Raw genomic sequence first — 70918 nt, 5'->3', positions numbered from 1 at the left:
TTCAATTGTGGGCAACGGAACTGGACACAGTATTACAGCAGCAGGTGTACGAGTGCCAAATACTGAGCTAAAATAAACCTTTCTACTCCTACTTGAGGTTTCCCTGTTTATGCATCCCAGGATCACGTTAATTTTCTTGGCCACAGCATCTCATTTGGAGCTCTTGTTCAGCTGATTATCGACCACAACCCCCAAATCTTTTTCAAAGTCACTGCTTCCCAACATAGAGTCCCCCATCCTGTAAGTATGGCCTACCCTCTTTGTTCCTAGATATGTACATTTACATCTAAATTTAAAATGCATATTCTTTGGTTGAGCCCAGTTTACCAACCGATCCAGATCTTTCTGAATCAGTGGTCTGTCCTCTTAGTTGTTTACCACTTCCCCAACTTTTGTAAACTTTATCAGTGATGATTTTATGTTTTCTTCCAGGTTATTGATAGTTCTTGGCCGTATGCTACTCAATATTTCTAACTCCTAAAGGATCCCACTGGGAATTGTACCTGTTCAGTGCTTTCCAGATCATATGTGGTCTTGGAGGAATGTACTACCTACGCCTGATCCCACTGATTGCTTTTTAACCCCAATCTGCAGAGTGGAGGGACTTCAATAGCATCTCTCTAGAATCATAAGGCTAGTTCCTGCTACTCATTTTACAGAGAAATCAGAATTATTCAGGTCTGGCAGTTTCATAATTCCATTTTGAAAATGTCTTTGCAATTTCAGAAGTCTTTGTTAGCTTGTCATTCTATGGTCTAAACTTGTTTCCAAATCACTTTCAACTTTTCAGGGTCTTAATCCTTAGTTTTTTCACATAGAACAGTGACATGGCCATCACTGGGATTTTTCAGTATCTTCAGTATTTTTTTCTTGATTTCTATAGGCTTAATATTAAATTTTTTATCGTAGCCTAGATATTAACACATTACTTACAAATATATTTGCGTGTAACTCTTTAAAAAGCTTTCTGTATTATTACTAACTCAAGGCAACTGATTTTTCTTGACATGTGAGGAAGATTTTTTTTTCTTTATCATTATCACTATAGTTAAGGTGGAACTAGTCAACTTTTATGCATAGAAAGGTAAATTTCAATGATGATTTTGCGAAGTGTTTTTTTTAAATAGCTCTAAAGTTGTTTTGTGGGTTAGATCTGTGCCAGTGAACGACAGTAAAGTCTTTAATATTCAAATATGGGCTCCTTGCTAAAGAGACCTTTTTGAAATATGCTGATGGTTCTTTTGCTATCTCAGGATTTTCTTCTTGAGCTTCTTGTAAAGTTTTAGCTCTTCTACCACCAAAAGAAAAATGGATCTAAACAATGCTATGAAAAGACATTTTCCATCTTGGGCCACTCACATGATCTCAGCAGCCTTAGCTAGGTTGCATTGTAATTAACTCTCTTTTACATCAAATTGACCAGGGCTTAAATTCCCATTTTTTTTCAGTGTATAGGTTAGGCAGGAGTTTGCAGAATCACTTTGAGTGGAGAGAAGATTAAATGTTCTAAAGTAGTTTTGGCAAATGCACCACCACAAAACTGTTCTGACTTTTGATGAAATTGAGAGCAATGTGATGCACAGAGAAGAGAAAAAGGTGCTTTTTTTCCTCTACAGTTCTCAGAGGGTGGATCCCCAGCTGCCGAAGGGTCTCTGTTATAATAATCTTCCTTGACTGAGGGCGTGGGAGGGGTAGGTGGCAACCCCTTTGACACCCATTAATGCTGCATGTAGCTAGGCTATATGGATCACTACAGAGGGAGGCATGAAGAGTTTCCTTTCCTGCTGCTTCTACACCATTGGTTACAGCCCACCAGGCATGAGAATCCTTCCAGATTTCCAGTTCACATGCTAAAGCATATGTTTTAAAGCCCAGAATGGGACATCAAAAAACTTTATTTGTGGTGGACAGAGAGAAGCTAACTTTGCACTTGCAGAATTCTACCATAGTTACACCTACATAACTACACCTCTAGCTTTTGTGAATAGAATTATTCCTTACTACTTTAATTTTGCTAGTGAATACAAATGAACATTAGTGTTGATTCTCTTTGTTGACTGATACATGTTGTGCGGTTCCTTCATATAGATATTGGTAACAGGCATCTTAGAAACAGCTAGGATAGATAGTACTGAGTATTATAGGTTCATAGATTATAAGTAGGGTCCTACCAAATTCCAGGCCATGAAAAACATGTCATGGACTGTGAAATCTGGTCTCTTGTGTGCTTTTACCCTATAATATGCAGATTTCATGGGGAAGACCAGCATTTCTCAAATTGTGGGTCTTGACCCAAAAGGGAGTTGCAGGGGGGTTGCAAGGTTATTTTAGGGCAGTCGCGGTATTGCCACCCTTACTTCTGCGCTGCTGCCTTCAGAGCTGGGCAGCCAGAGAGTGGCGGCTGCTGACTTAGGCCCCAGCTCTGCGAGCAGCATCCTAGAAGTAAGGGTGGCAGTACCATATCATGCCATCCTTACTTCTGCGCTGTTGCTGACGGTGGCTCTGCCGTCAGAGCTGGTCTCCCGGCCAGCAGCAGCTGCTTTCCAGCTGCCCAGCTCTGAAGGCAAAGCCACCACCAGCAGCAGTGCAGAAGTAAGGATGGCATAGTATGGTATTGCCACCCTTATTTCTAGGCTGCTGCCTGCAAACCTGGGCCCTCAGTCAGCACCCGCCACTCTGTGACCGCCCAGCTCTGAAGGCAGCAGTGCAGAAGTAAGGGTGGCAATACTGTGACCCCCCCCAATAACCTTGCGAACCCCTCCCCCCCCACAACTCCCTTTTGGGTTCAGGACCCCCAATTTGAGAAACGCTGGTCTTCCCTGTGAAATCTGTATAGTGTCAGGTAAAAGCACACAAAAGACCAGATTTCACCATCTGTGATGCATTTTTCGTTGGTGTGAATTTGGTAGGACCCTAATTATAATAATCTACTCTGACCTCTTGCATAACACACATTAGTAACATTCTATTATATTGGGTAAGGACACAATAAGAAAAAGATACTTGGATATGTTACTAGAGATACTTTAACACTACTGTCTATTTACAAAATGTCACTCTGGAGCTAGTGTTTGTGGCTTTATTGCAGTGTTACTAGCACCAGTTTTAATAAAAACAGAATAAAAAATACTTCTTGTGTTTTTCCCATAATTTTGCAACCCAAAACAGCAGTGGTATCATTTTATTAATGTAATTTTCAACGTTTGGACAGTTTATGAGCATTGTTTTAAGCCTAGCAAACAGACGTGCTTGTTGAATGTATAAACAGGATTCACTCGTGTTTCATGTAGCAAACAGTAATAACTGAAGAAAAGGCACATTTACCTAAGCTCTAAATTAAGGTAATCTTGTGATACTGGTATGAGAGAGAGATACTTATTTCTTTCTCAGTTCCTATCATCCTTGCCATAAACAAATGTGACAAACCTGAAGCTGATCCTGAAAGAGTGAAGAAAGAATTGCTGGCTCATGATGTGGTTTGTGAAGAGTATGGGGGTGATGTTCAGGCTGTACATATGTCTGCACTTAAGGTAAAATTTTGATGGATTCGGTCATGTTCGGGGAATTCTGCCATGTGGAATACTTTGATTTGGCACTTGGAAAATGAGTTTTGACTTGGGGCCTACTCCTGGAGTATGCTGAGTGCCCTGAGCTCCCAATGGGGTTAGTTGGAACCAAGAGCTCTCAGTTTCTTGTTCACTAAAGGCCTGAACTTGCAAGAGACTATCAGCAGAATTACAGACTTCCAGTTGCCTCTGATTTTTGTTAGTGGGTATTTGTTCCAGACTTCTGTCATTGACTCATATTTGTGCTTTAAGTAAAAGGCATCCAGAGGAGTTAGTGCTGAAGTTAGGCAGAAAGAAATAATTCAAAACCAAGTATAAACCTTCATAATAAAGTTTGGACACAGCTGGCAGGAGAGAGTAAGTCTCATAAATCTATTTCCTGTAGACAACTGGTAGTTAATTACTATAATCTGAAATCCTAGCTTTGCTACTGGTACTTGATTCTGTGGTGACCAAAATTATCTTGCCAGAAATTAAATCTGGAACATTGCAATTACTTTATTGCTGTCTTTCTGAATTGAACCTATTAATGGGAGCGCTGAGGAAGCTGGGGACAGCTGCTCAGAGTCAGAAGAGAGTCCCCACATCCACCTCTCTCCACTCCTCAAAAAAAAAAAAAACAAGTGTGGAAAATATTTTTAAAAGAATTGTTTTACTAATAGGAAGATTAAACTCCCTTCCTATTTCCAGCACTAACCAGGCTGCTATTGCTCATGACATGCAAGGCCCCCTCTCTCCCCTTCATGCTTCCTGATCTTTGTTACTTGCATTCAGGACTGCTAGCACTGCAGTCTTAGGCCTTGATCATGTATTACTTCAGTGACCCCTCTGGTCTATTGGATTGCATTGTGGAATTGGGAACTATGTATCATGTGTATTGGGACAGATGCTGGTACTCAAAATTCATCTTCTGATCCTATTGTAACTAGCTGCCTCCTTAATTCTTAACTGTTTTTTGGTACAGGGTGAGAACCTGATGGCTTTAGCAGAGGCAACTGTTGCTCTAGCAGAGGTTTTGGAACTGAAGGCAGACTCCACAGGCCTAGTAGAGGGAACCATAATAGAGTCTCGCACAGATCAAGGAAGAGGGTAGGTCAGCTAATTGTCTGTCTTCCTTCCAATTTTAATTAATGTTTCTGTTAAGTTTATTCCAGTTGACTTGGTTAAAGAGTCATTGTCCAGGTGGTTTCCAAAATTAAGGTTTTAATTGAAAAAAAATATATATATAAAACTCTAGTATTCTTAGTATATTTCAATAAAACTTCATTTTTAAATGAAAAAAAGATTGTTTGGGTTTAACAATTTGTCAGCAATGTTTGCAATCCAAACATTGCAGTATTTATTGCCTTATTGCATGGGAATCAGAAAATGAACAGTTAGGAACTGACTGGGCTATTTTATTTTCCAGTGGAACAAAGTGTTGTATAAGCAGACAGCATATATGGTAAAACATAAACTAAATTTGTTTAAATAAAATATTAACAACGCAGATTTTTTTAAAAAATTAAAGAATATTAATCTGACAGTTTTTTAACCTACGTAGTTTACTTACTATAAAAGAGAACTTTTTATGAACAATCCACTAAAAAGTGTCTTTGTTCTTTAAAATGGTGATATTTATAGGGTACCTGCAAAAGAAAGAAATCAATTTTTATATATATATATAATATAAAGGGAGACCTGGAAGGTTTCTTTTCAACAAATTCTGCTTGATGTTTATTACCTTAGAAATATAAGCAATGTGTCTGGTACTTCCTGGATTTTCTGGAGGACTGTTTGGTGTCCCATATTTTGTGATTTTTCTCAGTGCCTAATTGAAGAGGAGGAGGTTGCTGAATTTTTAACATCTTTATACAACTAAAGATAATAAAAAGGATACAGCCCATTTTTTTTTTTTGTTTGCAAGTCTCCTTTAAAACTCCCTCTGTAAGGTGGTGAAATGTTTAATAGCTGTGTTCTGAGATCATAGCCCATACTGTTCTATATATGCTTTTTTCGTCTTTTCTTAAATGCATGTAACTGTAAATATGATAGGAAACTTACCTTTGTCTGTCTTCCCCTTTCTCCTCCTCCTAGTCCAGTAACCACGGCCATAATTCAGAGAGGAACTCTGAGAAAAGGATGTATTCTGGTTGCAGGTAAAAGCTGGGCAAAAGTGCGCCTGATGTTTGATGAGAACGGCAAAACAGTAGATGAAGCCACTCCCAGCATGCCGGTGGAAATTGTGGGCTGGAAGGAAATCCCTTCAGCCGGAGCTGAAATCCTTGAAGTAGAATCTGAGGTATAGCAAGAATAACTTAATGCGTAGCTAATACACTTGTATTGCAGTATGTAACGTAGATGGAATTAAATACAAAAAAGGTAACGTTCATTCAAAATGAGCCATGGTAACTAAGGCTTGAAGACAAAACCTGGGTACTAAATGTGGTCTGGAATAGGTTTTCCACAAAAGGATTGAAGAACCCACTGAAACACACAACCCTTATTCCCTCCCCTCCTCCAGCACTTTCACGTTGATCTGCTCCACATTTAGACAAAGAAAGCAATCTATCAGTGGGATGGAAGTGTAACCTGTGGTCTCCTATTTCCCTTTACTTCTGCTTGACTAGCTGGTGTCTGGGTGGCTTCTCTTAGGAAAAACTTTTTCACTAAGAAAAACTTTTTCACTAAGAGGGTGGTGAAACACTGGAATGCGTTACCTAGGGAGGTGGTAGAATCTCCTTCCTTAGAGGTTTTTAAGGTCAGGCTTGACAAAGCCCTGGCTGGGATGATTTAACTGGGAATTGGTCCTGCTTCGAGCAGGGGGTTGGACTAGATGACCTTCTGGGGTCCCTTCCAACCCTGATATTCTATGATTCTTTCAGTATTGCCTTGGCTGAGTGTCCAGGAATAATTACTAATTTCTTCCCCCATGCCTCTCAAAGGACTTAGGTTGTCTCCTCTTCAGTAGCCTATAATAATAATTACGTTAAAACATGACATAAAATAAACCAAGAATTAATGGGCTCATTATTCTTAATCTTAGAATTAATGAGACTCAAAATAAAACAAATTGGTGTGCATAACTTGTTTTAACTTAAACTCTGCCAAAGCTAATGGAGGTAGGTACTGTTTGTGTCATTAGAGGGAACAAGCAGTATCATTTAAGACTCCAGCCTCTCCAAAGCTTCCTGTGTTTTTCCCTGACCCTTTTATAAGACCAAATATCAGAAGCCCACTTCTGATATCAGGTTTCTCACCTCAGCGTTCTCCTTGTGACCTTGGAGTCCCTTAGATATACCTTTCCAGTGACTTTTTGATATCAAATAATCTGAAGAGAGGCTACAACAATCTCTTATGAATTGGCCATTGTATGTTTTCTAAATCCATTTAGGATTCTGTTTGTTGCTTTGGATAAATGGTTCTGGTGTCAGTTTTTTGGTGCCATGGAGTGAGGTGAGAGATACCTAGGAGCAAAATAATGCAGTTTATTCCACAGTAGTTTATGAAATGGTTACCAGGCCCTTGTATGTTGGCTTGAGAACTTGTCTATCTTGGGCACCTCTCCTGTTGTCTTCTGTGTAAAATTAGATTGTTTTGCTTTTAATTTTAAGTATTATTTTACAGTCTAGCTAAACAAAGTTAAAATCAAGAAAGCGCTTGAATGGTGTCCATTAGATAATCATCTAGAAAAGCGTTTAAGACCAAGCTGCCCAGTACTATATATTGATAAGTAACAGTGCTGTCTCTTCTGCCAAGCAAAGGGCACGTGAAGTTGTTGACTGGAGAAACTATGCTGAACAACAGGAGAAGATCAAACAGGATATGGAAGTTATTGAAGCAAAGCAAAAGGAACACAAAGATGCATACAGGAAAGAGCGAGAGAGCCTAGCCAATCTGACCTGGAGACAGAGAAAAGCAGCGTTATATAAAACCAATAAACATCTAATAGCTATGAGGTCTAAAGAGAGAGCGGAGAGTGACAGAAACGTGCTACCTGTAATTGTTAAAGGTGCTGTTATGTTCAGTTGACTTTGCAGTTGTTTTAGTGCATATTTCCCAAGTCTAAATGTAAACCTATTGTAATTATAGGTTTTTCTTTGAGTGAGTATCCACGCAGATTCCACTCCTGGTGCGTGAGATCTGATTCTTGTGAATAACACTGTTGGGGTTTCACCTGTACCCTTCTTGCTTCCTGTAGCTGAGGGTATAAAGGGTGGGGTGGCCACAATGCACATTTTGTTCCTTACTGCCCGTGGCTGTGAGATGGCACCCTTTAGTGTTCACATCTCTTGCCCTGAGCAAGTTAGCTGACACAGGTCTATTTGTTTATTTTTTGCTTAGATAAGTTTTCTTTGCCCATTGACTTCTAAAAACCAAAAAACCCTTAGGTTTTCTCTCCCTTTGTACAAGGGTCTTACTCCTTGTACGCACCCCTCTCCCTTGTATAATGGCCCTTCTACTCTCACCCCCCAAATAAGAACTTAAAATGACTGACTGCGGGTCACTAGGTTTTAAGGTCTCTCCCTCCTGTGACACAGGGATGCTAGTCACAGATGCTGCTGTGCCTGGGAGAGGACCTTGCTCCAGAGTGCTTCTTGATTGCCGAGTCCTTCTCCAAAAGGACTCAAATAGTGAAGGAGGCAAAACAGAAATACATCCTCTTGGAAAGGTCCATGCAAGCCTTATCAGATTTTGGCAGACTTTTTAAGACTCTCCTGATATGGGGCCTGTCCCATGCATTGAGTGCCCCAGTGAGCTGAGATGCCACTCCAAGCTCCAGGGCAACCTGTCACGCGTAAGCCCTACTTGCTAACCATATTGGCAATATTTTTGGAAAAGGCTTTTAAGGAGTTCTCCCAGATACTTATCCCCCTTTCCAAACAGGATGGAAAGTCTCCTGTAAGGCTCACTATTCTAAAAGCCTAACGGTGGAGTCCCATTTCAGTGCACCTACACCAAAACCCAAGCCAACACCAACAGTCTATTCTCTTCATATGTAGGTTCTTACACCGCACTCATCACTGTAGTATCTAAGTGCCTTCAGTAGTGCATTAAGCAGTGTGATTAAAGTCTGTCAGCTGTTGTCAGTTAGTTAGAGCAGTGTTTTTCAAACCATGGGTCGTGACTCAGTACTGGGTCGTGGCATTTAAGGCATTGGGTCGCCTTGCTCTGGTCAGCACTGCCGACCGGGACTTTAAAGTCCCGACAGCAGTGCTGCCCAGCTAAGGCAGGCTAGTGCCTACCTTTTCCGACACCGCACAGCTGCCCTGGAAGCAGCCAGCAGTGGGTCCAGCTTCTAGGCAGGGGTGCAACGGGGTTCTGCGCGCTGCCTGAGCACCAGCTCCGCACTCCCATTGGCCAGAAACGAGCCAAAGGGAGTTGGAGGGTGGGCGGTGCGGTGCCTGTGGGTGAGAGTTGTGTGAAGCTGCTTGCGCGCGCCTCTGCCTAGGAGCTGGACCTGTTGCTGGCCGCTTCCGGGGTGCAGCGCAGTCTGTGGCGCCAGGACAGGTGGGAAGCCTGCCTCTGTATCCCGGCTGTGCTACTGACCGGGAGCTGCTGGAGGTAAGTCTGCACCCCAATTCTCTGCCCCAGCCCTGAGCCCCCCCAAACCTGGAACCCCTTCCTGCACCCAAAACCCCTCATCCCCGGCCCCATCCCAGAGCCTGCACCGCCCCCCCCAAACCCAGAACCCCTTCCTGCATCCCAAACCCCGCAGCCCCGGCCCCACCCCAGAGCCTGCAGCCCCAGCCCTGAGCCCCCCCAAACCCAGAGCCCCACCCCAGAGCCTTTATTCTCACCCCCGCACCCCAGCCCTGAGCCCCTCCCACACCCAAACCCCTCATCTCCAGTTCCGTTGTGTCATGGGCATCAACAATTTTCTTCAACTTGGTCCCCAGAAAAAAAGTTTTAAAACAACTGTGTTAGAGATCCTCTTCCGAGGGGGTGAAGCGTATGTCTTGTACTGGTAGATATATTTTTTTTCTTTAAAAAAAAAAAAAATTTAAATGTTGCTATGTATTTGTATTTAATGCAGGTTAAAGAAATGCACCTTGCATTTGGAACAGAAGGTGGTGAGGTTTGTGATGGTCCTTAATTTTGCGGGGAGTTCATTCCAGTCTGGGACTAACCCCAGGAAAAGTTCTGTCTCCTACACAGATGAGTTTTACCCTTATTGTAGAGAGTTCTATTGTGCCAGAGAAGGAAAGTTGTTGACCACACTCTTTATCCTGGAGCTTTAGGCAATGTTTCTGATATCCTGAGCCCAGGCCATGCATCACTTTGAAGATAAGGATCAAAACCTTGAACTTGATGCTTTGTTCTATGGGAAGGCAACGTAGAGAGCGGAGGACAGATCTGATGTGCTCTCAGTAGCCTGTGCTGCTGAGGAGACATGCTGCAGCATTCTGTTCTAGTTGGAGTTCCTAAGTGCTGAAGGCTTCAGGTATGTTGCCTTGCTGTAGTTCAGCGGAGCACTGATGAAGGCATAAGTAACTGAGGTCCGGTTGTCATCCAAGAGGATGGGACTGGGCCTCCTAGCCAACTAGAGATGATAAAAGCATTAATCACATTAATCTTCCTGTGTTCTTCCTTGTCTATTCCGGGTGAAATAAACCTCCATGTGTTTGAAGTCATCTGGGCATTGCCCTTTATCTGGATAGGACCAATCCATTCAGGTGCACACCTGTCATCAGGGAATCCAAGTGTACTCCTAAACTACAGACCAAATTGATCAGTTGTGGATGTGTGCCTTTAACCAAAGGAAACTGTACCGTGACTGCAAACTATTCAAAACGCTTTCCTCTGCCCACTAGTATTACCTCTGTCTTGCTCAGGTTCAGCTTCAGTCAGTCATGCATGTTCTTCATGCGTGAGCTGATTTTATCCAAGCAGTGGACCATATTGGATCTCTTCCTTCACCAACGACTGTACTGCCTCTGCTACCTACAGCAAGGTAACAACCACAGCACTGAAGCCCTTGGCACAAAGTACTTCGGTATGGTCCATCTTGGCACAGGGTATGCCCATATTGAGACCCACCACTGTGGTATGCACTACTCACCTCCTTGGCACTGACTGAGGTATTGACTACAGTAGATGTAGGACTCCATATCAGCACTGATGCATGGCATGGAGACATCTTTCAGTGGGGCAGATGTCAGATTCTCCTTACAGAGAGGCTATGGGAGGTCATTGCTAGATCAACCTCAGTGGTCATCCCAAGACAAGGCACAGCTGACAGAACTTCCCCTCTGCTGGAAAAGACATATTTCTTTTCCTCTCAGAGTTCACCCAAAGTTTCTCCCTAAAGGAGTTTCCAACTTTCACATCAATCAGTTGATTCATCTCTCTGTGTTCTTCCCTTGTCTATTCCGGGTGAAATAAACCTCAATATGTTTGAAGTCATCAGAGCATTGCCCTTTTATTTGGACCAATCCATTCCTGTGCACACCTGTCTTGGACTCTCTTTTTGGCATTCACTGAAAGGATTATATCGAGTGAGTCTCGGACTACTTCAGGACTTCTGATTTGGCTAAGAAAGATCCCCCTGGAAATATTAACACTGAAGCGGCCTCTGCAGCATGTTTGATTAACATCTGCATAGGAAGCAACATGGAACTCAATCCAAACATCTACACTTGCTATTCCCTGGCACAAGCGTCCAGATTGGATGCTAGCTTTGGCATGGCAGTCCTGCAATCTGTATTAAAGTAGAACTCCTGCTGCCTAGTTACTGGTAAATAGGCAACTGTTTGTTAGTCACCAGAAGTGGAATCTGTGGACAATCACTTGAACAGTTACTTACCCTACAGTACCTGTGTTTTTTTTTTTTTTTTTTTTTTTTTTAGATGTGTTATCCACAGATTCCATGACCCCCATTTCATCCCTGCTAATTGGAGACCTGCTCCCAAGAGATTCTTATTGGTGAAGGAACTGAGATGTGCACCCCGCTTTTCATACACTTGGCTTCAGGGAGTAAGCGAGTATTCAAGGCACAGGGGCAGGCTCAACAGACATTGCTATTCAAAAGAATCCAATCTTGTGCATGTGGGCTGCATGCACCCCTAGAGTGGAATCTGTGTGAAAATGTCTTAAATAACCACAGTTCTTAACCACAGTAAGAAAACACTCTGTTCCAGTCCTAAAATTAAGCACTGGCTTGTAATCTTTTGAGAAAGAACTTCCTGAAGGAAATGTTTTTCTTTATGAAAATTAATGTAAGCATAACTTAATGACTACAATAACATTAAAGTACGGTTTTACTCTGAAAAGTTACTGTGTAGGTATGGTATATTCTTACTCAACAGAACTGCTTCCTGGGTCTATTCAGAGATATATCTGCTTACTTTGTTTAGAAATGTATTTTTTACTACTGTCAGCCCTGGGCGAACCAGCAACTATGGGCTTCTCTTCTGGTTCTTACCTTAGCAACAGCATTGCTCAACTAAAGCACTAATCCTGCAAAGACTTAAGCAGGTGAGTAACTTTGAGCAATCCTGTTGAAACTCATGTGTGTAAACACATAACTCACATGCTCAAGTATTTGCAGGATCGGGCCCTAAATTCCAGTTGCAGGGCTATCTGTGCAGACTCATAGTCTGCAAGTATGCCATCAATTATATTGGCTCAACTCCATTGGCAATAGTGTTCCATTGGTAGAACTGAGGCCATGCAGAATCTTTATTGATGATGCAAGAGCCAGGAAGAACCCGGCTTGACTTTAATATCCCAGGCTGAATGTGCAGGGCTGACGGTATTTGCAAAACTAAGCAAACTTGATCTGAAAATCATTGAGACACAACAAACATTGACCTTCCTCCCACCAATGATGTTGCATTCAGTCACTTTTCAGAATAGAACACCACACTTTCAAGTTTGTGCAATATGTTCAGCAGTCTCTTACGTATGCCAAAAAGAATAATGCACCAGATATTACATCTTTTTTTATGACATTGTACAATCTAGAATTCCCATGTAGCAGCATTTGTCTTTTGTTTGTTAATTTTGGTATTGGTTTATTCTGATTTTACAATGCCTAGTAATAGAACATTTGATCTATTTAGGTGATGTAGATGGTTCCACTGAGGCCATTCTAAACATTCTGGACAGCTATAATGCCAACAATGAATGTGAATTGGATGTGATCCATTTTGGAGTAGGTGATATCAGTGAAAATGACATAAATCTTGCTGAAACATTTCAGGGTAAAGTATAAATTTAGACAGTTATCTTACAATCAGTATGAAATCCTTCATATTTTATTAAATGAACAGGGTAGCTGTGCTTTCAGTTTTTGTTTCTCCTGTGTAATAATTAATTAGCAATACAATCAATGTAAATTTGTATGAAACATAAAAATATTAGTTTTCTTTCACAGAAAATAAATACTTGTACCTGTGCAAACAGGTATCCTGCTAGAACTCTAGTGAAAATGCAAGTAATGTAGACAAGGGTACACACTATACTATATTGTCTATAATGTGGCAGACAATACCTGCAAACTTGTGTGTTGGAGACAGTGCTCTAGATTTGAACCCTTATTCTTGTTGCCTTACGCTGCTTCAGCAGTGCAAAGCAGCCAGACAACTGGCTTAACCAGATCCCAGAGGATTCTTTTGTGCAGGGAAGTCCTGGTGGGGGAGGGGGTTGGCCAACATAGTGGTTCCTGTTGTAACCTCCTCCCAGTGCCCCTATGCCTGATTTAATCCCCAGTTGCTGGAACTGCCCTGGGCCATAGCTGGGACTAAATTAGAACCTCCTTCAGGCTGCTCTGATTTATGCTGGAGACCAAGATAAGGAGCTGGCCTTTTCTGGACCCAAGATAAGTAGCTCCCTTTCAATCCTGCTCCTTCATGTACCATCTTGCTCAGCCAGATCACAGGATCTGACTGGCTATCTATCTGCTTTGTTACATTTAATTGTATCATCTAGGAATTTAGAGAGACAAAGTGGGTGAGGTATATCTTTAATTGGACCATCTTCCGTTGGAGAGAGAGAGAGAAGCTTTTGAGACACACAGAGCTCTTTTTTTCAACCTGAAGAAGAGCTCTGTGTGGCTTGAAAGTTTGTCTCTCTCCGCAACAGAAGATGGTCCAATTTAAGATATTACCTCATCCATCTTGTCTCTCTAATATCCTGGGACTGACATGGCTAAAACTACACTGATCTAGGGACAGTATTTTGTGGAGGTTTCCATTGAAGCAACTCTTCTTAAAGTAAGATAGCATTGTTGTGTACATGGTGCTTAGTGTACATGCAGTGACCCAGTATCTGATCTCTGATTTTAAAAATGGATGGAAAAGCTAAAATAAGGAAACTGCAAAATGAAATTTTATAATCAGTAATGTTGCTTTTACTAGCGCTCAATTTCAGGATATCTTGACTCCTGATTCCAAAAGGAAGAGAAAAGAGGATTGTAATTCAAATTAGTAAATGTGAAAATCTCAACCCAAGTAAAACAAACAATTTTTAGTTAAGTACAGACTGTGCTAAGAATAAAATATTACATTAATATTTCAGGATAGCCTTTGCAAGCTCATTTCCAAACGTTTTCACTTACTGCTTGAAAAACAAAGAAGTTTCTCTACTTGGAGCGTTTGTATTTAATAATTAGCTGTGGTGGTTTTATCTGTCAGGTGTCATATATGGATTCAGTGTGAATGCAAACAAATCTGTTCAGCAGCTGGCTGCGAAAAAGGGAATAAAAATTAAACTTCACAATATTATCTACCATCTTATTGAAGACTTGAAAGATGAGTTGAGCAGCAAATTGCCCCCATCTGTAGTAGAGCATATAATAGGTAAGTTTTCACTGGATGGTAAATATTGCCTTGAAAAACTAGACCTTTCTTGTGGGGTAGTCCTTGATTTAAAATGGTATGTTGAGGAAATACACAAAGCTCATTCTCCAGGATAGTTTTCCCACTATACTGGATTGCGTAGAATTCTTCTGCAGTTATTCTCCTCAATACACAGTGGCAGAATGTCCAGAAGACTTTAAAGTTTTGATAGCACAGCAAAGCATAGCATTCATTACTGGTGGAGTTTGTATTCTGTTCCCTTGCACTTAGTCCTTCCATATCTTTCCATAGGGGAAGCCTCTGTTCTCGCTACCTTCTGTGTCACAGTAGGAAAAAGCAAGGTTCCAGTGGCTGGCTGCCGAGTACAAAAGGGGCAGTTAGACAGAAAGATGAAGTTTAAACTAATTCGTAACAGAGATGTTGTTTGGAAAGGTAAGTAAAACGGCTATCAAAACATTTATCCACACTAATATTCTACTACACATACATGCTCACCATTGGAGTTAGATTCTTAGGCCCAGATCAGGTCCTCTGATCTATACTGGCAATGGAAGTCAGTGAAAATGTTTTGATATATCTGAAGGTGGAATTTTTTCCTTAAAAAGTTGTTCAATCAACTTAATACACTATTTACAGTGGACTTCACCTAAAAAGGACATGTCTAGTTCCTGCAAAGCTTGTTTTCTTGCTTAAGCAATGCATGCAGAATTGGTTTTGGACAGACATTTTCTTGACTAATCATCCTGGTGTTCCCTCCTCTTAAGAAACTTCACATGCTCTGAACCCCTGACAGCAGTCCGTGTAGGAAGGAGATAGATCAATTAAACTTTGAAAGGCGTAGCACCTGATTTTCAGAACCTGTGTAAATTTATGGAGGTTCAGCATCACTAAAAATCACAACCTTCTTGCATTGGCCTTGCCATGTAGTGTTTTGATTTTCTGGGGGGTCGGAGGACAGGGGTTGTTTGAAGTCCACGTTAGTCTTTATATTCAATCTGTTTTTTTTCCTGCATTGACATTCATTCTCTCCCTAGGATTTTTAACCTCACTGAAGAACCATAAAGATGATGTCCAGGTAATAAAAACTGGCATGGATTGTGGCCTCAGTTTGGATAAGAACATAGAGTTCAATATTGGAGATGAAATTATCTGCTATGAAGAAAAGGAAGTTGAACAGACAATTTCATGGGATCCAGGATTTTAAATAATTTTACTTCACTTGAATGTAATGGAGAAAAGGCCTTGCATTATTCCTGATCACCTTTACAGAATGTTCTTATGTTAAAGACACTTACAAAGAGGCTTGTATTGTAAGAATTTATTGGGTTCTTAATGGGGGTGTCAACAGCTGATATTTCAAAAGTAAAAGGATTTGTTTTAGGGGCTATGAATAACAGGGGTGGCTTCCTCACTGCTGCAGGATTGTGCCAGCTTTGTAGACCCATGAGATCACACGACTCAGGAAAGCATAGGAGCCAGCATGGCAGTGTTAACTCCTTGGGGACAGAAGAGAATGTGCTAGAATGACTCCTAGCATGTTTCAGATATGACTAAAAAGTACCTTTCTAGGAAGGAAAGGACTATTTCAGGTCACTGTAATACTGTTTGTATTGGTAACATCGTTTGGCTGATAGAAATAATTCACCTGTTAAAATATTATCTGAAAAGAATAAAATGGCTAGACAAACACAGAAGGAACCATTAGTGTACTGTCACTACAGCCTTTGAGAAAACAAGTGACTTTATATGAAAGGTTTGGCCTTCATTTCAATACAGGCTGATCCACCAGATGATTTCATCTAAGATTTGTGACTCATGTTTGCGTGGCATAAGGTGGTCTGATTATTAGAGCGAGGGCAAGGTTCTATCCCTGCTTTGGTAGACTTGCATATTTTGAATGCCTGAAGTTAGATATCTGCATTTGAAGTGCCTCTGCCTTAACCATGTTATGCTATTTCCCCTCTGTAAAATTAGGATAATAGCAGCTACATCTCAGATGTTAAGTATCAGGGGGTAGCAGTGTTAGTCTGTATCCACAAAAACAACAAGGAGTCTGGTGGCACCTTAAAGACTAACAGATTTATTTGAGCATAAGCTTTCTTGGGTAAAAACCTCACTTCCATCTGAAATGAGGGTTTTATCCACTCCTTGTTTTATCTCAGAAGTTGTGATGTTAATGTTTGTGATATGCTTTGTGGCCCTTAAATATGCTTTGTGGTACTTAAATGCCAAGTAATTATATTAGTGATTTCTGCCACTGTTTGCGTTATTGTGGTGTATATATTTAATGCTGTTCTGTGGTTGCTGCTAGAGCTCTTTCTGCAGTTCCCTCCTAAAACTGTCTCAGAACGTTAGACTTGTACCCAGAACTGTGTTGCTGTCTATGGATATTCATTTTACTATTGTATTACCATGGAAAGAGTTCATCTAGCTCCTCCTGGCCTTTTGCTGCTCCTAGTTAGTTTAGATGCAGGCATCTGCTGGCAAGCATAGGGGGGCAGTGGCCTGCTCTGTGTCATCTTGAAGGGATTTGTGTTTTGTCTTGACTAGCCCCTAGCCAGTCACCTGAGTGCCATGCAGGGGGATGGAGCAGGGCTCTTATTTCCAGGTGACCCCTAGCTCAACTATAGGAGTCTAGAGAAAAGACAAGGGAACCCCCCTGGTTCCCCACCCCCTCCATGCGCCGTGGACAAGAGAGTGAAGATCCCAGCTGCTGGTTCCTTTGTGTGGGAAGGGGACGCTCCTGTTACTGATCTCCTGTACCCTGCACAGCAATGCAAAAAAGAGGAGGTACTGCCCTCATGCCAAAGTTAAACAGCAAAATTGCTGCTGACTCCCCCTCCACCCCTCCCTTTGCAGGGCCAGTGCAGAGCATGCCTAAAAGCTTGCCCCACAGCAGTAAACAAGCCATGTACAAGCAACTATCACCAAAACTGAGGCTCAAAATCCTATCAGACAAAACAACTTAATTTTTTTTCCTTAGGGGTTGTGTGATGTGACTTTTTTTAAAATAAATAAAATCTTCATGGTGTCTAATTTAGTGATATTCCGTGAGCAGTACAGCAAGCTTCTGTAAGAGTCTAGTTTGTATGATGACAGATAAGACCATATTTAATGTGCAAACTGTGGCAAATTTAAAGAAAAACCCAGTCACTTGAATCACCTTGTCTTGTATATAAAATAATGAAATTGACCTGTACTTTAAAATGAATGTTGCATAGCTCTGGTCTACACAACGGGGTTAGGTTGAATTTAGCCGCGTTAGGGTTGATTTTAAAATAACTGCGTCTACACAACCAACCCCGTTCTGTTGACTTCTGTACTCCTCCCCGGCGAGGGGAGTAGCACTAAAATCGACCTTGCTGGGTCAAATTTGGGGTAGTGCAGACACAATTCAACGGTATTGGCCCACGGGAGCTATCCCAGAGTGCTCCAATGTGACCACTCTGGACAGCACTTTGAACTCCAATGCACTAGCCAGGTACACAGGAAAAGTCCTGGGAAATTTTGAATTTCATTGCCGATTTGTTTGGCAAGCTCAGCAGCACAGGTGACCATGCAGTCCCCCCAGAATCGCTAACGAGCTCCAGCATGGACCGAAAGGGAGACACTGGATCTGATTGCTGTATGGGGAGAAGAATCTGTGCAGGCCGAACTCCGATCAAAAAGGAGAAATGCTAATATATATGCCAAAATCACACAGGGCATGGAGGAGAGAGTATACAAAAGGGACACACAGCAGTGCCGCGTGAAAGTTAAGGAGCTCAGGCAAGCCTACCAAAAGACAAAGGAGGCAAACGGTCGCTCCGGGTCAGAGCCCCATACTTGTTGTTTGTATGATCAGCTGCTTGGCATTCTAGGGGGGGAACCCTACCACTACCCCACCACTGTCTGTGGACACCTACAACGGGGGAGTCTCACGCAACAGGGAGGAGGATTTTGTGGATGAGGAAGAGGAGAAAGTGCAGCAGGCAAGCGGTGAATCCGTTCTCCCTGGTAGCCAGGACCTTTTCATCACCCTGGAGCCAATACTCTCCCAAGGTGGGATCCCCGACCCTGAAGCCAGAGAAGGCACCTCTGGTGAGTACACATTTGTAACTACAGTACAGGGTTTAAAAGAATTGGGATGCATTCGCAGCCAGTACAGCTACTGGAAAAGTCTGTTAACGTGTCTGGGGATGGAGCGGGAGTCCTCCAGGGACATCTCCATGAAGCTCTCCTGGAGGTACTCTGAAAGCCTTTGCAGAAGGTTTCTGGGGAGGGCTGCCTTATTTCGTCCTCCACAGTAGGACACTTTACCACACCAAGCCAGTAGCAAATAGTCTGGAATCATTGCAGCACAAAGTATGGCAGCGAATGGTCCTGGGTTTTGGTCACATTCAAGCAACATTTGGTCTATATTTTTCTGTGTTAGCTTCAGGAGAATGATATCATTCATGGTCACCTGGTTGAAATAGGGGAATTTTTGTAAGGGAACAGTAAAAGGACCCCGTTCATGCTGGGCTGTTTGCACTTGGCTAAAAGGGATCATCCCGGAGAATAGTCATGTGGCGGGGGGACAGTTGAAGGGATCATCCCAGAGAATAGCCACGCAATGGGGTGGAGGGAGGTCTGTGCTGCACATCCACCCAAAAACCGCAGCCCCTCCTTTTAAATGTGAAACCGAACCGGCATTGCTTGCTTTGGGAAAGGAGGGCGCTGCAGTTTGAAACCATTCCCACATGTTATGAAGGTGTAAGAAGCCAACCCCACGTACCAAAAGGCTTACCATGGCTGCCTGGAAACCAAATTCTGTTGCCCAGCCGTGTGTGATGTGTCACCATACTGGCAGGTGCTCAATATTAAAGGCAAAATGCAACCTTGTACCTAAAGCACATGTGCTGTCTGCTGTGAATTGCTTGATTCACTGTGGAAGAGTCTCCCTTTTGTTCTCAGAAATGTATCTTCTTAAAAGTCTACTCTCCCTTTTTATCCTCCCACAGGTGCAAATGTTTCTATGCTCCCCCTATCATCTCCGTCCCTGAGGTTATCGCGGATTAGAAGGTGAAAAAATGCACTCATGATGACATATTTTCCGAGCTCATGCAGTCCTCCCGCATAGCTTGAGGCACTCAGTGGCAGAGGCCAGGAAAGCATTAAGTGACTGTGATGAGCAGAGACAGGAGGCAATGCTGAGACTAATTGGGGAGCAAACGGACATGATGAGGCATCTGGTGGAGCTGTATGAGCACAGACCCCCGCTGCATCCATTGTACAACCGCCTGCCCTCCTCCCCAAGTTCCATATCCTCCTCACCAAGATGCCCAAGAATGCGGAGGGGGAGGCTCCGGGCATCCAGCCACTCCACTCCAGAGGATGGCCCAAGCAACAGAAGGCTGTCATTCTAACAGTTTTTTGATTTGTAGTGTCCTTGTCCTTCCCTCCTCCCACACCCCACCCGGGCTACTTTGTCAGTTCTCACTTTTTTTTAAATAAAGAATGCATGGTTTCAAAACCATAGTTACTTTCCTTTGCCAGCTGTGATCGAGTGGGGGCGGGTGGTTGGTTTACAGGGAATTAAAATCAACAAAGGGGGCGGGTTTGCAGCAAGGAGAAACACACACAACTGTCACACCGCAGCCTGGCCAGTCATGAAACTGGTTTTCAAAGCCTCTCTGATGTGCAGCGCACCTTGCTGTGCTCTTCTAATCGCCTTGATGTCTGGCTGCTCAAAATCAGCCACCAGGTGATTTGCCTCAACCTCCCACCCGGCCATAAACATCTCCCCCTTACTCTCACAGCAAGCAGCAATAACAATGGGAATGTTGGTTGCGCTGAGGTCTAACCTAGTTAGCAAACAGCACCAGTAAGCTTTTAAATGTCCAAATGCACATTATACCACCATTCTGCACTTGCTCAGCCTATAGTTGAACTGCTCCTTACTGCTGTCCAGACTGCATGTATGGCTTCATGAGCCATGGGAGCAAGGGGTAGGCTGGATCCTCAAGGATAACTACTGGCATTTCAACGGTAATTTTCTGGTCTGGGAAGTAAGTCCCTTCTTGCAAACACCCTGGAGTTCCGAAAGATGCGAGCGTCATGCACCTTTCTCAGCCATCCCACATTGATGTCGGTGAAATGTCCCTTATGATCCACCAGTGCTTGCAGCACCATTGAGAAGTACCCCTTGCAGTTTATGTACTGGTTGGCAAGGTGGTCTGGTGCCAAGATAGGGATAAGTGTTCCATCTATTGCCCCACCACAGTTAGAGAACCCCATTGCAGCAAAGCCATCCACTGTGACCGCACATTTCCCAGAGTCACTACCATTGATAGCAGAACGTCAGTGATTGCATTGGCTACTTAGATCACAACAGTCCCCTCAGTAGATTTTCCCACTCCAAATTGATTCCCGACTGACCGGTAGCAGTCAGGTGTTGCAAGCTTTCACAAGGCGATTGCCACTTGCTTCTCAGCTGTCAAGGCAGCTCTCATCTTGGTATTCCTGTGCTTCAGGGTGGGGGAAAGCAACTCACCAAGTTCAAGGAAAGTGCCCTTACACATGCTAAAGTTTTGCAGCCACTGTGAAGCATCCCATACCCGCAACACTATGCGGTCCCACCAGTCTGTGCTTGTTGGCCGGGCCCAGAATCTGCATTCCACTGTATCAACCAGCCCCACTGCCGCCATGATGTCCCAATTGCCACTGCCCATGCTTTCAGGAACATCTGTGTCCACATCCTCATCACAATCGTCCTCTTGCTGGCATCTCTTAGCCAGGTTCCGCACATACTGCAGGTGTTCACAAAGCTCACAACAGCAGCAGTGAGTTGAGCAGGCTCCATGCTATGGCATCTGTATGGGTAACCCAGGGAAAAAGGCGCAAAACTATTGTCTGCCGTTGCTTTCATGGAGGGAGGGGAGACTGACAACATGTACCCAAAACCACCCACAACAATGTTTTTGCCACATCAGGCATTGGGAGGTTAACCCAGAATTCCAATGGGCAGCAGGAACTGTGGGATAGCTACCCACAGTGCACCGTTCCGTGAGTTGATGCTAGCCATGGTATTGAGGACACACTCCGCCAACATAATGCACTTAATGGGGACATACACAATTGACGTATAAAATCTATTTCTAAAGATAGACTTCTATAAAATTGACCTAATTAGCTATCACCATATTTTAAGTTAAACTCTTTCCTCCTCACATGTAGGGTTGGTGAGCAGCAGCAGTGGAAGACCTCCCTCCGTATTTTTCCTCTGCAGCCCTCACAGCTGCATCCTGGGCCCCAGGTAGAGTTGCTCCTAAATGGGAGGGGACAGTGCAATAGGCAGGGTGGATTTGATTTAAATCACTAGTCAAGAAGACTCAATTTAATCATAGATTTCTACATAAAAATTCATTCTTGTTGGTTGTGACCTTAATACATATTCTTCACAAATCAGAGAGATGTAGGTTTCAGTTTTAGAAGGTACACATTATACATTTTTAAAGTGATTTATTTTGAAAACTTTTCAGATTAGGTTTACAGCTGTATCAGAAAATGAATGATGGTTTGGTATTTCATTTACCAGAGGTAATTGAAACAGATATTTATGAAATCATTGGGAGGTGAACTCTCTCTAATTCAACAGGTTAATCATTAATATTTGGAGGATTTTCTTGCCCTGCTGTATTAGGAAAAGAACATCACCAGACAGACATTTAAATTGTTTTATTTAACTAAAACAACAACATTATGTATTCTGGATTTTTTTCTTTAACAGCAAATATATTTGAACAAAACAAGCATGAATTTTTGAATTTAGACATTCAAGTTTTTTAAAATCAGGTTTGTTTTTGTTTAAATTGTTTTTAACAAATAGTTATGAAATATTAAAAAAAAACCCAACAATTAAATCAACTATGGCAGCCATGTCAACATGAGAAACTTAAAATACTGGCTTCTGCAGCTAACTCATTCATCGTCATCTTCATTTTCCTGTTTGTTCATAATCTGGAAAAGAAAAAACAAGCTTTCCTGCTTTTTCAGGTACCAAATGAAGAAAATATTCTTTCCACACCAGCAGAAGAAGTTACTACTGTTAAAAGTGAGATTATCACTTCAACAGTCTCTGAATCCAACTGCTTAAGTGACTTCCACCAATTCACTGGTGTGACTTTCTTTAAAACATCAGCAGCAAACATATTTCTTGAATGGTTCACCCTTAGCTCTGAAGTTTATTATAGTTGGCATTATGGAGGGATGATTGCTGGATGTCCATGTAATAGCCAACTCCTCTTCGTTCAGCAGGTAAGGTCTGACCCTGGTACCAAGTACAGTATTAAGAATATTTGCAAGAAAATGAACTGGAGATAGTGCTTGTCCCATTTGTTTTTTTAATGCTTGTCATTTAACTCTGTCATTGCATATTTCTCTTTTTAAGATCTCGCTCAGTTCCTTCCAAATTTCAACAGCATCAGCAATAAAACAACTATTTCCCTGCATTTTGTTCAAGGCTACAGAAATAGGCTTTAGGGTACTCAGCATGTGTTCAACATTTTCTCAAACCCAATGTTGAGAACTTTGGCTGTGACAGTGCCATCTATTTTTTCATGATTTAGTTCACAAACTGTCATCAGATTAAGCCAGTTCTTGATATACTGCTCAAAACAGTTCACTACTGAGTTCCATCGCATGTCTTGTGGGAGAGTTAGCTTGGTTCCTCCCACTTTTTTCAGAGCAGCTGCTGCAAAGTGGTGGTTAGGGAAGTATTTTGCAATTCCAACAACATTAGCCTTTATTTCTGGAACATTGAAGTCTTTGGCTAGGAGGTGCATCAAATGAGCACTGCAACCATATGTTATTAGCTTGGGACTCCCTTCACTCTCTTCTAAATCATTTCTTCTCATCTTGGATACATTTGCAGCATTGTCTGTGACCAAGCTACGTACTAGACATTTGAATTTTTTTCCCACAGTTTGTTATAGCTTTTACTTCTACTTCTTGTAAGCATTCTGCTATGTGTGCATTTCCTGATGTATCAGTTGTTTCTGTAAGGAAGACATTCCCTTCTTCTCTTGTCACACAAGTACATACAACAGGATCATTGTGGACATTGCTCCACCCATCAAGACTCAGGTTAACAATTCTACCCTCTAGACCTTTTGCACACTGCTCGATTTCTCTTTTATACACTTTATCCAGCAATTTTCCTGAGACATCTGCTCTGTTGGTTGGACTTTATCCTGGTCAAAATGACTGAACCATGCTAATGAAGTGTGGGTTCTCAATCATTTGGCAAGGAGAGTTTGTTGCATAAACAAACCGGGCAATCTTTTCTTCAATTACCTCTTTTTGTAATCTGCTGGTTCTTATCACAAACTTATAGATGGTTGTTTCTGCATGATGGAGATTTTTTTTTCTTTTTTGCTACAGGTGATATACTGGGCTATGTGACATACATGATGTGAGTATGAAAGTGGGTTAGGGCTTGGGGCACTAATGCTTTCTTCCTTCCTCTGAGTGATGTGGGGAACCCGCAGCACCCTTTGCTGTTATTTTACTTTATTTTATTAATAAAGTTTTAAAGTTAGTCACTTGGTATGCTCCTTCATCTCCTCCCCTAACCATCCTGCGGCCTCAGCCTGATCACCTGACGCCTCAGGCAGGTTGGTAACATAAGTCTGTCACAAAATTGTAAAAGGAAGATCTGCCTATTTCAGCTATTTATTTTTTATCACAACTGCATCTAAAATGATAGTACCAGAGAGTAACTAACAACTATATTTTTTGCTCAAACATGACAATTCAAGAATAGTCTAGAAGGAAGACAGGCAGTCCTTAAGAAAGTAGCATGAAATAAAAAAGTTTACCAACCTGAAGATCCTGCATGTTCAGACATGTTCCTTTCATAATCTTCAATGCAGCTTCCTCCTGAGAAGGAACACTTCTCATGATGCTGTTTCATTCGGGCAACTAGGCCTTGCATTTCTTTGTTGCACTGTTTGCATTTTGCATACTTGCCTGTCTTACCCACAGGCAAAGGAACTTCATTAAAATATTCCCAAACTGGGTCTCTTTTACAGCCTGCTGCCATGATAGGCTTTCCCTTCTAGTGAGAGAATAGTATTGGTAGATCTCAAATCAACAAAGGCTACACTCAGAAAGACCTCAAGACTTCTGGAATATGCTGCTCAAACAGTTTCACTTTTTTTTCTATTGCCCATCCCTCCCTTCTCATATTTATCTCCAGATTTCTTCTCCTTGTCCAGATCCATTCCGCCCCCAACAATCTTCTATTCATTTAACTTTTTGAAACTTTGCACTTTTAGAGAGAGGTAAGGGATTGACTCTGTGTACACAAATCTGCAGAGGGACAATAGGGTTGAGGTCTGTTATTTCTCACCTCTATATATTTATTTATTTATTTAAAAACATTTTTGCGGTTAACAAGCATGTTATCTCTGGAGACACAAATCCAGTTTGAGAACTGCAAAACTAAGCATCTTTGACGGTATCTAGACCAGTGCTACTCAAAGTGGTGCTCCGCGGACTGGTGCCGGTCCACGAGCCATCAGCTGCTGGTCTTCGCGCATATTGGAAAAAAAAATTGCTGGTCCCCCACATCAGATAGCTTGAGTAGCACTGATCTAGACTGAGCACTGAGTCCCACTGGGTAGATAGAAAGATTAACCTAAATAATCTATACAGAAAACATGTAACCTCATTCATTGTCTACCATGGGGACAGAATTTAGCTCTGAAATGCAAAGCTGAATCCATCTTAAACTTTGACACTTACACACATCTGCCATCCTGCAAAGACAGTAGTGATGATAATGTGCATAATTAGGGCAAGCCCAAGCATATGTGAAGTAGCATCAACGCCAATGAAAGTTAACAATGTAGAGTTCTACCCATCCCAATTGTACAGCAAAATGCGCACCTCAGTTCTGCATGGTGTGAACTGAACCTAATCAGGGCAAGTAACTCATTCTTAGATCTGCAGCTCATAACTACAAAGAAGAAAGATATTCTTTACGTGGAAGATGGGTTGTTTTAAAAGTTCTTTACTGATGCTTTTACACAATGAATAGGGCTTCTCTTCACTGCATCCAGGAGACAGCACGAGCCAGAAGCATCGGTTAAATTGAAGGTAATAAGCTTATAACCAAAGAGGAAGGGAACACATGGTGGCAATTATCATGCAGTTACAGGCTAATGCAGTACAACTTGATTCCAAATAACATTTTTGTAGAATGCCATTAGATCATATCTCCTTTAACTTATCTGCCCCAAACAAAAAGCAAGCCTTAGATTGCCACCCATTATTCATTTTAATCCTAAACATTTAGACCATCCTTAACTTCCAATTTTAACTATTAGTTCCTTTTTAAATTTTAACCTCAACTCCCTTATTGGCCCTGCTTCCCCACGTGTGACTATCTCACAGGGGCCTGGGAGGCTATTCAGGGCTTCCTCACTGTTGCTAGCAAAAGAGGAATTCTGGCAATCAAGCCTTTTCCATTAGATAAGCACAATCCCTGCTGAGTATTTTGTAGAAACACTCCCCTTTATTTCACTTGTACAGTGCTAGGACTGAACTAAATACTCAATTCAAAAGGCTATCAAACTCTAAAATAGCCTTAAAGGTAGGTTTTGTAATAAAGCTGTTATGGTCAATAGTAATTCTATGAAGTCTTACAGTTTATTTTTAGAAGTAACCATTCCTCTGCAGCACTGAGAACTGCAGTGTTATACTGACTTCATTAAGTTGGGAAGCAGCAGAAAGTAATCATTAAAACAGGATGTTAATTTATACATGGCCTATGAAAAACTGAAGTCATTTTACACTCACTGCAAGGTAACATCCCAGAAACAGGGCCTCAGTAAGAAGGCAACTTAAATTCAGTTATAGTACGTTCCTTATTAAACACTATACAAATTAATCCTGTTCCCCAAACTTAGTTCCAGCAAAGTAGGTATTATCCCCATTTTAAAGGTGGGAAATAGAGGGGGCAGTTCAGGGGATGCCCAAGATGACAGCCTCAATACAGCTGAGATTAAAACTGAGTTCCTTGCTCTTCTCTCTACTCCTTACACCTATTTTACCCCTCCTCTATCTCAACAGAGTCAGAGCAAGACGGTTCCTGGACTACGACCAGAGACTGCTTGGATCCCCTGACGCTTGCTCAGCACACGGGGTTCTCCACCCTTCATACTACTGGTGCATACTTCAGGTGATTGCAGCCTTACTGCCCACTGCTCAGGTTTACCTCGACCGGCTGCAGATGGTACTCCTTGCCCACCCTGCACCCCTGGGCTCCCCTGCCCAGTCATCCATCCTCCCATCCCACCCGTACACCGCGAGCCAGCGGAACAATTTGCAGCCGGTTCACTTCCGGACCACGCCAAGGAAACACCTGTACATGCTCATGCTTCACATCCTTCATTTCCTAACTCTCGTGTCCTGCCCTGATATGAAATGGTGGGACCCACTGACACCTGCTAAGGGTGAGGAACCCTGGTGGGCCAGCCTATATTCCACCCTAGTCCCAAGGCCCGCCGGGGATATTAGTTGGGGACTCGTCCACGGAGCAGTGAGCACAGGTGTGTACTTGGTGCGGTTCACCCTCATCCCGGACGCCTGCCCCTATTGCGGCGTGAGGGAGACTCTGGTGCAGTGTACCTGGAGTGCACCAGGTTGCAGCCTCTGTTCCCACTCCTCCTGAACATCCTTTTACATTTTTGGCTGCACTTTTCCTCTCACCTTTTCCTATACTCACACCCTAGCCATGGCCCCACAAAGTCGCGGGACCTCCTCGTTGACCTCCTCCTGGCGATGGCCAAAGTGGCCACCTACAATACCAGGGAGAGGATGTTGGCTGGGGGGGAGAGGGGTTCTTTGTGACTGTGGGGCCTATTTCCAGTCCTCCCTCCTTTCACGCATCTGCGCAAAGTTCCTCTGGGCAGCGTCAGCTGGCTCCCTTGACACCTTCGAAAAGCAGTGGGCACTGTCCAGGGTTCTCTGCTCGGTGTCCCCTTCGGATTCCCTTTGTTTGACCCTTTAACACTGTCCACTGTAATTATTTGAGTTCCTGGACCCTGTGGATCCTCCCCTAAGGCCCCTGGGGGAGGGTCCTTTAGCAAGGGGCGGGCTCAACCCAATAGGACCTCAATACACTGATTTGAGGGAATATATCTCCTGAAATAGTGCTCCTGAAGAAGGAGGGATGAGGTAGATCACCAGAAGGAAAATAAATGTACAGCGCTGCAAAATCTGAGGGTTTTTTTTATTAACACAGATACATTTACTTGTCTTCTGGTTTGTTGAAGCAGTATGTCAGGCAGCACTTGCCACAGTAATGTCTGTCAAAGTGACTGGCCATGAAGACTCCAGCCCCACATTCCTCAGAGGGGCACTCTCGGCGCAGGCGACTGATTTTACCATTCTCATCCACCTGTAAAAGGAAAGGCTCCATAAGTAATGTTATATCTTTCTAGACACACCTTGCCTCAAAAGTGCCACTAATCCCTCAATGGGAAGCCACAGAAGAATGGTTTATTAATTAGAGAGATCACAACTAAGTCTGTTGTAGACATATGATTTACCATTCCAGGCATCAGTTTTCGCCAGTGCAATCAACTTCCAGGTGAGGCTGCAAGTTTACAAACTCAAACTTTTCTGACCAAAATTAGAAGCATTTGATTACATTGGCCACTTTCTCTTCATATTTACAAAATTTATGTTTGCGAACAGGAACAGGTTCATAAAGCAGCCCCAAAAAAAGCTTTGAGGAAGTTTATTGCTCTTACAAGTTCTGCGTTTTCTCCAGTTACTCAAATATGCAGATGTAAAGAAAATCACCTGGAAACTAGAGCTTATGGATTCAATAAACATCAAGGGATGTACTAAATACCTACATGCTTATTACTGGTGATGCTATAGCTCAAACTCCCCCTTCTATCAAGGAGTCAAGTTTACTCAATTCTTTTAGTTACTCTTACCTTGTAATATTTAAGTACAGCAAGCTTAACCTTCTTTCTCTTATGCTTGTTCTTCTTGGGGGTAGTGTAAGACTTCTTCTTTCTTTTCTTAGCACCACCACGAAGTCTCAGCACAAGATGAAGAGTCGATTCCTGTTAGAAAAACAAAGATAATATAGTACAGGTGCGGGCAAACTTTTTGGCCCGAGGGCCACATTGGGGTTGCAAAACTATATGGAGGGCTGGGTAGGGAAGGCTGTGCCTCCCCAAACAGCCTGGCCCCCTCCCACTTCCCACCCCCCCTCAGAACCCCCAACCCATGCAACCCCCCCCTGCTCCTTGTCCCTTAACTGCTCCCTTCCGGGACCCCACGCTCCTAACTGCCCCCTCCCCGGACCCCAACACCCCCTGCTCCCTGTCCCCAACTGCCCTGACCCCGAGCCACACCCCCGCTCCCTGACAGCCCCCCCACCTATCCAACAGCCCCTGCTCCCTGACCGCCTCCCCCCCCCCAAACCTCTGCCTCATCCAACCACTCCCTGCTCCCTGTCTGCCCCCTGGGACCTCCTGCCCCTTATCCAACCCCGCCGCTCCCATACCATGAAATCAGAGTGGAAGGAGCTTGCAGCCGCATGTCCCAGCCGGAGCCAGTCATGCCACCCAGGGTGCTGGCAGCATGGTGAGGTGAGCTGAGCTGAGGCTGCGGGGGAAGGGGAAAAGCGGGGGAGGGGCTGGGTGCTCAGGAGCCGGGCAAGACGGTTCCGTGGGCCAAATGAGACAACTTGGTTCCAAAACATGCAGGCTAGTAAACAGTAGCAGCCTTCAAGCAGAGACTTTTTTTTTTTTTTTAAACACTACACATACAGTGATCTGTATTACAAGCACATCTCAAGTCCAATCACTAAGTACTAGTGCTTAGTATAGAGAAATTCTGAGCAGTGTCAAGTGAGCAATGAGTTTGCAGTTGAACAAGCTGCAGAAGTCCTCTTGCACATGCTCTCATAAGAGACTAGATGATTGCAGTGTTTTGTTTCACTTCTTCAGTGACTTAATTCCTAAAAAACCAATTGTCAGTACACTCATCTGGAAATGCTGCCATAGATCTGTTACAATATGCCCATACTTCTGTGTTTAGATCAAGTTACTAAGCTTAACTAATGTCCTCCAGCTTCTCTGGGATAATACTGTGCTCATCTTTGCACTCGTAAGCTTCCCCTTCCTATAGCAGCAGTTGGCTCATATGCCACATCATTGCAGTCTTCACCACATCATTGCAGTCTTACCATGCTCTCAGGAAATAGGTCTGACGTTGCACTCCATATGCTTCATGAAAATATGCTTGGAGCGCGAGTATAATGTAACTGGAATATGCTTTATACAAAAGGTCTCTTGTAAGGTATCATTACAAAGCTTATAATCTACTCAGTATTATTCTTGTATCTAAAACTAGAAATATGAAGTTAACTCTGAGATCCTATGGCAAAGTGTGGGCCATTAATGGTGGTTTAGAATCTTGACAATTGGCTGTAAATGGCTCTGTTTACTTGTAAGCCTTCCTGTGTTCCTGTAAGTCAGGCCGGAAAGAATGGAGACTTGGAGTCTCACAAGACATGTGACCATGTCACCTGGTACTGGAATCCATCTTAAACCTGGTGCTTTTCCATTTAGGAGGTGGAGTGGAAACCCAGAAAGACAAAAGATTCCCACTTTGTGCCAAAGCCATAAAAGGGGGTGGAACAGAACAAAGGGGGCTGCAGTCATGAGAAATCCCCTAGTTATCGCCTGAGTTGGAACTAACAAGAACTGTACTAGGGGAAAGGATTGGGCCCAGACTAAGGAGGAGTCTAATCTGTGAAAGAAGCGGGGAGGGATAGCTCAGTGGTTTGAGCATTGGCCTGCTAAACCCAGGGTTGAGAGTTCAATGCTTGAGGGGGCCATTTAGGGTTCTGGGGCAAAAACTGGGGATTGGTCCTGCTTTGAGCAGGGGGTTGGACCTCCTGAGGTCCCTTCCAACCCTGATATTCTATGAAAGAAGCTTATTGGAACATCTCTGAGGGCGAGACTTACCTGTATTCACTTTCTTAATGTATTAGGTTTAGACATGCGTATTTTGTTTTATTTTACTTGGTAACTTACTTTGTTCTGTCTGTTATTACTTGAAACCACTTAAACCCTACTTTTTATAATTAATAAAATCACTTTTGTTTATTATGTAACCCTGAGTAAGTGATTAGTACCTTGGGGAAGCAAACAGCTGTGCATCTCTATCAGTGTTACAGAGGGCGGACAATTTGCGTTTACCCCGTATAAGCTTTATACAGAGTAAAACGGATTTATTTGGGGATTTGGATCCCATTGGGAACTGGGTGTCTGGGTGCTGGAGACAGGAGTACTTGCTGAGATGTTTTCAGTTAAGTCTGCAGCTTTGGGGGCATGGTTCAGACCCTGGGTCTGTGTTGCAGCAGGCTAGCACGTCTGGCTCAACAAGACAGGGTTCTGGAGTCCCAAGCTGACAAAGAAAACAGGCTCAGAGGTAGTTTCAGCATGTCAGGTGACAGTCCCAAGGAGGTCTTTGTGACCAAACCCGTCACAATAGGGTTGCACACCCTTGGAGCTTCTGCAATTCTCCATTATACTTAGGGCCCTACCAAATTCATGGCCATGAAAAATGTGTCATTGAACACAAAATCTGGTCTTGTGTGTGCTTTTACACCCATACTACACTGATTTTATGGAGGAAACTAGCATTTCTCAAATTGAGGGTCCTGATCCAAAATGCACTGCTGCCTTCAGAGCAGGGTGGCCAGAGAGTGGCGGAGGCTGACTGAGTGCCCAGCTCTGCAGGCAGCAGCTCCGACTTCAGAGCTGGGCTCCTGGCCAGCAGCCACCACTCTCCAGCTGCCCAGCAGTGAAGGCAGCATTGCCGCCAGCAGCACAGAAGTAAGGGTGGCAGTACAGCAAACCCCACCCCCACAATAGCCTTGTGACTCCCCACCCCAACTACTCCTTTTTGGGTCAGGACCACTACAATTACAACACCGTGACATTTCCGATTCAAATAGCTGAAATCATGAAATTTACGATTTAAAAAATTCTATGACTGAAATTGACCAAAATGGACCGTGAATTTGGTAGGGCCATAATTATACCATATGCAGTCTCTGAAAGATACACACCTTTTGAATATTGTAGTCAGACAGCGTGCGTCCATCTTCCAACTGCTTGCCAGCAAAAATAAGTCGTTGCTGATCAGGAGGAATTCCTAAGGAAAAGTGAATCAAGATTAAATAAAAAAATCTACTCAAATTTCCTATAAGAGTAGAGTCAAAAGCAATGCTCACTACAGAAATAAAATTTACAGAACATAGACAGCAGGACATGAAGATACACTTACAAAACTTTTCTGTAAGTGAAATTTAATTTTGATACTAGTGATCATAGAACAGGGGTGGGCAAACTTTTTGGCCCGAGGGCCACATCGGTGTTGCAAAACTGTGTGGAAGGCTGGGTAGGGAAGGCTGTGCCTCCCAAAACAGCCTGGCCCCCGCCCCCTCTGAACCATCCAACCCCCTGCTCCTTGTCCCCTGACTGCCCCCTCCCTGGCCCCCTGCCCCTAACCACCCCCCAGGACGTCACCCCCATCCAACCCCCCCTGCTCTGACTGCCCCGCCCCCAGATGGGCCCCCCAGGACTCCTATGCCTATCCAGCCCCCCCTGCTCCACATCCACATCCCCTGGGACCACACCCCCATCCAACCCCCCCCCGCTCCCTATCCACACCCCCGTCCCCTGACAGCTCCCCCTCCCCCCCCCCCCGGGGCTCCCACACTTATCCATCGCCCCCCTGTTCTCCATCCCTTGACTGTCGTCCCCCCCGAACCTCCGCCCCATCCAACCAGCCCCTGCTCCCTGTCTGCCCCCCGGGACCCCTTGCCCCTCATCCAACCCCCCCACCCCCCATGCTGCTCAGAGCAGCAGGAGCTCGCAGCCCCACCGCCCGGCAGGAGCAGTGGCCCAGAGCGCTGGTGGCGTGGCACACTGAGGCTGCGCGGGAGGGGGAACAGTAGGGGAGGGGCCGGGGACTAGCCTCCTTAGCCAGGAGCTCAGGGGCTGGGCAGGACAGTCCCACAGGCCGTAGTTTGCCCACCTCTGTCATAGAAAATACTCTCCGATTTTTGGGAAATGATATTTGAGGTAAGTTACTCTTTATCTAAAGGAGAACGATCAGAGTAGGGAACACAGGAGTCCAAAGAGTATTGAACTTACCTTCCTTATCCTGGATCTTGGCCTTCACATTTTCTATAGTATCAGAAGGCTCAACCTATTATTAAAAAAAGTGGAAAACCACTGTTAAAACTCTGAAGTAGAATTATATTAGCTATATAGGTCTATGAAATTTTTTCAGTGAAAGCTACAGGCCAGATTTTCTAAGGGGCATCAAACCAATCTTATTTCTTTGCAGTAATATTGTCATTTGCGCACAGTGATGTACAAAAACAGACACCAAATTCAAATTGTGGACTCAAATTTTAAGTCTTTCAAGCAACAGATAAAAATAGCTTAGAGATTTAGCAGAAACATAAGAAATGTAATTTGTATAGTCTATTTCAACTGACAGTAAAAGAGTTTTCTACATGCACTTATCAACCCCATAACTTCTGGTTACAAGATGCTTAAGAAAAAAATTATACTTTCAAGATCACTCATGAGTCTGAAATTCTCCTTCCTACTTGCATGAAACCACCTGGAGGAGAGCTCTGCATGTTGGGGAACAAGACTACAACAACGCCTTACCAGTTTGTAAATTAATGGGGCTTTATTATATTTTCAGTGCATTTAGTTTATACATTTGACACTGTGCCTAATCAATGTCTCCTATTTGTGTAGGTCTTTCAGAAAGCAAAGAAGGGAAGCATTTGACAGAACATGGAAGTGGGATTACAGAACCACAAAAACAGGTAATCAAGGGCAGACTTAGTGTCTTAAACAGTGAAGTCATTTTTATGCATTCGCTGGATCTTGAATGTTTCCATTTCAACAGTACTCTTTACCCACCAACTATAGAGGAGGCGGATTATATATAACGCCCCCTCCCCGCGGGAGATATTTAGGGGGTTCCTGGTGGGCTTTCCCATTCTGCGCCTCCTTGTGCATCCTGCTTCGAACTGTCCCAAAGGAGAGGCCGCCTCACAAGAAGTTTGAAAAAACAAAGCCACCCTTGCCCGAGGACTGAGCCGCGCCTTGGCTGGCAGCGGCGAGAGGCGCCCGGGCCGCGCGTGGCAGCGTTCGGTGGGGAGAACTCGGCCCTCTGCCCCCACCCAGTATCCGCGTCCCCTACAGACAGACACTGGCCGTGTGCGCCCAGGGGCCCCCATCCCCACACAGGGCGCCTACAGATGGGGAGGGCGCATGGTCCCTCCGACCCCCGCACAGGGCGCCTATAGATGCGGAGCAAGGGTGCATACCGCCCCACACATAGGGCGCCTACTGCTAGGGGAGGGTGCGGCCCCTGGCGCACTCACCTCGAGGGTGATGGTTTTCCCGGTCAGGGTCTTCACAAAGATCTGCATGGCGCGGCCGGCACCTGCGGGCAAAGAGAATGCGGTGAGAGGAGCACGCGGTGAGGGGACCGGAATAGGTGGGGGAGAAGCGAACACTCACCACAGACCTGCTCGCAGAATGGCGGATGCCGGAAAGAGAGCCCTCTTCGGCCTGCACGGGGTTTCCAGCCTAGGGAGAGGAGGGGCCTCCAGGCCGGCGCGCCGCTCCGCGCATGCGTTGGGGCGGGACTACAACTCCCAGCATGCACCGCCGGCACAAGCCACACCAGGACCTCCTGGGGATTGTGGTTTCCATGTTGGCATGAAGGGGGACGTATGAACGGGCTGATGGAAGTTGGGTGCGTAAGAGGGGACGAAACTACATTTTCCACAATGCACCTGACTGAACTCCTCCCTCCCCCCGCTCCATTAGAGCGCAGTGACCGGTAACGGCCGCTACGGCTGGTCGGGATGTGAGCCGGATGAAGTGCCGCCGCTGCTTAAGTGGCGTCTGCAGCGGCGTGGTGCGCCCTGCTGTAGCGGACCGGCTCCTGCTGCGATTCGGGTTCGGCTCTGGCTCTGGCTCTGTGCCCTAATCCAAAAACCTGGTGTGGGACCGACTCCTCTTCTCCCCGCCAGCGTTGGTCGCGGGCTCCCCTTTGGTTTCCACGGCGGCGGGCCCGTGCCGGGGAGCCCTTAGCTGCGCCCTACTGAGCCCTGCTCCTGTGCAGGGGCTGGGGGTAAAGCAGGAAGGAGCAGCGAGGTCGGGTTGTGGGGTGATGCGGGCACTGCCCGTCCGCAGAACAGAAGTGGGGTTGCTGCGCTCGGGCAAACCTGGGGCCCTCAATGGGAGTAGCAGGAAAACATGGCTGGCCTAGAGCACAGTCAGTTCGGCTAATGCGGGACTTCTGGGAAACTACATAGAAGCGTTCGGAAATAGATGCAGGGGATTGGACTGGTTGACTTAGGAGCTCTCTTGCAGAGTACTTGGATAATGTGTTCTTTTAGTCATTGCTTCACTTGATTTGTTTGGTCAAGTAAAATTAATGTATAAATTCAGAAAATGCTTATTTTCTCCAGTTCCCTCTTTACTTTCACCACTCCACATGTAGATATCAACCATGCAGACTACTCTAGTTGGACAGACACATGTTGCCAGGTGCAGTCTCAGAAGACACTGGGGCTCCATGGGTCTGGAGAGCCGCCAGTGTGGAGCAACTTGCAGACTCAGGGTCTTTTGTAGCACAACAGAGATGACTTCCAACCACCCCTCTGATTAGTGAAAAATGGCTAGATTTGGCAGTGATGATAGGGAAATGGTTACAGATCACATAGGAAGGAAACCTAGAACAGATGTTCACAAGATGCAGTAGTTTATGTGGAAATGGTAAGAAAATTTTGTCTTTTTTTAATAATGAAACATTTGATGGTAAGCATTAATAAAGTGCCATAGTAGATGAAGAATAGCATCTCTTGACATGTGAATATGAGTTGGTGTCTCATTTATACTACATTATTTTAACAGTCTCATGTTTTGTTTAGGTTTACACTGAAGCATTTACTTCTGTTGAAGAAAAGAGGGAACCGGGCTTAAATTTTCTATAAGAAATGAAAGTGTTGCTTTTCAACCATGTCCACCCATAATATTGGAGTGAGCAGACACTCAGTTCTCCCTCCCATTGTTCCTGACAGTGATAAGAAATTTTTGGACAGTATACAAAGATACATCATTACAGAGATTGAAAAAGTGGGTTGTACAGAACAAGGACCAGCTGAGGAGTATTACATTATATACAGAAATGTTTTTGACAAGGTAACAAAGCACTATAGGAAAATATTTTCTTTGTAAACAAGCAGTGGAAAGGGCTGTCAATCTTAGATGCACTGATCAACAGGAAGTGGTGTGTGTCATTTTTTTAAAATGAGACTTTAGATTCAAATCCTCAAAGGTATTTGGCCTAGTGGATGAAATCAATAGAAGTTAGGATTCTAAATACCTTTGAGAAGCTGGGCCTTAGTGCTCACAAGAGGTTGGCTTGACAGCCCTGAAGACTGAATATGTGTTTTCATCCGTAAGACAGGTACAGCACTGGAAGCAGCAGTATAAGCTTCCTCACCAATGTACTTCATCTCTGACCTAAAAAATACTGGGTTTAGGGGTGAAAGGGTAGCACTGTCTCCATGGGTATACAAGGCCAGATTCTCCCCCATGTTAGGGCAATTTTGTGCTGCTCTGGTATTTCAGAGCTGCGCTAAAACCAGCATAGACTACAATTGTGCATAGATTACATTGTATGATTTCTCTATGTTATAGAGTCTTTATAGTGGCTTCTATACCACATCCTTCCTTGCCATTGGCCCAAGGGGTATCACTGAGGGAAGAGGATGGGGTTAGGGAAGGGTGGATAAAAATCAATGATTTAAAAAAAAAAAAAAAATCAAAAAGGGCCAATGAAAACAAAAATGGTAAATTGTAAACAAATTTCTTTGCCTACCATTACGAACAAATTACTGAAAGAACTTAAAATAGTGAATATTTAAAAATCACTTCGCAGCATTTTTACTGTTTTTTGTATCTCACTCATTTTGAATAATGAAAATCATTTTCACTTTTGTTTATAGTCCAGTTTTTCTTTCAGATTTTTGGTGTTGCAACATTTGGATTTAAAAAACTTGAAATGAATGTTTGGGAGAGAGCTGCAATACATCTACATACATATTAATATGTCTTGTAAATCTAAAGTAAATTCTCTATACAGTTGAGTAACCATCTTATACAGAGTAAATTCATCACTAACAAAGTTTCTATTTGTATAATGAAAATGCTCAAAAATTGCTTTTTTTGCACTTTGTACTTTCAGACAGGGATAAAGTAGTTGTTGGAACTTGTTCATTACCTCCTTTGTAGCTAAAAGCCTATATTGTGAGAGCACAGCACTGATGAATGTGTCTGTTTGCCAAAGCTGTGGGTGCGGCTGAATTGGCCGCATGGGGTATGTGGATGACTTCACAGGCTTCCACTGTGTTCTGTGAATTTTCCTGTGAGAAAGACTGTGCAGCTGTCTGCAAGCACAATGTAACTGGACCAGGTTTTCCAATTTCAGCATCATCCCTTGGTTCATTTCTTCACTGTGAATAAAAAAGATTTTAAATCAAATTGATTTAAAAAATCCGATTTTAAATAAAAATCTGATTTTTTTAAAAAAAATCATTGATATTTATCCACCCTGCTTTTTGACATTTCATAAAACTTGTCTTATGTCATTCCAAATTGAATCAATTATCATCCAATCACACTTCTAGAGAACTATACAATGAATTTACTAGTTTGAAAAATGTCAGTTATATAGACTGAAGATTAAAAAAATATATATCTACAGCAAGTCCCCAAATATCAGGGTGGATAAAAATCAATGATTTCAAAAATAAAAATCCAATTTTTTATATTTAAATCAGATTTTTTTTGATAAAATAGGTTTTTTCCTCAAAAATCATCTAAAGATAGTTTTGATTAAGATACACTGTAGCTCAAAGATATCTCATCATGAAATAGGGATTATAAATTCTAATTCTATAGTATGAGACAATATATTCATGTAATGTTTAAGAAAAGTTTTGTAAGTAAGTTCCAATAGTTCATGGATTAGGGACCCAATCTTATGGGCCTCCATGGGCTTCTGTATAGATTATTTAGGTAATCTTTCTATCTACCCAATGGGACTTAGTGCTCAGTCTATATGATACCATCAGAGATGCTTAGTTTTGCAGTTCTTGATTTGTGTCTCCAGAGATAACATATTTGTTAACAGCAAAAAATGTTTTAAAATAAATAAATAATATTATAGAGGTGAGAAATAACAGACCTCAACCCTATTGTCCCTCTGCAAATTTGTGTACACAGAGTCAATCCCTTACCTCTCTCTAATAGTGCAAAGTTTCAGAAAGTTCTACGAATAGAAGATTGTTGGAGGTGGAATAGATCTGCACAAGGAGAAGAAGTCTGGAGATAAATGTGAGAAGGGAGGGACAGACAATAGAAACAAAAGTGAAACTGTTTGAGCAGCATATTCCAGAAGTCTTGAGGTCTTTCTGAGTGTAGCCTTCGTTGATTTGAGATCTACCAATTCCGTTCTCTCACTAGAAGGGAAAACCTATCATGGCAGCAGGCCGTAAAAGAGACCCAGTTTGGGAATATTTTAATGAAGTTCCTCTGCCTGTGGGTAAGACAGGCAGGTATGCAAAATGCAAACAGTGCAACAAAGAAATGCAAGGCCTAGTTGCTCAAATGAAACAACATCATGAAAAGTGTTCCTTCTCAGGAGGAAGTTGCATTGAAGATTATGAAAGGAACATGTCTGAACATGCAGGATCTTCAGGTTGGTAAACTTTTTTATTTCATGCTACTTTCTTAAGGACTGCCTGTCTTCCTTCTGGACTATTCTTGAATTCTCATGTTTGAGCAAAAAATATAGTTGTTAGTTACTCTCTGGTACTATCATTTTAGATGCAGTTGTGATAAAAAAATAAATGTGATAAAAATAGCTGAAATAGGCAGATCTTCCTTTTACAATTTCACCTTTAAAGTAGTACTTAGTGTCAGTGAATGAAATTAATAATACGAAATGAGCAGTATGGTAATAATAACTGCATTGACTTATTTTTTTAGGAGAATCCATCCTCAACATACAGGATTCTGCAGATTATCTACCTTCAAGATCACCATTATGTTCTATAGTTTCAGAGTTATCTGCCAATGATAATGTTTCAGTCACATCATGTATGTCACATAGCCACAGTATATCACCTGTAGCAAAAAAAAAAATCTCCATAATCCAGAAACAACCATAGATATCTTTTGTGATAAGAACCAGCAGATTACAAAAAGAGGTAATTGATGGAAAAATTGCTCGGTTTGTATATGCAACAAACTCTCCTTGCTGTATGATTGAGAACCCACACTTCATTAGCATGGTTCAGTCATTCAGTCCAACCAACAGAGCAGATGTCGCAGGCAAATTGCTGGGTAAAGTGTATGAAAGAAATCGAGCAGTGTGCAAAAGGTCTAGAGAGTAGAATTGTTAACCTGAGTCTTGATGGGTGGAGCAATGTCCACAATAATCCTGTTGTATGTACTCGTGTGACGAGAAGAAGGGAATGTGTTCAGGAAATACGCGCACACAGCAGAATACTTACAAGTAGAAGTAAAAGCTATAACAAACTGAAAAAAAAATTCAAATGTTTAGTATGCAGCTTGGTCACAGACAATGCTGCAAATGTATCCAAAATGAGAAGAAATGATTTAGAAGAGAGTGAAGAGAGTCCCAAGCTAATAACATATGGTTGCAGTGCTCATTTGATGCACCTCCTACCCAAAGATTTCAGTGTTCCAGAAATAAAGGCTAATGTTGTTGAAATTGCAAAATATTTCCCTAAGCAGCACTTTGCAGCAGCTGCTCGGAAAAAAGTGGGAGGAACCAAGCTAACTCCCACAAGATGTGCGATGGAACTCAGTAGTGGACTGTCTTGAGCAGTATATCAAGAACTGATGACAGTTTGTGAACAAAATCATGAAAAAATAGATGGCACTGTCACAGCCAAAGTTCTCAACATTGGGCTTAAGAGAAATGTTGAACACATGCTGAGTACCCTGAAGCCTGTTTCTGTAGCCTTGAACAAAATGCAGGGAAATAACTGTTTTATTGCTGATGCCATTGAAATTTGGAAGGAACTGAGTGAGATCTGAAAAAGAGAAAAGTGCAATGACAGAGTTTAATTACAGGCATTAAAAAAACAAATGGGACAAGCACTATCTCCAGCTCATTTTCTTGGAAATATTCTCAATACTCGGTACTAGGGTCAAACCTTAACTGCTGAAGAAGAGTAGTTGGCTATGACATGGACATCCAGCAATCATCCCTCCATGATGCCAACTGTAATAAACTTCAGAGCTAAGGGTGAACCATTCAAGAAATATAAGTTTGATGATGTTTTAAAGAGAGTCTCTCCAGTGAACTGGTGGAGGTCACTTTAAGCACTTGGATTCAGAGACTGTTGAAGTGATGATCTCACTTTTAACCGTAGTAGCTTCTGCCAGTGTAAAAATATTATTTTCTTCCTTTGGACTAATTCATTCCAAATTGAGAAATCATTTGGGACCTGAAAAAGCAGGAAAGCTTGTTTTTTTCTTTTCCAGATTATGAACAAACAAGAAAATGAAGGTGAAGACGACTGAGTTAGCTGCAGATGCCAATATTTTAAGTTTCTCATGTTGACCTGGCTGACATCGTTTGATTTTTTTTAATTCATTTAACTATTTTAGTTAAAAACAATTTAAACAAAAACAAACCTGATTTGAAAAAACTTGAATGTCTAACTAAATTAAAGAATTAATATGCTTGTTTGGTTAAAATATGTTTGGCGTTGAAGAAAAAAATCCAGAATACATAATGTTTTTAGTTAAATAAAACAATTTAAATGTCTGTCTGGTGATGTTCTCCTCCTAATACAGCATGGCAAAAAAATCCTCCAAATATTAATGATTAACCTGTTGAATTGGGGATAGTTCACCTCCCAGTGACTTCATAAATATCTGCTTCAATTATTTTTGGTAAGTGAAATAACCAAACAATCATTCCTTTTCTGATGTAGCTGTAAAACCAATCTGAAAAGTTTTCAAAATAAATCACTTTAAAATGTATAGTGTGTACCTTCTAAAAATGAAACCTACATCATTCTCTGAGTTATAAAGAATATGTATTAAGGTTATAACAACCAATGAGAATGCACTTTTATGTAGAAATCCATGATTAAATTGAGTCTTCCTGACGAGTGATTTAAATCAAATCCACCCTGGCTAGGGGGTGTCTGTGATCTCTGGCTGCCATAATACCCCTTGGGACTGTTGGCAGCTGGTGTAAGTTAAAGCAGCTCTACCTTTTGGTGGGAGATCAGACTGTTGCTTACTTGTTTTAGGATTAATGCGACTTTGCGCTTCCGTCCCTCTAGTTGCATTGAGTACTCTGACTGGAGCCCAGGATCAGGCTATAATGTCTGGCCTTTTATCGGAGACCCATAACAAATGCTCTCCTTTTGTTGGTGGTTTTGTGATGTGGACATCTAGGAACTAGAGTGAGACCACCAAGTCACTTCACTGCACAGCCATTATAAAATACATTAGAATTGGAATAACCTAGCATTAGAACAATCTGGGGCAATGACACTCATAGAAAGTCTTTAAACACCAGCACGGGTATGCTCCTTCTTTTGCCCTGAACGTTGTCCGATGTGGCAAGATAATGAATTTCCTCAGAGCTTCACACAAACGCTTCTACTTTTTAACATTTCTTCATCAGGGGTTCCATTCCTTATTTCTGAAGGCTTTTTACTTTGATGTTTTTGTATTGAATAGTTCTCCCCTCAAGTAAATGGAGTTTGACTGCTCTGTGAGGGAGCTACTCAGTGAGCCGGCAATTTAAAACCAGCTGATACTCCCCATTGACCAATCCCCAACAGGAAGTTGGGGATTCTTCCTGCTTTGAGCAGGGGGTTGGACTAGATGACCTTCTGAGGTCCCTTCCAACCCTGATATTCTATGGCTATATTCCATTTTAAAGGTATTTAAAATGCATTAAACCAGTTGATCTGATGTCCATTAATACTGCATAAATTGACTTAGTATTCACAGGAAAAATCTTGGCCTCTGCTTTGTTCCTGTAAATATCCATATTGATTTTATAAATCAAAATCTATAGTGGTACCCAGCTGATTGGCTACACTGAAAATTAGTTTGTTGGTTCCATTATGTACTCCCTTCTTGAACTTGGCCATTTTAATTGCAGACAGAACCTGAGACGTAAAGTCTCAGAAGGTTTGATATTTTTTCCCCTCTTGCAAACTTTCAAACTGCAAGATCTTAATAACGTACAGTAAATGTCTGAGAAATAAAGGTCTGGTGTTAGACTCCTAATTCCATTTTCTCATGTAAACAGAACTAACTTGTTTCCTATCTTCCACCTTAATTAGATTGGCCTCGTTAGCACTAACCCCCCACTTGGTAAGGCCACTCCCATCTGTTCCATGTGCAGTGTATATGTGTGTGTGTGTATGTGTGTATATATACATACATACACACTGCTTACTGTATTTTTCACTCCATGCATCTGATGAAGTAGGTTTTAGTGCACAAAAGCTTATTCCCAAATAAATTTGTTAGTCTCTAAGGTGCCATAAGGACTCCTCTTTGTTTTTGCTGATACAGGCTAACACGGCTACCACTCTGAAACTTGTTTCTTGAAGAGTCCTCTGCTCTGTCAGTGAGGAGCTCTCCCATTTTTTCTCCACTTTCATATCTCTCATATGTCATGCTCACAGTTATGGGGACTCTTCTAGCTGAGGAGGACTGGATATAACACCTTTTGGAGCCCATCACTGCTGCTCTTTAATAAGGTTGAGGATCCTGAAAGCCTTCCACTGTGTCCTAAGGGATTCTCTCTGTATAGTGCTTTGCTTTTTTCAGCTGCCAAGAGAGATGTAATGTACAGGAATCAAAACTGGGACTTCTGCATACCTAATTTTACATGCATGTAAAATCAGTTTTTGCATCCTTTGCATGCATGAGTAAGGGCTGCAGGATTAACCCCCTGCCCACAAATTGTGAGTTTGAGCTAATGCTTTATGCCATTTAAAAAAACATTGGCGTGGCCTGGTCCCTTCCTCCTTAGCCTTTCCAGAACTATAAGTGCTCTGAAGGCATCAGGCTTAGTACCTATTGAAGAAAGCATCTCATGTTGCTGAAAAGTGGTTCTTCTAGCTGCATAAAGAATGGTGTTCACATGTCCTGAAAATTATCCCTTAACTTTAATAATATCTGAGATTATTTAAACTGAAAGAAATGTGGAGTTCATTTGTCACCATTTATAGTTTGTGCACTTTCATCAGCTTGGGCAATGAAAACAGACTTTGTCAGTTTTATGTTCTGCTTCTCATGCATTAGCACAGTGCTGCAGTTTGAAGTATGCACTGTGTCCAGTTGTTTCTATTTACTCTGACTGTTGTGTTGTTTGGAGATTTGCTGGGAGTCAGGAGGGGTGTTCTGTTAACCACGTCAGTATATCGCATTGCAGATGGAAAAACATGTCTTCACAGATAATAGAGCATGTTACTGTGTACAAGAACATTCTGACTTCAATCAAACAGGAGTATGATGCATTTATTGAAGCGATAAAAAAGGGCCAAAGGAATGCATTTTATCTTCATGGAAAATTGAAAGTTCTGGCATTTGAGCCTACAGCTCTAATATGTTATAGAAAAAGAACAATCCAACTTGAAGACAAGTAAGGCCACCTCTAATATATTGTGTAAAGCAACATGTGTGATACTAACTCTGGTGTGTAAATAATTTAAAATGTAGCTAGTTTATCACAGTTGTGATTTTTAAAAACTAGTTTTATTCTTTTATTATTCATTAGGTAGAAGTTCCAAAATGGCTGTGTAATTGTTAAAAGAATAGTTTCACTTTTGTATTTCCAGGCCTGATTCTGCAATTCTTGTGGAGATTTGGCCCCCATAAGTACTGCAGGATCAGGCACTTGAGTTAAACACATACAGTTTCCCCATTTGTAAAATAAAGACAGTATAACTTCAAAGTGAAGGTTCATTGTCAAAATGTATTATATTAGGATACTTAGTTTAATATGAGAAGTATAAAACAGAGGAAGAATTATTCACTTTCCCTCAGTCTGCTATGTGGCTTTCTTTACTGTCCTATACTTTACTCGTGTCATATAGTTGTATGTGTGTGATAAGATTATCAGAAGGTGCATGCCCATATGCTCAGGGTTTAGCTGATCGCCATATTTGGGGTCGGGAAGGATTTTCCTCCAGGGCAGATTGGAAGAGGCCCTGGAGGTTTTTCGCCTTCCTCTGTAGCATGGGGCACGGGTCACTTGCTGGAGGATTCTCTGCTCCTTGAAGTCTTTAAACCATGATTTGAGGACTTCAATAGCTCAGACATAGATGAGAGGTTTTTCGCAAGTGTGGTGGGTGAAATTCTGTGGCCTGCGTTGTGCAGGAGGTCAGACTAGATGATCATAATGGTCCCTTCTGACCTAAATATCTATGAATCTATGCCTCTAGTCCAGGGGTTCTCAGGACAACTTTTTTGGTGGCCTTAGAGTACGGCCACCAACTCTTGCTGGCAGCCACTCTCACACTTTTCCCTAAAATACTTAATTAGCTTTAGGAAAAACAAATAAATATGCACATAGACATGTCCAAAACATTATTTATTGATTGCTAGCTAGAAATCACTTTTCAGAACAGACTATTAACAAACATGTGAGTATCACTTTTCACAGCAGACGTCCTCAGCCCTGCCAAGCCTGGGGACAAATTAAGCCCTGGATGGGGAGCTGGGAGAGGCAGCAGGGGGCTGGAGTCTGAAGCCCGGGAGCCTGGGGTCTACCGCCTCATAGCCAGAGCCCAGGGCTGGAGTCCAAAGTCCCTCAGTCAGAACCTTCTGCCCTGCCACCCTAGGGCTGAAGCCCAAAGCCTGATCCCCACTGCCCTGGGAAGGTGGGGAATTCACTGACTGCCTGATGCTCCAGCATTGTGCCCCAGTGTCTCCAGAGGGGGGCAGAGCCTTTCTGCTGACAGCCCCAGCAATCAACACTAAGGTGGGGCATCCAGGAGCAACAAGGACGAGGACAGGCTGCTATTTTGCCACTCACCCCCATCCCATCACAGCCCAGGAGGGTGTAGTTGCAAGAAAAGGCCCTGGTGGCTGCATTTGAGAAATGCTGCCTAGCCACAAACAGAATCAAATACAATTAATATGGCATGTTAGGGAACACAAGTAACAGAATGACAGAACAGTGTCATGACAAACTTAGTATAGCATCTGCTTGCCCTGATGATCTAGGATTCTAAAATGTAGAAAAGAAAATGGAGAATCTTTTCTTTTTTGCAGGGTAAAAGTTATTGAGAGAAATTCTGCTAGAATTCAAAATCTGATATTGAAAATAAGAAATATTAATAAAGTGCCCTCTACAGAAGCTTTGACTCCAAGAAAAAAGAGAAACCCTGCTAAGCCTATACCAGGTAAAGACCAATATTTTGTTAGGCAGCCTGAGCATTTCTTTTGGATTAAAGCTTTACTCTTAACTAAAGAGAAGCCACATACACAAAGGGCTGCAGTGATCCTGTAAGGCACTAGCCCATGTTTGGCTGGTATGGAACCTCGCTGGCCCAGTGGAAGCTCTGGAAGGATTCATGCTTCAGGGAGCATAATGCCTTCCAGAGCTCTTTGGTAGTCATGGGGAGCATGCTGACTGTTACAGAACTTGTGTCTCCTTGATTCTGGAGCAGCTGGGGACCAGTTAAACCCATTTGTGCAACCTGGGGCATCCCTGAGATCTGTTCTAACTTGTTACTGCTGCAATGGACCCTACTGGCAATTGCAGGAGTGCAGAATCATTAGAGCACAGGAAAGCCTCAACCACTTCTTCTCTCCCCTCCCCTCCCCTGCCCCGCCCCCCCTTCTATTCCTGTGTCTGTCCCTGGCCTACATTAGGATGTTCGTTATGGCAGGGCATTCTGCAAGGGGTTGCAGAGCCATCTCTGGGGCTGCTGCACAGACCCTCTTGCACCAGGGGGTTTTCTTAGGATGGGGAACATCCCATTCGGAGTCAGTGCAGCCTGGCCAGCATGAAGGGGTTGTAGAGCAGAGATGAATTCCCCCACTGTGAACAAGGGTTGATTGTGACCAGCTTGTGTGTGGCAGTGCCAGGGGAGATAGTATCTTTCTCTCACATTGCTCAGAAGATGGTCACAATCTGGCCAGTAATGTTTGGTCAGTACTCAGCAAATGGAATCTAAATAACTAGATGTACAAATGCTGTGTTATATACTATACATGCACATTTGTTTCTAAGTCCTCACTGCTGGAACATTACACCAAAAACTAACAGATTCAATTACAGCTCTGGAATATTATTGAACCCTAAATTTTTATCACCTTCTATACATTATTCGTTTTCACTTATTAATAGAGATGGGCTCTAAAGTAAAGGAAGACTTGGATTATGTCTGAGCTGCAAAGTTCAGTGTTGATTTTCAGATTAGAGAACCCTAGCAAATTACATGTCCCACAGTTTCTGTATCCACATGTGTTTGTCACAATTAAGAGCTCATTAAACACATTTCCTTCTTCAACAGGTCTGACTGTAAAAGAATCTCTCAGCTTAGATGCTCTTTCTAGACACCTTGCTCAGCTGGAAGGGAGAGTGCGGGAACTGAAAGCTGACATGATATCAAAATACATCCCTCTGGAGAACAAGGCTGGCCTAGAGCAGGAACTCAAGCACTCATTGGAACTACGAGATAAGGCAGAGGCAGTGAATGAGAAACTGAGACTGAGGTACAAGTGTTCATCCTACAACATATTTTTTTTATGTTAGGGATGTTCTCTACAGTGTTCTGTCTGTCACATGGATTTAGCTTTGGTATGTTATTAATTGTTATAGAGGTATTAACAATATCAGTATTAATTGTGCTCAGTACTTTGCAAAATTCCTTGCCCCTAAGAGCTTATAGTCAACTGACAAAGCATTCAGTGTGATCATTTAGGGTTAGGTCCTGGCCCCCTGTTCTGTCTATTGCTCCAGCAGCACAAAAGAGATAAAGAGCTGCCTCAAGTGTGCAGCCAGGGATTTCCCTGATGTAGGGGGAATACTTGGATGACAGGTGATGAAGATCCTCTGTTGGCAAAGTGGCACTGAGGGGACCACTCTAAGTGGTATAATTTAGAGTAGCCCTTAGACTGCTTTAAGTTACACTAGGGGCAATTTTGTCCCCTTCTCCCCCCCCCGATCAGTTCTTAGATTGTGAGAGATGAAAGGTGCCTTAGATAAATTGAGTGCAGCTTGCTGCGATCTGGAAATCTAGCTTATAGTATGCTGGTGATTTGAAGATGCATTCAGTACAAATCAGAATAAGGCTTTTAATGACATAAATATGACAGCCTTCCTATGTTTGGTGGATTAACGATGCTTGGAAGAAGTACATTTTCAAAGGGTTTCAAAGGAGGCAGTACCTTTTACATTAGGACAGACAAAGACTCCCATCTGTGATGGGCAGCAAAGAGGAAAGCACAAAGATGAGAGTAGGAGAAGGATAAAAGGGAAGCAGTTGGGGAGGAAGGTTTGGGTGGAAGGGAGGGAAGGAGGGATTAGAATGAGAACAGATGTGGGCAGAGTTCGAGCTTTATAGAACCTTGAAGTTAAGGGTTAGCATGAACTTGATCCTTCATAGGGAACTACTGAGAAGTTACACTGATCCTAATGAAATGTTCGATTCCCTCTTAAACTGTTTATAGTTATAATAGAATTACATTGGTTGCAAATGCTGTGTCTGCCTGGGCAGAATCTGACAAGAGCACCTCCTTGCAAGAACTCCTCTCTCAAGTCATGGAAAAGAAGGAAGTTGTAAAAGGTAAAACCAGTAAAAATAGGCGGACAATATTATGAAGCATGGAAAATATGGGACCAGATTCTCAGCTCATGTAAATTAGTCTATTTCCATTAATATCAATGGAGCCATGCAATCTTATACCAGTTGAGAATCTGGCCTATACATTTTTATTTTATTTTTTTAAATGTGGGTTGAGATTTTCAAAGGGGCCTGAAAGAATTAGGTGTCCAAATTCCATTTAGAGTCAGTGGAAGTTGGGCCCCTAATTCCTTTAGGTCCCTTTGAAAGTCCCATCCCTAATGATCTTGGGTCATCCATTTCCCCTATGCATGATGCTGCATGTGTCTAGCTTTTAGGAAAATAAGATTTTTGCCCAGAAATCTGATAAAGGTATAGAAAATATTCGCCAGAGTTATACAGGGGTGAATTTGGTCTATGATGTTTTACTACAGTTAAGATGAAGTTGAGGTGTCCTGAGGTGGTTTATACAGTCTCCACCTCTCATGTGCTACCCAAATCCCTCAGGTTTTTTTCCAGAGTCACAGAGGTCTCCTGCTACTCGTACTTCAAATCATCCAGGTTATTTAGGCAAGTGATGTAGTGATGGTGAAGGATCTTTAAAATGTTTTCCAGCCGGTTGCCTTAGGCCTTCTGACATGTTCAGCCTTTTTATGAGCATTAAGCACACTCCAAACACTGTCAAGATCCTCTCAGGTGCTGCATGAGTAGAGTGCAGTGATGCGCTTGGCATCAAATTGAATCTTACTTGTTGCTTTCAACTTGTATTGTTAGACAGATCAAGGGAGATACCTCTTATGTTCCTCCACTCTGCTCCTTCTAATGGGCTTTTAGATTGTGGGTCAAATTCTGCATCCCTGTAAATCTGTGCACTGAATTCAGTGGAGTTACATGGGTGTAACTGAAATCAGAATTTGTCCCTATGTATGTTGTTTGCTGCTAGTTGGACTTTAAAGTGTGGTCTCCACTCTTGTCCCAGAGCTAAGGGCCAAACTCTACCCTGAGTGACATTCTGTGCAGCTGCATTGGTTTCAGGTGGAACTGTAGGATGTTTCAATGAGTAGAATTTGGTCATTAGGGTGTCACCTCTCATTCCTAATCTCTGGCAGCCTTAGAGTATGTGTCTGGGGACATAGACAGGGAAACTTTGTCCTAGAATTTACCTGCCCTCATTGAAATCATTTCCTAATTACATTTCCACTTGTGGGAGACTTCTTCCGTCTTTTCAACGCATGAAACATGCATTAGTTTATAGAAGGTCCCTTTCCTGCTTGCTAATGCAAAATAGCCTGGCTAAAACTGTAAACTCATCTTTCTTGAAAGACACATTTCTATGGATCAAAATCTATTCTCTTCTTGTACTCTTGCAATGTTAATGCTGATTTTGTCTATTGAAATAATAACACATTTACCTCCCATTGATGTGTCTAACTTTCAGCTGCCGCTGCCTTTAGCATCTCTCATATATTTGAACATGACCCCAGCAAGAGTAAAGAGGCTGAAGATTTGCTTGAATATATTGAAAGGTAAATAGAATGCAACTCTTATACTCTACTCTGTGTAAGCAGTTTACAGCATTACAGAGTTTGGATAACATATCATGTTTAATGCAGTCCCTCCAGGGCAAATTAGGATTTTGTAAAAAGAGCACTCTTTTCTTCTTTTTGTGAATGTCTGGTGTTTGTAAAATGTGCTTGCTAGCCTGACAGCCCTGCGGACCTACATAGAATATCAGGGTTGGAAGGGACCTCAGGAGGTCATCTAGTCCAACCCCCTGCTCAAAGCAGGACCAATCCCCAACTAAATCATCCCAGCCAGGGCTTTGTCAAGCCTGACCTAAAAAATATCTAAACAACAGTTGGTTATCCACAGACCAGATGCAGCAAAAGCAGCTTCTCCACACTGCTCTACTCATGTGAGTCAGCCCTGTCCTGGGAGATCACTTTTGGGGAGTAAAGGGTAGTTTTAACTTTACAGTCCATTCCATCCTTGGCCTGTTTGCTGAAACTGCCAACAAAGGTACCAGCAGTGGAGGTGGGTTTGTTTGTTTTTTGGTGATATGAACACCTCTGAGGAGATTACTTTGGTCTAGATTTTTTCCTAAAGATACCAGTAGGTACCAAGTACGATTTTCAAAAGCACTAGGTGCCTGTTGAGAGTTAGGTGCTTTTAAAAATCCCACTGAGCGCCTGTCTTCATCTTTAGGTGCCTAAATATCTTTAAAACTCTTGCAACTAAGAACTGGAGTGAGATCATAAACTCATTTTACACTGTCCACTGAACAGCCATTAAATGGTAACAGCTTCCAGGTACTACCAATCTAGACTGGATTTGACCTCAGTTTGATCCGTGAGCTGAAAGGCCATATTCCACTATACCAGTGCCTCCCAAATCAGCATCTTAAATATAACATTCATTGAAATCTAACTGCAACAGCTTCTTTCTGGAGATCAATATTTGTTAACCCAACAGCAGTGCAGCAAGTCAGTCTTTCAGGAGAAAATCTAATTGACACAGTCAGGAGGTGAATGATAATAGAGGCATAGCCAGTTTTAGTAGGGACATTTCAGGGGGTTAATCATAGGCTATCATTATTATAGGCTCTGAGTTCAGATAACTGGACTCCCAGTCTAGATATGGTTCCCCTTAACGGAGTAATTTGGGACAAGATTTCACTCCTACTCCCCTCCGGTACACTGGAAGGGGATGCAGAGAGACCATGTCTTTGATGGAGCCCTGAGGAGGAATTCTGGCTGGGAGCAAATGCCTTAGCAGGAACTTGGCCACCCTTTGAGCAAGTGCAGTGCACTCTGTCCTCCATGCCCAGCTGGCGATAAAAGCCAGTGTGGAAACCACGGCACCAGCTTCCCCTGTCCTCCCTGCCTGCTAGCAGCACTGAGGTGGATCAGGGATGACACTATCCAACAGCCATTCTTAGCACAAAGGGGAAGCTTCTTGCACCCTCCCTCCCTTAGGAGCCCATGCAGAACATAATATGGGCAGAATCTCACCATTGAATAGTTAATGCAGATGTAGACAACTTTCTGGGTTACCCTCTTGCGCAGCTGGTGTTGCGTGCTTTGCAACCTGATTTCCTCATTTAAATGCCTTGTCAGGCCTCTTTTCTTTTGGTCCGCTTTCCATTGATGTTCCAGTTCCTGAACACTGTGGACACTGTATAAGTTGCTAATCAGTGCGGTCAGCATTCTATGATCCAGTGTGTAGTGCCTATACTGATGATGTGTACCAAAACAATACTAAAAGATGAAGGTGAGGAAAAAGGTAATTTGGGGAACTGAGAGCCACTCAAGACTGCCACTTACTGTCACCAGATTTGCTTTCATACAGAAGTACTAGATATTTTAATATATTCTTTGTATTAAAGCCGTGGTATTGCCCATGTCTTTGACATTTGATTCTAGGCTTTCTGGAATTCCTTCCTTGGCTAGTTCACCACGTCATCAACCAATCATTTCTTTTTTGTTTTTGTGTCAGTGCTATATTACATTGTCTTTTCCTTCATCTGTCCTAGATTCAATGAATTATTTTCATATGGTCAGTATGAGGCTGCAGCAGTTTATGCTGCAAACTGTCCTAGAGGAATTCTCCGCAATGAAGAAACCATGATGAAATTTAAGGGTATGGAATTTAGATGGAAATACTGTTGGTCACATTCTAAGCTGCTATAAATTGACATCACTGTTGATTCAAATAGTGCAACATTGACTTACGCCTGCTGAGAATCTGGCTCTATTACTCATGTTGAAAGGAGCCTTGAAGGGACAAAAGTGAATTACTTGTGTGTTTGGATTTTCAATATAACACTTCAAAGTAAATATAAAAATAACCTAAGGTGTGCTGCGATAAAAAACCCATGGCACAAGGTATCAGAGCCCAGGTTAGCTGACTTGGGCTCATGGGGCTCAGGCTGCATGGCTAATAATAGTAGTGTAGATGTTTATGCTCAGGTTGGAGACCAGCCTCTGAGACTCACTCTCTTCACAGACTCACTCTCTTCACAAGTCTCAGAGCCTGGGCTCCAGTCTGAGCCTGAACATCTACATTGCAATTTTATAACCCTGCAGCATGAGCTCAAGTCAGCTGACCTGGGCCAGCTGTGCCACAGGTCTCTTATTGTCGGGTAGACTAAGGGTCCAGATTCTTGGTGCCGTGTCTGGTCACTTTGCACTCAGGCAATGCAAAGGTGCCAGACAACTGGATTCTCCTTGCACAAAGGAATCTTTGAGTGGCATAAAGGCAGCACAGCTGACTTTGCCACCTGCTCTTCCTCCTGTGTGTCAGGGGTGTGGCAGGCTCTGGGTGACGGGGCAGCTCGGAACACAAAGAGTTCCATTCAGTTCTTGGCCACAGCCCACCGCAGCTAGCAAAACGTAGATAAGCCATTAGACTTCTCTAAGTTACGCTGGTGGCCATTTCAGTCATTGGTCAGGCTGAGAATCTGGGGAGGCATAAAACCAACTTTGCCTCCCTATGTGGTGCAGCTCAGTAGTGACCTTAAGGTCCAGTTTGAAGTTGTCTATACTTGTATTTAAACTGTCTTATTTCCACTTATAAATTAAGTGTATGCAAATAGGTGTGCACAACCGTGCTCATATAACTTTGAAAATCTGGCCCTTCATGCCTTATGCATTAGCTAGAAAAGTTGCTTGAATCACCTGACAGTGTTCCATTCAGCTTATAATTAAGGTCTGAAATATGGATCATTATCAGTCCAGTAAGGATCAGTAATGCTGTTTACATGCCTGAGATAAATACAGACATGTTCCTTGGTTGTTTTTAGTCCTCCATACTCTGTCTTCCTTTGAATTTGAGGACACAACATGCAGTGAGCATCGCTGATGTCAGTGATGAAGCAGTTGCAACTTGGTCTTTCCCCTGCAGGTGCTGGGGGGAATGCTGAGAATACCACTGAACTTTATTTTATTACTATTTTTTTCTTCTTCTTCCTCTTTTCACTTTATAGGCAATTGTTAAAGACCAAAAGTAAAGAAGTACAAAAGAACTATGTTAAATTAATATTCAGAATCTGAATTACAAATTAGACAGTAAGCTTTATGTTAGGGCCCGATCTGGCAAAAATTTACTCACTTGCTGAAAATTATGTTCCATTGACTTCAGTGGCACTACTCATGTGAGCAGAGATAAGTGTATGCATACATGTTTTCAGGATTGGGGCCTTAGATATAAATCTTTGGGAACACAGACTGAGTCTTCCTATGGGTTTTACAGTGCACAGCACAACAGGGCACAATTATGATTGGTGCTATTGCAATACAAATAATAAGTAATAATATATAAATAATAAAAGAAGGATCAAAGCAAGGAAACTGGGTTAAAGTTGCCTTTACTCTTAACTATAAAACCGACATCCTATGCAGAAAGTTTTATAGTGAAGTGTCTGTAGCCTTACCACTAGGAGGTGCATTTTCAAAGTGATATGCAGGCATTTCACTAGGCAACTCTATGTAGCCTCAGTGGTTTAAATCCACACATTTTGCTATGAAAATTTGCCTTTAGGTGTCCACAGATAATGTCCAATCATGTGATGTGCCCACCATCTTCTGTACTGAGCAGCCTCAATTCTCATTGACTAGCATGGCAGCAGAGGGGGCTCAGCATCTTGCAGGATTGAGCCTTTAGTTCAGATTTGTCCAGGAGATTCTGGGGACATCAGCAAAGCAAAAAAACCACCCCAACTATTGGAAAATGCTATTTTCCAAAATATTTTGCTCAGTGACTTTCCTTTTCCTCCTTCTAGCTCTTGGTGCTGTTAAAGGGAGGATTCTCCCTTTGCTGAGATATTTTGAGGCCCTCATAAGCTCAAGTGCTGCAGTTAGACACCCTCTGTGTGCAGCCATGACTCTGGAAGCAATCAAATGTGCATTGTTTGAAAAACAGTTAAATCTAGTTATGCACTGGGTCACACAGCAAAGGTAAGTAGGCCTGTAGTGTACTTGGATTCATATGGGTATGTACCCTTCCCCTGTAAAAGTTGCATTCATGCTTTTTCTAAGTGATCAGGCCTTGCCTGTTAAAAAAGATCACTCTCCTTTTCTTGTGAATTAGAACCATGCAAACACAATATCACAAAATGGCAATCTCGCAGATACAGTTCTTCAATGCTATTTATTAAATTCACCGTGGCATAAACCAAGAAAAATGAAGAGCATGAAAAGCTATTTTTGCAGAATGCAACATTTCATTTAAGATATCAGCCTTTGTTAGATCACTGCAGACCAAAATTTTGTTTCAGGCCCCTTTTCTCCTATACTCTAGTAAAAAGTTATATGAAAATCAGATCGTGAGACTGTTTTTTGTTCTGGTACCATTTTTTAAAAATTAAAAACCTGCAGTTATTGGAAAAGCTAGAAGTTTTGTTTTTACTCTTATATGTGACTGTTTCTATAATAACAGCAGTATCTATACAGTATTTAATACAGTTACTTCAAGAGACAGACCTGAATTGGAAACTCAAAGCTATCTTCCACCCCCTGTATTTCATCTGTGGGGACTGAAGTATTCAAATTTGAATTTCCAGAACTAATAGCGCCTCTGCAATTTTGCTTTTGGATCAAATCCTAAACTGGAAGGAACCTGTTTTCCAGATCCATTTCAGATGCATTTTAAAAGAGTGGAAATCCCACAAGAACAGTTTGGGAGATTTCCACTGTTCAGCATGACATTAATCTAATTAGAATTCTGACATGGGGCATTTCTCTTTATGGCTTTTCCTACCTCATGCAGTAATCTTTCCAAAAGAGCCATTATAGCATATTATATCACTAGAATTATAGTAATTGCTAAATCAATAGGACACTGGAAATTATGTTGAAATGTCAAGCCAGGCCTCGTATGTGGAGGAGGACAGGAGGTCTACATCCTTTTGTCATAACTATAAGGTTAGTAAAGATGTCTCAGCCTGACGCACACTCTGAAGTGCTTTATTATGACTTTAGAATGGGACAGTACAAATATTAAAAAATTCCAAAATTACTTGAATTATAGGTAGAGCTGGTAGCGATACCAAAGTTAAGGGTGCCTAACACTTTCCATCATAAGCCCCCATTTTCAGTTGCTTGTACTTTGCAAAGCTTTACCTGTTCAGGCTGAAATTTTCCATGCCAGATGTCTTCCTCAGTCTGAATTTCTTCGCAAAGTTTAAACAAAACCATTTCTGAGAATGATATTAGAGAAAAGTAGGTTGTTTTGCCAATGTTAAAAAAAATTCTTTCTTTGAAGAGTTCTGTAGACTCCATGCATTGGAGTAGGAACTTGAAATTTGTTAGAGTAGCATTGGAGTCAGGGAGGTGTTTTTTCCTGCCTCTGAGGCAGTCCATCCAAATTTGGCCAAGTTATAAGCATCTGAAATCTCCAGACATTTTGTCTGCACTGAACTTGCTATAGCCTCACGCAGTTCCTTTATGCCAGCTGCACTGATTATCCTCTGAGGTTCTTATGTGTCTACCCCACGAATGCACTGAGTAGGTTCCCAACTCAACAGCAGCAGACTCTTTGCCTGACTTACCAGGTGTCACAAAGTGGGCAGAACACACATTTCCCTTCCCCATACACGTCCTTGCACCCCAACTGGAATCACACATATACAGGAGAGCTGCAAGGGCTGCAGTTGCCCGTTCCAACCACCAATGGCTAACATGGCACAGGCACTGATGAAGAGGCTGTCTGTTCCGTGCTCCTAGATCTCTGCCTGCTGTGGCGCAAGCACGTGGAAGGGGAGGGAGGAAACAACCCAACTCAAAAGCAGAGTTGGGGACAAGGGCAGAGGGACACAAGAGCTGAAGGGGAGCAGTCAGTCTGGTATTTTCACACACAATCCAGTTCCAGTGTAACTGATTCTGAAGTGCTCCAGAGTTATGAAAACACACAAATGACTGTCTGGTTTGTTTTATTACCTTGTTTTCTTCAGGCTGACGTTTTGTGAGGCAGCAGGGGATGTAATTTATGACTATGGGGAGGTGGAACCATTCAACAAGTCCAAGTGTTTGGCTTTGGCTCAGATTGCCTACAGTCAGTGTGGCGTGCACAAGAAAGCTGCTCTGTGCTTGTGTAAACAGGGCCAAATTTGTGGAGCAATGGATTATATACAGCAATTCAAACACCTCACTTTCGGTAAATAACGGCATTTATTATATTGTCTTTCATCATTTTTCTACCAAATGTTTATCTCAGGGTTAAAAATTAAATCTTATCATGGTAACATTTTGGACTAAATTTTTAAATTGTACATTTTAAATTCACAGTAAAAATCCAATTCTGTTCTCATTGAGTATAATGGAAGCAGTATTTGGCTCTTAAGATGCCACTGCATATGTAAATAATATAAATAACTAGATATGTTACCCTAAAAGCAACTAAAGTGACTAGTTCAGTTGGAAATAGGGAATTTCTTCAGAGAACCATGCTTCAGTAGCTCCCGATTGATCTGCCGTAGAGACTAGTGTGAGATTGGTAGAGGACTCCATAGCCTAAAGTTTCAAAATCTAAGAGGCTAGTTTGGCCCATCTGTAGTTTAATCATAGATTCATTAATCTGGTAACTAGAGGCTGCAGAGAAATTCTTTAAATATGATAATGGAAACTGAGGTAATTGCCTAATGAGTTCTTAGCATCATTTGCACCTGTGCAAAGTGGTTATAAAACCCTGGCAAATCATAATGGCACCATTTTACACTCGGTACATAAACTGCACTGAAGTGTAGAATCAGGCCCTCTGAGAATATGTCTATAAAGCAGATTCTGATAGTTAATCATTCCCAGCCTCTGTCTTGGCAAAGCCCTTGTCATAAATATAAAGGGAAGGGTAACCACCTTTCTGTATACAGTGCTATAAAATCCCTCCTGGCCAGAGGCAAAATCCTTTCACCCGTAAAGGGTTAAGAAGCTAAGGTAACCCTGCTGGCACCTGACCTAAAATGGCCAGTGAGGGGACAAGATTCTTTCAAATCTGGAGGGGGGGACAAAGGATTTGGGCTGTCTGTGTGATGATTTTGCTGGGAACAGATCAGGAATGCAAGCCTTACAATTCCTGTAAAGTTAGTAAGTAATCTAGCTAGAAAATGTGTTAGATTTTCTTTTGTTTAATGGCTTGTAAAATAAGCTGTGCTGGAGGGAATGTGTTTTCCTGTTTTTGTGTCTTTTTGTAACTTAAGGTTTTGCCTAGAGGGATTCTCTCTGTTTTGAATCTGATTACCCTGTAAGGTATTTACCATCCTGATTTTACAGAGGTGATTCTTTTACCTTTTCTTTAATTAAAATTCTTCTTTTAAGAACCTGATTGATTTTTCATTGTTCTTAAGATCCAAGGGTTTGGGTCTGTGTTCACCTGTACCAATTGGTGACGATTATTATCAAGCCTTCCCCAGGAAAGTGGGTGTAGGGCTTGGGGGGATATTTTGGGGGAAGATGTCTGCAAGTGGTCTCTTTTCCTGTTCTTTGTTTAAAACGCTTGGTGGTGGCAGCATACTGTTCGAGGACAAGGCAAAGTTTGTACCTTGGGGAAGTTTTTAACCTAAGCTGGTAAGAATAAGCTTAGGGGGTCTTTCATGCAGGTCCCCACATCTGTACCCGAGAATTCAGAGTGGGGAAGGAACCTTGACAGCCCTTCTCTCCAAACTTGACATAGAATGTCGTGAGTGAGTTCCTCTGTCTAGTTTGACATGAAAATGTCCTCAGGTTTTTATCTGATGGGCTAAAATCCTTAAAATATCCATCGTTTATTTCTTTTGACACCAGTACATTAGATTCTGTTGTCTCCAAAAGAATCATGTTTAAAAGCTGTCTGACTGCATATGGCATTGTCATTGCATAGCAGACCTGCAAGTTCAAGGTCTTTTAAAGCCTAACGAATATTGGCCAAACTAGGAGTGTTTTAATTCACGAACCCCTTTAATTTATTTTTGGATTTCTCTGCTAGTTATTATTCACATTTCTCATAAAGTATTTTATTTCTTGCGTTCTCTTGCCATCCTTTCCCAACTTTTTATGTATGTTTGTATATATGTTTAATTTATTTGTATATAAATATTTAATTTAATAATTTACGAACACACATTTTGTAGCATTTCAGTATCTTTTATAAATAGATAATGGTGTATATTTTTATAGCAACATCCCTGATGTCAGAGCCCCTGTGAGCAGGGGGGTCTGTTGCAGCTTGTATCTTTGGAGAAGAGAAAATAATTTAGCTGTAATAATTATTCTTTTAAGTTTTAGTTAGGTATAATAGATCAACCCACAACCACTACCCATCTGAGGCGAGGCTTCTTCATGCATTTAGGGATTAATAACAAGAATTTTTGTTATAAGCTGGGGACTCATCAGTTGGAAGTAACAGAGGAGGAGAAGGACCTTGGAGTATTGGTTGATCACAGGATGACTGTGAGCCGCCAATGTGATATGGCCGTGAAAAAAGCTAATGCGGTCTTGGGATGCATCAGGCGAGGTATTTCCAGTAAAGTAAGGAGGTGGTAGTACCATTATACAAGGCACTGGTGAGACCTAATCTGGAATACTGTGTGCAGTTCTGGTCTCCCATATTTAAGAACATAACAGTGACCACACTGGGTCAGACCAAAGGTCCATCTAGCCCAGTATCCTGTCTACTGACAGTAGCCAATGCCAGGTGCCCCAGAGGGGGTGAACCTAACAGGTAATGATCAAGTGACCTCTCTCCTGCCATCCACCTCCACCCTCTGATAAACAGAGGCTAGGGACACCATTCCTTACCTTTCCTGGCTAATAGCCATTAATGGACTTAACCTCCATGAATTTATCCAGTTCTCTTTTAAACCCTGTTATAGTCCTAGCTTTCACAACCTCCTCAGGCAAGGAGTTCCACAGGTTGACTGTTCGCTGAGTGAAGAAGAACTTCCTTTTATTTGTTTTAAACCTGCTACCCATTAATTTCATTTGGTGGCCCCTAGTTCTTATATTATGGGAACAAGTAAATAACTTTTCTTTATTCACTTTTTCCACACCACTCATGATTTTATATACCTCTATCATATCCCCCTTTAGTCTCCTCTTTTCCAAGCTGAAAAGTCCTAGTCTCTTTAATCTCTCCTCATACAGGACCTGTTCCAAACCCCTAATCATTTTAGTTGCCCTTTTCTGAACCTTTTCTAATGCCAGTATATCTTTTTTGAGATGAGGGGACCACATCTGTACGCAGTATTCAAGATGTGGGCATACCATGGATTTATATAAGGGCAATAAGATATTCTCCATCTTATTCTCTGTGCCTTTTAAAATTATTCTTAACATCCCATTTGCTTTTTTGACTGCCGCTGCACGCTGCGTGGACATCTTCAGAGAACTATCCACGATGACTCCAAGATCTTTCTCCTGATTAATTGTAGCTAAATTAACCCCCATCATATTGTATGTATAATTGGAGTTATTTTTTCCAATGTGCATTACTTTACATTTATCCACATTAAATTTCATTTGCCATTTTGTTGCCCAATCACTTAGATTTGTGAGATCTTTTTGAAGTTCTTCACAGTCTGTTTTGGTCTTAACTATCTTGAGCAGTTTAGTATCATCTGCAAACTTTGCCACCTCACTGTTTACCCCTTTCTCCAGATCATTTATGAATAAGTTGAATAGGATTGGTCCTAGGACTGACCCTTGGGGAACACCACTAGTTACCCCTCTCCATTCTGAAAATTTACCATTTATTCCTACCCTTTGTTCCCTGTCTTTTAACCAGTTCTAAGTCCATGAAAGGATCTTCCCTCTCATCCCATGACAACTTAATTTACATAAGAGCCTTTGGTGAGGGACCTTGTAAAGGCTTTCTGGAAATCTAAGTACACTATGTCCACTGGATCCCCCTTGTCCACATGTTTGTTGACCCCCTCAAAGAACTCTAATGGATTAGTAAGACATGATCTCCCTTTACAGAAACCATGTTGACTTTTGTGCAACAATTTATGTTCTTCTATGTGTCTGACAATTTTATTCTTTTCTATTGTTTCAACTAATTTGCCTGGTACTGACATTAGACTTACCGGTCTGTAATTGCCAGGATCACCTCTAGAGCCCTTCTTAAATATTGGTGTTACATTAGCTATCTTTCAGTCATTGGGTACAACAGCTGATTTAAAGGACAGGTTACAAACCATAGTTAATAGTTCTGCAATTTCACACTTGAGTTCTTTCGCAACTCTTGGGTGAATGCCATCTGGTCCCGGTGACTTGTTACTGTTAAATTTCTCAATTAATTCCAAAACCTCCTCTAGTGTAGGAGGATGAGTTCAAACTGGAACAGGTACAGAGAAGGGCTACTAGAATGATCCGAGGAATGGAAAACCTGTCTAATGAAAGGAGACTCAAAGAGCTTGGCTTGTTTAGCCTAACCAAAAGAAGGCTGAGGGGAGATATGATTGCTCTCTATAAATATATCAGAGGGATAAATACTAGGGAGGGAGAGGAATTATTTAAGCTCAGTACCAATGTTGACACAAGAACAAATGGATATAAACTGGCCATCAGGAAGTTTAGACTTGAAATTAGACAAAGTTTTCTAACCATTAGAGGAGTGAAGTTCTGGAAGAGCCTTCCAAGGGAAGCAGTGGGGGCAAAAGACATATCTGGCTTCAAGACTAAGCTTGATAAGTTTATGGAGGGGATGGTATGATGGAATAGCCTAATTTTGGCAATTAATTGATCTTTGACTATTAGCGGTAAATATGCCCAATGGCCTGTGATGGGATGGGATCTGAGTGACTACAGAGAATTCTTTCCTGGGTGTCTGGCTGATGAGTTTTGCCCACATGCTCAGGGTTTTTAGCTGATAGCCATATTTGGGGTTGGGAAGGAATTTTCCTCCAGGGCAGATTGGCAGAGGCCCTGGGGGTTTTTTGCCTTCCTCTGCAGTGTGGGGCACGGGTCACTTGCTGGAGGATTCTCTGCACCTTGAATTGAGGACTTCAGTAGCTCAGACATAGGTTAGGGGTTTATTACAGGAGTGGGTGGGTGAGATTCTGTGGCCTGCGTTGTGCAGGAGGTCAGACTAGACGATCATAATGGTCCCTTCTGACCTTAAAGTCTATGACTCTATGAGAATATATGCATCTGATGTTTCTAGATTATGTACATTTCCAATTTGGAAGCTCTGCGCTGGCGCCAATATTGAGCAGTTAAACTATAGAAAACCCCCTCACCACTCTCATGCTAGGAACATGGGTATTACTACAGCTCTGTATTTTAGATAACTACATTTTAGAAGTAAGTACTTTTCTCTTTTGTCAAACCATAATTGGATTAATTCTGCATCCAAATATATTGACTGAAGTCCTGATTCTGCAGGCACTTAGACACACAGAACGAGTAAAACTAGGCATGAGCCTAAATTTTAGCAGGATTAGGGCCTATATTTGGAAGTGAAGACACTTAATCAGTTATGATAGAAAGCACAGTTGAACACACAACTAGACAATCATGTCCAATACCCACTGGGGTGAAATCCTTGCCCCAGTGAAGTCAATAAGGGTTTTGCCAGGGGAGCCAGGATTTCGATCCATATGTTTCTGCTCTCATGCAATCACATTTCCTTATAGCTTTGTATTGAAAGCACATGGAGTTGCATGCCTATTTAGATGTACACTTGCTGTTTTTTACCTTTACAAAAAAGATGCATCTATGGATTATGCAGCACTTAATTTTATGCTTTTATTTCTAACTGATAGCTCAAAATATTTAAGTTTATACTCCAGATTCTCAGCCAGTGTAAATCAGCATAGCTCCACTGATTATAGATGAAACTATGTTGATTTACACCAGCTATGGATCTGGCCTAGAGACTTTTTCAAAAATCACTTTGCCCCTGTGTAATCCAGATATTATGTTTTTGAAAAATACATGGGACAGTCCTATAGTGTGACTTTCCAGTGTAGCTTTCACAAAAATTGTTTTTTGTCAACATGGCTGTATAGCGGAACATTCATCCTCTGTACATTGCAAATGGGTGGGAAAAACAAAGACGATGGAAGAAGTGAAGATATGTTCTGAAAGATCAAAGAATGCTGATTTGTGAATGCAAACTAATGAAAATGTTGATAGATTTTTAAATGTTGGTTGCACAAATTCAAATTGAAAGTTGTCAAAACCTCAAGATGATGCTAATCTTGTCAATAATTTTGCCAGCGTATTACATTAAAATAGGATTTCCTTCAGCATCAGGCATGCATGTATATTTGGTCCACCTCTTTTTTTTGTCTTGAACAAACCCATTTATTGTGACTAATACTGATAAAATCCTGTTCACTATTTATTTTTGAGTTGAGTATCATTCATGGATGTTGATAGGCAGTGGCATATTGTTCCATATTTATGTCCCTAAAGAGGGTGTAATATTGCAGAGCACTGATCCTGAAAATATGTTCTGTGGGCACATTCAGAAGAGATAGTGAATGCTGCAGGAAAGGTGAAGGAGTGGGTTATAGAAAGGGATGTGGTTCAGCAGAGATGATTTCTTTTGTAAGTTGTTCCATAGAATTAAAAAGTTAAGCTACTGGCCTAAAATAAATTGAGGCATCTATTTATTTTCTGTATTAGTGATTACATCATTTGAAAGTTAAAATTGGTTTTTCTTTGTATTGGAAGTGTGGATCGTTCAGCTTCAGAGTTATTACCTTGTAAACAAGATGCAGATGCACCCTCAAATTATCTTGTCCTGTTGATTAGTCTGATTATGTTAGCTGAAGAAGTAGGCAGCATAAAGACTACATCACATACTGGATGCCTAGATCCTGATTCTCAGCTGCACACAAGGGGTATACAACACAACTTGTGGGGGGGGAAAGGGGTGCAAAGGTGGCTTTATGGCACCTTTGTGCTCCCCCCATTCCTAAACTGGCTGTACTGGGCTGGTTCCCTGGAGTGAGTTAGAGCAGCCTATTCTAATATTGTTCTAATAGTGTTCTAATTTACACTAGCTGGCAATAGCCCCATGCTGCCATCATGGCAGTCAAGGATTGGTGAACTGCAGGGAAGACCTGGTCATGCCCCCTTTCCCCAGGTATGTCCCTTACACTGACAGTCATGAATGGGGATAGTGTATGAGGAGTTAGGCCAGTTCTACAGCAACAAAGCATGCATTGCACTGGGGTGATCCTCTTGCAGGTGGCTAGGTTGCTTTAGGACTGCTTTAGACAGTAGAGCAGCAAAATAGCAGCCCTAACACAGACAAGAATCTGGGGCACATTCTGTTCCTCAATAAAGAGCAAAATTATCTATTTAAACTCTCTTGGTTGTTCTTTTGAGCTTGTCCCAAGACCTTGAATAGAGAAATGTAAAAATCCCATCTGGTCAACTCTTCTTACTTCAGAACACATTATGTATTTGCTCAGATACCATACCATCAGCAGTTAATGTTTATAGTACCCGGGACTGGTCAGTGTGAATTCTCCAAAAAAATAGATACACAGATTAAGCAGAATCATAGATCCATCAAAATTAGGCTATTAGGCCTCACTGTAAATATTTTTTCTTTGTCCTGGAAATTTTATCATTGACTTTAATGAGGCCAGAATTTCACCCTCCGTGTTTACAACCTCAGATACTTGTCAACAGTATTCATATCCTGTCCGGTCATTTAGCCAAACTATGCATATTTAGGGCCCAGTCATGCAGGAAAGGCAGTAGATACTGAAGATGTTTAGCATGCTGCAGGATTGTGCTACTTGGTTCTTATTTTTTCTTCATGCCATTTCCTCCATCCACTCAGTCATTTTTCTTTAAATGATTTCTCTCCGTTATGTCAACCTGCATCTGCTGCTGTGGTGCCTATAACTGTTGCAGCATTCTAATATAGGTGCTGTCTCACCAGTGCTATATAGAGAGAGGGGCTGTCACTCCACTGTTCTGGGATGTGACACCTCTGTGTAAGCAAACTAAAATCACATTAGCTTCTCTCTGTGGCCATATAGCAATGCAAGTTCATATCACTTTTGCACTCAGCAATTCCCTAGGCCCCTTTTCAACAGTGCTGCTTTCCAAGTATCTCTCTCCCATTTAATATCTTTCTTCAGATTATTATTCCTCTGTTCTGTTAGGTTGCATTTTCCAGTCTGAATTTATTTCTTGCCCATATTTCTAACAACTTCAAGGTCTCTCTTATTATTTCTATCCTCTTTGATATTTGCAACACTTCCCTAGTTAGTATCATCTGTGAATTTAATTATTGTGCTGTTTATCTTTTCTTCCAGATAAATGAGACCAAATTCTGATCTCACATATACTAGTTTTACACTAACTTATTTGAACTTTCACCTGATTTACCGTGGTCAGTGAGATCAGAATTGGAGTTATCATGCTTCTGTGTTTGTGTGAACACCCACAACTGTATAATGACCTGGATGATTGTTTTCAGATGATTACTTATTCCTACTGAAAAACTGTCCTAGTATTGAGCTAATTCATTGTCTAACTCAAGAGTGGAATGAGAAACCAGCATTATTATCCATTGGGGCTACGATCCTCTCACTCATTGATACTGATCACAAAGAGCATGGTTTACAACTGTTAGAGGAAATAAACATGGGTGAGAAGAGTAAGTACAATAAGATGTAATTAACAGACATTTATAGTGAAGTTATGTAAATGTCACATTTCTCTATTTTCATTGCAGTATCTGGGAAGTTACAAAGCAATTCCATTGTAAATGGCAATAAAATGAATAAAAACAAAGTTATTGAGGTCACAATCATTTAATTGTGTTAACAAATTTAATTCAGCTAATTTAAAAACACATAGTTAATCTTTTCCCTTTCCATTGATACTTTCCAAAAAACAAACCCCAAATCCATAAATTATTGTGTCGTTGATGCTCCTATTATCCTTAATCTATACTGGAGGGTGATTAAAATAACTAAGCACCTTCTGTTTACAATGGGACCAATTCTGCAATCTCAGTATTCATGGTACTCCCTTTGAGATCAAAAAAGTTACTTTTGCTATCTGCTACAGCCTGCCTTGCTCAGTCCTGTGTTCAAATTAGCACTTTGGTAGCGTCTGCTGCAAATTCCTGTACTTTCTTCTAGAGTTAAGGACCTTTCTTGGCCATGTAATTTGGCAACTTGGCGCATTTGGTTTTTCCATTTGCAGTGATGATTACTCCCAAATGATGGCCTTTTCCTACTCCCACTGAAGTCAATAGCAAAACATCCATTAACTTTATATAAAAATAAAAGGCAGAATTGGGCTACACATTCTCCAGTTTTTCTGCTGGTCATGGGGGTTTCAGACATGATTTTGAGTGCTGTGGGAGGATGTGGCTTTTAATCTTTATAAATAAAGTAAACACTACTTTTCTATTGGATTTTTGATCAGTTATCTCTTTATTTGGTCCTTACCCTTAGAATTTATCCAACTGGAAAAAGAATTATTGATCTGTAGTCATATTATACCCTAAGATCGTGCCTCTTTTTGTTCTTTGTTTTAATATGAGCAAAGCAGAAACTGATTGAGGGCAAATACTGTGCCACTACATTGTATTTTTTTCTTCATCAGATGCGCTGGAACAAGTTATTTTAAATGATACGGTCTGTACCTTGGAAGGTTGGAAGAAGATCGCAGATACATGTGCAGAAAATAAGCATGAAAAATTGTCTCAAGAAATCCTCTCGATCCTTACCTCACAGGAAGGAGTGGTTCAGATTTCCCCATTTGATGATGATGCAAAGATAATGGAACATGTTTTCTTGTAGTTCTTCTATAAAGCAATTGAGGGAGCTCTAACAACATTCAACCTAAGCATCGTTATAGTTGTTTGTATGAATTATAGTAAACACTGATCACTCAGAAATAGAGCTGGTACTTCTTTTTGCCATCAAATGTAAATTAGTATCCCCTTTTAATACATGTGTGTCTTAACTGGGAAGGTATATTCAGTGTAGAACAAACTCGGCCTATTTAGTTAATGAATATTGTGAAAGTATGTTTATATATTTCCTTGTATTGAATAGTTCCAAGTTTTTCTTTTGTCCATCTTTATGCTTCAGTCTTTTTGCGGGGAGGGAGGGAATCATCATATGAGTCCCATTGCCAATGAAATGAATAAGATTTTGGGACCTCTGGAAGCAAGGAAGACAGTTGTTTCCTGGGGGGCCACATTCTGCCTTCAGAGATATGGGTGCAGTTCCTATTAACTCCAGTGGATGTTGCACATGCACATCTGACAATTGAATTACACCATCAGAGGCAATCATGAGAGTCTTACTTGGTTCATATTGCTGGCTAAGAGACAGGCATTACAGCCTTCGGAAAAGGAAGATATTCAAATACGGCCTTTACCAACAAATAAACTGGGTTTGCATTGGCAGAGATTTTCAGAGGTGTGGGCATGAGAGCTGGAAACATCAAATACCAATATAAACAGGAAGAATGCAGATCTGTTTTTATTTATCCTTCCATTTAGTTTAAACTGAATTAGCTCATAATCACTCAAACCACGGTTGTCCTTTACAACCAGTTTTTCTATGAGGTCCTCACTGTGACATGTTGGATCACAGAAACCCACTTGGAACTGCCATCTGATGTGCCAAGACTACCTCTGAGCCCATTTTCCTTGGCAGCTTGGGACTTCAGAACCCTGCCTGGTTGTGCCAGACATGCTTGCCTGCTACAACCACAGCCCCAGGTCTGAACCACATCCCACACAAGCTGCACGCTTAACTGAAAACAGCTTAAAAAGTGTGCCTGTCTCCAACACTCAGATGCCCAGCTCCCAATGGGGTCCAGACCCCAAATAAATCCGTTTTACCCTGTGTAAAGCTTATACAGGGTAAACTCATAAATTGTTTGCCCTCTATAACACTGATAGAGAGGTATGCACAACTGTTTGCCCCCTCCCCCCCGGTGTTAATACATATTCTGGGTTAATTAATAAGTAAAAAGTGGTTTTATTAAATACAAAAAGTAGGACTTAAGTGGTTCCAAGTAATGACAGACAGAACAAAGTGAATTACCAAGCAAAATAAAATAAAACACGCAAGTCCATGTCTAATACAGTAAGAAAGCGATTACAGATGAAATCTCACCCTCAGAGATGTTCTAGTAAGCTTTTTTTACAGACTAGTCTCCTTCTAGTCTGGGTCCAGCAATCATTCACACTCCTGTGGTTACTGTCCTTTGTTCCAGTTTCTTTCAGGTATCCGTTGGGGGTGGAGAGGCTACCTCTTGAGCCAGCTGAAAACAAAATGGAGGGGTCTCCCAGGGGCTTAAATAGACTTCCTCTTGTGGGTGGAGACCCCCTCCTGTCTCCTATGCAGAATCCAGCTCCAAGATGGAGTTTTGGAGTCACATGGGCAAGTCACATGTCCATGCTTGACTGAGATCCTTACCAGCCAGGCCACGTTCCCGGGAAAGCTCAGATGTGGATTGGCGTCTCCAAGTTCATTGTTAGCTTAAGTGTTTCTTGATTGGGCACTTACTGAGAAGCTGACCAACTGCTTTTCTCAGGAAGCTGACCAACTGCTTCAGTGAGGCTACTTAAAATTGAACTAGTACATAGCCCATATTCATAACTTTGAATACAAAAATTATACATGCATACAAATAGGATGAATATATCCAGTAGATCATAACCTTTGCAGCGATATGTTACATGGCATATCTAACATAAAATATATTCTAGTTATGTCATATTTCATAAGCATATTTCCTAAGCACCTTTAATAAGCATATTTCCATAAAACATTATGGGGTGCAACATCACACTCACTACTCATCAATACCAAATCTAAAATGGCATCACCTGTTGTTGGTTCAGCAAGTATTTGGTGAAGAAATCTGTCAGCTATCACATCCCGGAAAATCTGGGCCCTACTATTATTAGTAGCACTTGTCCTCCAATCTGTATGTGGGAAGTTAAAGTATCCTATAATCACACAATTCCCAGTAGAATTTATTTAATTAAAAATATTAAAGAGGTCTCTATCCATACCCAGATTGGATGCTGGGGGTCTATAGCATACTCCAAGCACTATCCACAGGAACCTCTAGTAACTTTCTTTTCCAAAGTGATTTTGACCCAAACAGACTGTCTTATCCAGTCCACCCCTTATAATTTCTTTACAATCTACCTCATGGTTAATATACAATACCACTCCACTATCTTTGCCTGCATTTCAGTCTTTCCTGACTATCACATACCCTTCAATATCTGTACTCCAGTCATGACTATTACTCTACTATTTCTGTTATCCCTATTATACCTGGTTTCACTTCTTGCATCAGTACTATTAGTTCCTCCTTTTTGTTACCCAGGCTCCTTGCATTCCTGTACAAACATCTTAATTGTTGCTCCTTGGCCTTGCCTACATTCCTCGCCCAATTGGGTACAGTCATTCTGCCAGTATTGCCTACCTGATCGTTATCTTCACTGTTATTGGCAGGATCTTTCCTCTTAATGTCCATTCTCCTACCCATTGCTGTATCCTTTTTACCTCCTTCTCAATGTTAAAATCAGGTATGGATTACATGAGCATTTCCTGTTTCCCCTGAGTTCTTTGTTTAAAGCTCCTTTAATTAGTTGTGCTAACCTCCATCCCAGAAGTCTGTTTCTCTTCTCAGGTGGAGTCCATCCCATGATAACAGTCCTCTGTCCATGAATGCCTTCCAGTGGTCAAACATCCCAAAGCCCTCCTTATAGCACCACTGCCTGAGCCATCTGTTGATGATCATCTTGTCTTGCTTTTGTTCTGTTCCTCTAGGCACAGGGAGAATCCCACTAAAGATTACCTGAGCCTCCATTTCCTTAAGTGTGTTCTCAGCCTGGCATAGTCTCCCTTGATATGTTCTAATGAGAATCTAGCTGTATCATTTGTTCTCACATGAAGGACAATCAGTGGATTCTTTCCTGCTCCCATTAGGATCCTCTTCAGCCTCAGGTCCACATCCTGTATCTTAGCTCCTGGAAGACAGCACACACACCCTTCTGTTCTCTGGATCAGCTCTGGTGACAAGCCTGTCTGTTTTTCTTAGTAGGGAGTCACCAATCACGTAGACCTGTTTTTCCTGGTGATGGTGTGATTCTCTTGCCTTCCTCCTGGTTTATCTGCCTGCAAGTCCTCTTGGCTTTTGTTCTCTCTTGCAATCTTCTGCGAGTCATCCTGTATTCTCCTGGGGTTCTGAACTCTGTGTATCTCCATTGGCTCTTCTCTTCTTATAAGACTAGCTGCTCTTTTCTTTTTCCTTGCCCTCCCACCTTCAGTTACTGCCTGCTGTGTCCCTTCTTCATTTTCCAACTCAGCAAACCTGTTCCTGAGCTCTATTTCTCCTTCACTAGCTGGTCTTTTCCTCTGCCTGGTTCTCGTAGTCACATGCTTCCACTGGCCACTTTCCTCATCCAACAGTTTCCCCTCAGAGTTCTTCAGTCCAGCTTGCATCTGCAAGTCTTAACTTTTCCCTTCAGCCTCCTTTGGCCTTCACTCCATCATCTGCCCCAATCCCCTTAGAAACTCAACCATTGTTTACACCTGCATCTCCAAGCCTCGGATCTTCTTATAGACTTGGGGGCCTGATTCTGCTCTCACTCCCATTTTACATTGGTGTAATCCCATTAATTTCAATGGAGTTACTTCTGATTTACAGCAGTGTGGGAGAAAAAACAGGCCCTTGTTTTTTTCTCTCTTATTATAGCTCATGCTGACTCTATAGCTTGACTCACATTTAGATATGGATAATACCTTAGTAGTAATAGCACTAAGTTACTTTCTGATGAGCCAGCCACACTGTTAGAAGAATAAAATGGGGCCAAATTCTGACCAATTACATGGGTGTAAATCCAGAGTAATTTAATTTACCACTAGAATTACTCTGGATTTACACTGGCGTAACAGACAGCAGATTCTGGTCCTCAGAATCAAGACAAAGAACACAAATATAACAGGCATTCCCACAGTATAAAGCCTGCAATATGCTGAAAAACAGTACCAAAATAATTTTGATACTTCTCAGAGTTATTTCATTGTTTACTATCTGCAGCATCTGAAAGATGAAAGTGAATTCAGTTCCTTTTATTATAGTGAACAAGACACTGACAGGTTAGCAACACAAGAGTTTTATTTCAGAGTAACAGCCATGTTAGTCTGTTTTCGCAAAAAGAAAAGGAGTACTTGTGGCACCTTAGAGACTAACCAATTTATTTGAGCATAAGCTTTTGTGAGCTACAGCTCACTTCATCGGATGCATACTGTGGAAATTTAGCTGTATGGAGTGGAAATCTATCAACTGCATGAAAAAACTTGTACAGATACAGACAGACATCATCTTCCTTTCCAAATGCAAACAGATGGACATCGTTCCAAAAGGTATTTTCCACAGTATGCATCCGATGAAGTGAGCTGTAGCTCATGAAAGCTTATGCTCAAATAAATTGGTTAGTCTCTAAGGTGCCACAAGTACTCCTTTTCTTTTTAAGAGTTTTATTGTTTTACTCTTAACAGACCTGCCAACTCTCAGATATTAACCATATGCTACATTGTTGTCTAACCAGAATATGTGATCAAATGGAAAGCCTATCTCTTTTCTCAGTATGTGCTGCTTTGGTTGGCCTATTTACTTGTTAGCTGTTCTGCTGGTAGATGCAGAGCAGCCAGGAAATTAGCCAAGTTTCTCAAATTCCAGAAATTGTTTGTGTCTTATAGGAAGAACAACATAGGCACAGGGCAGACACAGAATTTCCAATGTGGACAAACTTCCTATTGAAGTCAATGGGCTATAGGTGCTTTTGAAAATCCTACTAGGAACATATCTGCATTTTTGGTGCCTACTTACCTTTAAAAATCTGGTCCTTACAAGTGCTTTACAAAGCTTCACATCTGCTTCCTCCTATTCCCCCACTCCCGGTCTGGTAGGCAGTTATTTTTATTGTTATTATATAAAAGGAATTATTATTATTCTCATTTCATAAAAGAGACCCAGTGAGGTTAAGGATCTGTCTTATCATCTCTCCAGTCGAATGTTTATGTGGCACCACTAGGAAAGATCTGTTGTAATAATTGAAACTTAAGAAGTCTACTTTAACTGTGAGCCTAACCAGATGCAATGGGTAACAGTTCATGAATTGTTACAATAACCTGTTATATAAAATTGTTTAAGAAACGATTTAAGGAGGAGGCCAAAATATTGAATTAATTTAAACAGAGCGTATCTACTGATACTACCCAAGGACTGTGTTAAGATGCAGACTGGTAAATAAGAGGAGTAGGGGACTTTGATGGGTTTATCATCTGGCTGCAAGACTAGGGAGTGAACCCAACTAGTCATGCTCTGCTCCTGCAGTGGTGAGCAGCTAATTGTCTCCTGGCCAGATAGGGCAGAGCTAAGACATAAGTAGATTGAAGGAGCTCTCCTGCAGGAGAGACTGCAGAGGGGGCAGATCTCTCTGGCAGAGAGAAGCTGAGCGCTAGGGTAACAGATGACATATAACAGGGGCAGCACACTACTGTAGGGCAAAGCCCTGAGACAGGGTTTTTCAAGTAGAAGTTTTCTTCAGTAGCCCAAGGATGCAGAAGAATCATTTACATTAATTTGGGTTTGCTTGTG

The 70918-nt window shown here is 42.0% G+C and overlaps 3 protein-coding genes across 19 annotated transcripts in view; 2 read left to right on the top strand and 1 right to left on the bottom strand.

Annotated features, from left to right (window-relative positions):
* Positions 1-19841, top strand: part of MTIF2 (mitochondrial translational initiation factor 2) — a 30369-nt gene extending 10528 nt beyond the window's left edge. For 6 of the 8 annotated variants that reach the window (XM_037895950.2, XM_037895949.2, XM_037895948.2 and 3 more), the window contains 8 exons: positions 3391-3530; positions 4531-4655; positions 5643-5847; positions 7305-7557; positions 12611-12751; positions 14183-14347; positions 14639-14779; positions 15382-17383. In XM_037895950.2, coding sequence (XP_037751878.1) covers positions 3391-3530; positions 4531-4655; positions 5643-5847; positions 7305-7557; positions 12611-12751; positions 14183-14347; positions 14639-14779; positions 15382-15551 — 1340 coding nt within the window. In that variant the 3' untranslated portion in view covers positions 15552-17383. Of the gene's footprint in view, positions 1-3390; positions 3531-4530; positions 4656-5642; positions 5848-7304; positions 7558-12610; positions 12752-13259; positions 14348-14638; positions 14780-15381 lie in introns of those variants that run through there. The other 2 variants (XM_027832207.3, XM_037895951.2) reach the window with 2 other exon arrangements.
* Positions 19842-27586: 7745 nt separating this feature from the next.
* RPS27A (ribosomal protein S27a) lies at positions 27587-34100 on the bottom strand. Of its 2 annotated transcripts, none has more exons than XM_027832211.3 (6): positions 33968-34100; positions 33822-33883; positions 32566-32620; positions 31476-31561; positions 28321-28452; positions 27587-27773 (listed from the first exon to the last, which is right to left on the bottom strand). In XM_027832211.3, the coding sequence occupies exons 2-6, from the start codon at positions 33867-33869 to the stop codon at positions 27624-27626; spliced, it is 471 nt and encodes a 156-aa protein (XP_027688012.1). In that variant the 5' UTR covers positions 33870-33883; positions 33968-34100; the 3' UTR covers positions 27587-27623. The 2 variants fall into 2 exon arrangements, with proteins under 2 accessions (XP_027688012.1, XP_007070121.1); XM_007070059.4 differs by having other exon boundaries at positions 33961-34052.
* A 10-nt stretch (positions 34101-34110) lies between these two features.
* On the top strand, positions 34111-65326 carry CLHC1 (clathrin heavy chain linker domain containing 1). Of its 9 annotated transcripts, none has more exons than XM_043543863.1 (12): positions 34111-34198; positions 35382-35652; positions 42984-43171; positions 44806-44936; positions 46053-46254; positions 47212-47327; positions 48763-48850; positions 50857-50963; positions 53104-53278; positions 55273-55475; positions 63741-63920; positions 64880-65326. In XM_043543863.1, the coding sequence occupies exons 2-12, from the start codon at positions 35470-35472 to the stop codon at positions 65074-65076; spliced, it is 1770 nt and encodes a 589-aa protein (XP_043399798.1). In that variant the 5' UTR covers positions 34111-34198; positions 35382-35469; the 3' UTR covers positions 65077-65326. The 9 variants fall into 9 exon arrangements, with proteins under 9 accessions (XP_043399798.1, XP_043399799.1, XP_037751870.1 ...); XM_043543864.1 differs by having other exon boundaries at positions 34128-34198; positions 42962-43171; XM_037895942.2 differs by lacking the exon at positions 34111-34198 and adding an exon at positions 34249-34447.
* The last annotated feature ends 5592 nt before the right edge of the window (positions 65327-70918 follow it).

The sequence above is a fragment of the Chelonia mydas genome, chromosome 3, assembly GCF_015237465.2.
Source record: "Chelonia mydas isolate rCheMyd1 chromosome 3, rCheMyd1.pri.v2, whole genome shotgun sequence".
Classification (NCBI taxonomy): domain Eukaryota; kingdom Metazoa; phylum Chordata; order Testudines; family Cheloniidae; genus Chelonia; species Chelonia mydas.
This window is presented reverse-complemented; position numbering and strand designations above follow the sequence as displayed.

What these genes read in the sequence shown, in the direction of transcription:
- RPS27A (XM_027832211.3), bottom strand. Translation starts at nt 33,869, where the DNA reads ATGCAGATCTTTGTGAAGACCCTGACCGGGAAAACCATCACCCTCGAG. An exon ending in CTGACTACAATATTCAAAAG is followed by an intron (nt 28,453 to 31,475) that starts GTGTGTATCTTT and finishes TTTTTCTAACAG; the next exon opens with GAATCGACTCTTCATCTTGT. An exon ending in CTGTACTTAAATATTACAAG is followed by an intron (nt 27,774 to 28,320) that starts GTAAGAGTAACT and finishes TTCCTTTTACAG; the next exon opens with GTGGATGAGAATGGTAAAAT.
- CLHC1 (XM_043543863.1), top strand. Translation starts at nt 35,470, where the DNA reads ATGTCCACCCATAATATTGGAGTGAGCAGACACTCAGTTCTCCCTCCC. An exon ending in ACAATCCAACTTGAAGACAA is followed by an intron (nt 43,172 to 44,805) that starts GTAAGGCCACCT and finishes TCTTTTTTGCAG; the next exon opens with GGTAAAAGTTATTGAGAGAA. An exon ending in AATAAACATGGGTGAGAAGA is followed by an intron (nt 63,921 to 64,879) that starts GTAAGTACAATA and finishes TTTCTTCATCAG; the next exon opens with ATGCGCTGGAACAAGTTATT.